This window comes from Cyclopterus lumpus, chromosome 11 (genome assembly GCF_009769545.1).
Source record: "Cyclopterus lumpus isolate fCycLum1 chromosome 11, fCycLum1.pri, whole genome shotgun sequence".
NCBI lineage: Eukaryota > Metazoa > Chordata > Actinopteri > Perciformes > Cyclopteridae > Cyclopterus > Cyclopterus lumpus.
Window position 1 is genome coordinate 21,380,506 of NC_046976.1, and position 69,673 is coordinate 21,450,178.

At 44.3% G+C, this 69,673-nt stretch overlaps 7 protein-coding genes across 10 annotated transcripts; all 7 read left to right on the forward strand.

Moving 5' to 3' along the window:
* Positions 1-8,849: 8,849 nt before the first annotated feature.
* LOC117739338 (zinc finger protein 665-like) lies at positions 8,850-16,680 on the forward strand. The gene is made up of 2 exons (XM_034545690.1): positions 8,850-9,495; positions 15,795-16,680. Exons 1-2 carry the CDS (start codon positions 9,303-9,305, stop codon positions 16,664-16,666), a joined length of 1,065 nt encoding a protein of 354 aa, XP_034401581.1. The 5' UTR covers positions 8,850-9,302; the 3' UTR covers positions 16,667-16,680.
* Positions 16,681-18,220: 1,540 nt separating this feature from the next.
* LOC117739324 (zinc finger protein 501-like) lies at positions 18,221-29,920 on the forward strand. 2 transcript variants are annotated; one of them, XM_034545667.1, is made up of 3 exons: positions 18,226-18,776; positions 27,457-27,945; positions 29,182-29,920. In XM_034545667.1, the coding sequence occupies exons 1-3, from the start codon at positions 18,584-18,586 to the stop codon at positions 29,220-29,222; spliced, it is 723 nt and encodes a 240-aa protein (XP_034401558.1). In that variant the 5' UTR covers positions 18,226-18,583; the 3' UTR covers positions 29,223-29,920. The 2 variants fall into 2 exon arrangements, with proteins under 2 accessions (XP_034401556.1, XP_034401558.1); XM_034545665.1 differs by having other exon boundaries at positions 18,221-18,776; positions 27,457-29,920.
* Positions 29,921-30,496: 576 nt separating this feature from the next.
* LOC117739321 (myeloid zinc finger 1-like) lies at positions 30,497-32,816 on the forward strand. Its single transcript, XM_034545662.1, has 2 exons — positions 30,497-31,053; positions 31,286-32,816. Exons 1-2 carry the CDS (start codon positions 30,861-30,863, stop codon positions 32,749-32,751), a joined length of 1,659 nt encoding a protein of 552 aa, XP_034401553.1. The 5' UTR covers positions 30,497-30,860; the 3' UTR covers positions 32,752-32,816.
* A 1,968-nt stretch (positions 32,817-34,784) lies between these two features.
* On the forward strand, positions 34,785-51,720 carry LOC117739327 (zinc finger protein 8-like). Of its 3 annotated transcripts, none has more exons than XM_034545674.1 (3): positions 34,785-35,311; positions 37,987-38,363; positions 50,616-51,720. In XM_034545674.1, exons 1-3 carry the CDS (start codon positions 35,119-35,121, stop codon positions 50,763-50,765), a joined length of 720 nt encoding a protein of 239 aa, XP_034401565.1. In that variant the 5' UTR covers positions 34,785-35,118; the 3' UTR covers positions 50,766-51,720. The 3 variants fall into 3 exon arrangements, with proteins under 3 accessions (XP_034401565.1, XP_034401564.1, XP_034401563.1); XM_034545673.1 differs by lacking the exon at positions 50,616-51,720 and adding an exon at positions 38,796-38,910 and having other exon boundaries at positions 37,987-38,679; XM_034545672.1 differs by lacking the exon at positions 50,616-51,720 and having other exon boundaries at positions 37,987-39,319.
* On the forward strand, positions 47,137-50,618 carry LOC117739308 (zinc finger MYM-type protein 1-like). The gene is made up of 3 exons (XM_034545634.1): positions 47,137-47,233; positions 47,868-50,015; positions 50,437-50,618. The coding sequence occupies exons 1-2, from the start codon at positions 47,188-47,190 to the stop codon at positions 50,003-50,005; spliced, it is 2,184 nt and encodes a 727-aa protein (XP_034401525.1). The 5' UTR covers positions 47,137-47,187; the 3' UTR covers positions 50,006-50,015; positions 50,437-50,618.
* Positions 51,721-55,392: 3,672 nt separating the features above from the next.
* On the forward strand, positions 55,393-57,630 carry LOC117739349. The gene is made up of 6 exons (XM_034545705.1): positions 55,393-55,531; positions 56,131-56,276; positions 56,617-56,681; positions 57,050-57,214; positions 57,312-57,416; positions 57,514-57,630. The coding sequence occupies exons 1-6, from the start codon at positions 55,415-55,417 to the stop codon at positions 57,591-57,593; spliced, it is 678 nt and encodes a 225-aa protein (XP_034401596.1). The 5' UTR covers positions 55,393-55,414; the 3' UTR covers positions 57,594-57,630.
* Positions 57,631-62,343: 4,713 nt separating this feature from the next.
* Positions 62,344-64,581, forward strand: LOC117739350. The gene is made up of 6 exons (XM_034545706.1): positions 62,344-62,482; positions 63,082-63,227; positions 63,568-63,632; positions 64,001-64,165; positions 64,263-64,367; positions 64,465-64,581. Exons 1-6 carry the CDS (start codon positions 62,366-62,368, stop codon positions 64,542-64,544), a joined length of 678 nt encoding a protein of 225 aa, XP_034401597.1. The 5' UTR covers positions 62,344-62,365; the 3' UTR covers positions 64,545-64,581.
* The last annotated feature ends 5,092 nt before the right edge of the window (positions 64,582-69,673 follow it).

Below are 69,673 nucleotides of genomic sequence, written 5' to 3' on the forward strand. Positions count from 1 at the left end.
GGAAGGAGGGGACAAGGAGGGAGGCCAGGAGGACGGAGGGGACAAGGAGGGAGGCCAGGAGGACGGAGGGGACAAGGAGGGAGGCCAGGAGGATGGAGGGGACAAGGAGGGAGGCCAGGAGGAGGGAGGGGACAAGGAGGGAGGCCGGGAGGAGGGAGGGGACAAGGAGGGAGGCCGGGAGGAGGGAGGGGACAAGGAGGGAGGCCGGGAGGAGGGAGGGGACAAGGAGGGAGGCCGGGAGGAGGCGGGTGGGGGGCAGGAGGGGAGCACAAAGGGGGGATGTGGGGTGCTGAGGGGGAGCATGGAGGGGGGAGGTGGGGTGCAGCAGGTGGAGGAGGAAGGGGCAGGGAGGGATAAACGTGGGCAGGAGGCTGAGGTCGAGTTAGCAGACGGTGAGGTTGTCATGGAGGAGGACGAGGAGAAGAGTCAGGCTCTCTGTCTGAAGAGGAAGAGGAAGAGGAGGGAGGATGAGGAAAGCTCGCAGGCTAAGAAGGGGGCTTCGGGCAAAGGGGAGGAGTCTGAGGCCGTTTTGGAGGAGGACTCCTACTCAGATGCTGAGGGTGACTCCTGTGATGAGGAGCATGAGAGGCCAGGAGTGTACAGCGTGGGCAGGATAAGGGGGTATCTAGTCAGGACCAAGAACCAGAGGGTGGTGATAGAGAACCACTTCTCGGACATGCCGAGGCTCGCTAGGTCCATTAGGCACCACATGGCCGGTGAAGCAGGTACAAGCTTTACAAAGCAGGAGGGCTACAGACTGAGGAAGATAGAGCAGAATGTGGAGAGAGAGATGAGGGAGGATGAGGAGGTCCTGCAGAGACTTCCAGAGGCGGCGGTGGCTGCCCTGCTCCGAGGACAAAGGAGAGATGATGCAAGAAGAAGACGGGACAGAGATGCTGCAGGAGGAGGAGAAGGACGGGACAGAGATGCTGCAGGAGGAGGAGAAGGACGGGACGGAGAGGCTGCAGGAGGAGGAGAAGGACGGGACAGAGATGCTGCAGGAGGAGGAGAAGGACGGGACGGAGAGGCTGCAGGAGGAGGAGAAGGACGGGACCGAGATGCTGCAGGAGGAGGAGGACGGGACGGAGAGGCTGCAGGAGGAGGAGAAGGACGGGACGGAGAGGCTGCAGGAGGAGGAGAAGGACGGGACGGAGAGGCTGCAGGAGGAGGAGAAGGACGGGACGGAGAGGCTGCAGGAGGAGGAGAAGGACGGGACGGAGAGGCTGCAGGAGGAGGAGAAGGACGGGACGGAGAGGCTGCAGGAGGAGGAGAAGGACGGGACGGAGAGGCTGCAGGAGGAGGAGAAGGACAGGACGGAGAGGCTGCACGAGGAGGAGAAGGACAGAGAGGCTGCAGGAGGAGGAGGTTGAGAAGAAAATGCTGCAGGAGGAGGAGAAGGACGGGACGGAGATGCTGCAGGAGAAGGAGAAAGACGGGACGGAGATGCTGCAGGAGGAGGAGAAGGACGGGACGGAGAGGCTGCAGGAGGAGGAGAAGGACAGAGAGGCTGCAGGAGGAGGAGGTTGAGAAGAAGATGCTGCAGGAGGAGGAGAAGGACGGGACGGAGAGGCTGCAGGAGGAGGAGAAAGACGGGACGGAGATGCTGCAGGAGAAGGAGAAGGACGGGACGGAGAGGCTGCAGGAGGAGGAGGAGGACAGAGAGGCTGCAGGAGGAGGAGGTTGAGAAGAAGATGCTGCAGGAGGAGGAGAAGGACAGGACGGAGATGCTGCAGGAGGAGGAGGAGGTTGAGAAGAAGATGCTGCAGGAGGAAGAAGAGGAAACTCCCGACTCCATACTGAGTGCGGTCTCAGGACCTCTCAGGGACACAAAGGGTGTTGAGGGTTTTTGTTGTTGGGTGTAGTTAGGTAGTGTGTCTGTATGTTCGTATTGTTCTATGTAGAAATAAAGTTTTTGTAAAAATAAAAAAAAAATCTCTCTCTGTGTGTGTTTGTGTGGGTGTGTTCACCTGGTCTAGGTGTGTCTCTCTCTCTCTCTCTCTCTCGGTGCATGCTGGGAGTTTGCGTGTGTGAGCGTGTGTGAGTGAGCGTTTTCTGAGTGAGCGGATCCTTTTTTCGAATTGTTTTTTCCCCTTAGTTATGTACTTTAATTTCATTTGGTTTATTGGTTGGGTTTCACCGTAGTTTGGGTTGTTGGTTGTGTATTTTTGGGGTAGTTTGTGGTTTTTCTTTGGGTGTTTGTTTCCTCCTGCCGGTGTCTCGCCGGTCGGCGTCAGACGCCATGGTGAATGGAGACACGTTGTCCCACCTCACGAGGAAGCACGGCATTAAGATCGCGGCCGCTTTCTCGTGCAGCGTGGAGGACATCGGGATGGCTGTGGGGGCGAAGGTCGGGCACAGCAGCATTAAGTCGGCCGCGCGCATGAACGGCGCCGTGGTCATCTTCCTGGACCAGGTGGAGAAGGTGAACCGTGTGGTGGAGGCGGGCCTCACGGTGAACGATTTGTTTGTCCAGGTGTTTCCGTTAGTGCAACCGGCTACTAGAGTCCTTGTATCTAATGTCCCTCCGTTCATCACCGACGAGGTCCTCAGCAGAGAGCTCTCCAGACACGGGAAGGTGGTTTCCCCGATCAGGAAGATCTTGTCTGGGTGTAAAGATCAGTTGCTGAAGCACGTAGTGTCCCACCGTAGATACTTGTATATGATACTTAACAACCGGAACGAGGACCTCAACCTCCGCTTCAGGGTGAAAGTAGATGATTTTGACTACGAGATTTATGCGACATCGTCGGTGATGAAATGTTTTAGTTGCGGTGAGGAGGGGCACACCGCGAGAGCCTGTCCGAAGCGCGGTGACCCGGCTCCGCCTGGCCCGGGCGGAGTCGCGGCGGGCCCGCCCAGCGCTCCGCACCGGCCGTCTCCTGCCTGGGGTGCGGCGGCGGCGCTTGCGTCTCCGGTCGGGGGAGCGGGTGCGGCTGCGGCGTCTGGGCGGCCTGTTCCGGCTCCACGGCGCAGGGTGGATGCTGCTGTGCCTGAGCTGAGTGTGAGTGGTGTGAGTGAGGTGAGTGAGGGTGATGGTTGGAATAATGGTGGTGGTAATAATGGTGGTGGTGAGGGTGTTGGTGGTAATAATGGTGGTGGTGGTAATGATGGTGAGGGTGTCCAGAGCAGCAGGGGGGAGGCTTTGGTTAAGGTGGGAAATGGTGAGGATGGAGGAGAAGAAAAGGAAATGGGGGGTAATGGTGCTGGGGAGAAGCCCGTGGAGGTAGCACAGCAGGTTGGTGGGGAAGTAGAGGCGGAGGAGGAAAGTGTAGGTGGGTGGGCTGAGCAGGTGGAAGAAGCGGAGATGGAAGTTGGGGTTTTTAAAGTTGCCTCAAAGAGGAAGAAGCGGGCCCAGAAGGCAGGCAGTGGCACCAAGGCCAGCAAGGTGGGGGAAGCCAAGGAGACGGGTCGGGGGCAGAGGTCAGACAGCAGTGACGAGGAGGTGTCTGACAGCAGCAATGCTCCTGCGGTTTTAACTAGAAGTCAGCAACAAAAAATGTACACGGCAGAGAAAATTAGGATTTTTTTACAAAGGACAAAACAAAGGACAAAAGGCAGGAAAGGAGTCAACGTTGTTGACTTCTTTCCTAACCTAAATTTATTTTATACCTCAGCCAGACACCACATGAGCCGGAAGGAGGAGTCCGGCTTCACTGACCAGGAGGGTTTTAGATTAAGAAAAATTGCCACAAAAATAAAGGAAATGATGGATGAGGGTGATGCCGAAAGCTCCAATGTGTGTTTTAATTAATTTATTGTTTTTTGTTTGTGTTTTAAACATTTTTCTTTTAATGGATACTTTCAGAGTCGGAACTTTAAATGTTAATGGAGCCAGGGATGTTAGGAAGAGAACATCTATTTATGAATTTAAAAAGATGAAAGGTATTGATGTTCTCTTCCTACAAGAGACCCACAGCGACAGCACCAACGAGGCCGACTGGAGGAGGGAGTGGGAAGGGGAAGTCCTCCTGAGTCACCACACAAACCTCAGTGGAGGAGTGGGCTTCCTCTTCTCCAGGTCTTTTATCCCGGTCTCACTGGAGGTCAAACACATCATCGAGGGGAGGTTGTTTTTAGTTAAAGCACGGTTCGACCTTTTTACTGTTGTTTTTATCAATGTGTATGCTCCAGCAACCGGTGCAGAGAGGAAGCTGTTTTTACAAAAAGTTAATGATGTTTTAAATGGCTGTGCCTCGGAGGATTTTTTATTCTTGGGGGGGGATTTTAACTGTACGGAAGATGGTTTAAAGGACCGTAACCACACAGAGCCACATCCAGCTTCACAGCAGGTTCTGAGGAGGCTGGTCCATTCTCATGGCCTGGTGGATGTGTGGAGAAGGATGCATGCCGACTGCCGACAGTACACATGGTCCCACTTTAGGGAGGGGAGGATCTCCTCAGCCAGGTTAGACCGTATTTATGTTTTTAAGCACCATTTTAATATTTTTAAAATGTGCAGTATTGTTCCTGCCGGTTTTACTGATCATTCTTTGCTTTTATGTCATGTTTTTATTAGAAACATTTTACCCAAGAGCGCGTATTGGCATTTTAATTCAGTTTTAACTTTTGATAACAAATTTAGAGAGGTTCTTATTTATTTCTGGGATGTTTTTAGGCTGAGGAAGAGTGATTTTAGTAGTCTTAGGCAGTGGGACCATGGTAAGATTGAGATTAGGCTTCTTTGTCAGCAGCATACTTTCAACGTCACCCGAGACATCACCAGATCTATGAAGGACCTGGAGACTGATATAGTGGACCTAGAGAGTTTAAGTGAGTCCACAGGAGATCGAGGACATATTGAAGTCCTCAAAGGAAAAAAGGTGGCTTTGGCCGACTTGTTAGACGTTAAAGTTCAGGGTGCACTGGTCAGGTCCCGATTCCAGACCATCACGGATATGGACACTCCCTCTAGCTTCTTCTTTGGCCTGGAGAGGAAGAGTGGGCAGAGGAGGGTAATCCACTCACTGTTAGGAAACGCAGGGCAGCCAGTTGTGGAACCAAGCCAGATCAGGAGGAGAGCGGTGGACTTTTACTCCTCCCTGTATACCAGTGAGTACAGGGAGGAGTAGTCTTTAATGCAGAGGTTCTGTGGGGAGCTGCCTCAGGTCTCTGAGGACATTAATGAGGAGCTCAGCAGGCCCATAAGACTGCAGGAGCTGAAGGCCGCCTTGCAGGGCATGCAGGGACGGCGTGCTCCCGGCCTTGATGGCCTCCCTGCCGAGTTTTATAAAGCGTACTGGGAGATACTTGCTGGGGACATATTAGATGTTTTTAATGAGAGTCTGGCCTCTGGTTCCATGCCGATGTCCTGCCGGAGAGCAGTGATAACACTCCTGCCAAAAAAAGGAAACCTGCAGGACATCGGAAACTGGCGTCCTGTGTCTCTGCTGTGTGTGGATTACAAGCTTCTGTCCAAAGTCTTCGCCTCCAGGCTGAGGGAAGCTATGGAGCAGGTCATCCATCGGGACCAGACCTATTGTGTACCCGGCAGGTCCATGGTAGACAATGTCTACCTCATTCGGGATGTGTTGGAGGTCTCCAGCTCGTTGGGTATTAACACTGGTCTGATTTCTCTAGATCAGGAAAAGGCTTTTGACCGCGTTGAACACAGCTTCCTCTGGAAAGTCATGGGGAAGTTTGGGTTCAGCGCTGGCTTCATAGCTAAGATCAAGGTGTTGTACAATGAGGTTGAGAGTGTGCTGAAGATAAACAGCAGTCTGTGTGCTCCTTTTAGAGTGGGTAGAGGGGTCCGGCAGGGATGTGCTCTGTCCGGGATGCTCTATGCACTCTCCCTGGAGCCCCTCCTTATCAAGATACGCTCTAGCCTGCAAGGACTGGTTTTACCTGGTTTTAATGAGAAAATGATTTTATCGGCTTATGCCGACGATATTGTTGTTTTTATTAAGGACCAGAGGGATGCAGACCTTTTAACTAACATTGTAGAGGGTTTTAGCAGGACATCGGCAGCGAGGGTGAACTGGAAGAAAAGTGAGGCCCTCGCTGTCGGTGAATGGTGTAGCGGCCTCCCAGTCCTTCCCCAGAAACTAGTGTGGAGGAAGGACGGTTTTAAATATCTTGGGATATATCTTGGACAAGAAAATGTGGTCCAAAAGAATTGGGAGGGCGTCACAGAAAAGATCGAGGGAAAACTTTCCAAGTGGAAGTGGCTGCTCCCTCAGATGTCTTTTAAAGGTAGAGCACTGGTTTTAAATAATCTTATCGCATCCCAGCTGTGGCACCGCCTAACATGCCTAGACTCTCCCTCGGGCTTTCTAGCCAACATACAAAAAAAAATGGTGGATTTTTTTTGGGAGGGTCTACACTGGGTGCCACAAGGGGTGCTGTTTTTAGCCAGAGAGGAGGGGGGACAGGGCCTGGTCCACCTGGCCAGCCGGACAGCCACTTTTAGAATTCAGTTTGTTAAAAAATACCTGACTAGTCCGGAGTTTTTAGTGTGGCGAGATGTGGCCAGCTGCATCCTCAGACGTGCTAACAACCTGGGGCTGGATACTGCTCTGTTTTTAATGGATTCTAGCATTTTAAAGTTAAGTGGGCTGCCTCCGTTTTATCAGGGTGTTTTTAAGTCGTGGGCCCTTTTTACTCGTGAAAGATACCTTATATATGCTTCCTTTGGGCAACATTATCCGGAAACTTTCATTGCTATGCAGACGATACTCAATTATATCTATCGATCAAACCAGAGGAGACCAACCAGCTCGCTAAAATTCAAGAATGTCTTAAAGACATAAAAACATGGATGATTATATAAATATGTAGAGTTGAGTGTTGATCTGGGTTTTCTTTTTGCACCTGCAGTGATGAAGTAGCTCTGGGGGCGGAGCTTTGGGGGCGGAGCTCTTGCGCTCTCCTGACTTACACATCTGGTTTTAACGCGCTCTTTCTTCTTGAACTCACGGTGATGGCGAAAACTCAGTTTCTGGAATATAGTATTTCAGAAGGCAATAATTAAATATACTTACTTATACAGGCCGTTTATCATTATATAAAATATTGTTTTAACGTCAAGTGTGAAGCAACATATGTGTCATTGAAGCTGGTGGCTATTAGCTAGCTAATGCTAGTTTAGGTTAACATGCTAGCTAGCTAGCAATTATTTAACGTAAGTAAATTAAGGGGCATTTTCTCTGGTAGAACGTTAAATGTATTGCTACGCTAAGTGTGTTTCAATGTTGTTCAGATGCCCAAAATGGTTTTGCTTTACGGAAGTGAATTTGTTTGTTTTACCATGACGTGTTTCCATAAAACATAGCTAACGTTAAATGTTAGCTAACGTTATCTTATATAACATTTTATCAGCGCTGTCTGCTCTCCGTGCACAGAAGAAGGCCGGACTACAGACACTCATGGTTAGTTGTGGAGCAGCTGGTGGTTCACAACCATCTCCACTGTCTTCAGAGCGTTGAGCTCCAGGTTGTTCTGGCTGCACCAGGTCACCAGATGGTCAGTCTACCACCTGTAGGCGGACTCATCCCCATCGGAGATGAGTCCAATGAGGGTGGATAACACCACCCTCATTGGACTCATCTCCATCGATGACACCACCCTCATTGGACTCATCTCCATCGATGACACCACCCTCATTGGACTCATCCCCATCGATGACACCACCCTCATTGGACTCATCCCCATCGATAACACCACCCTCATTGGACTCATCTCCATCGATGACACCACCCTCATTGGACTCATCTCCATCGATGACACCACCCTCATTGGACTCATCCCCATCGATGACACCACCTTCATTGGACTCATCTCCATCGATGACACCACCCTCATTGGACTCATCCCCATCGATAACACCACCCTCATTGGACTCATCTCCATCGATGACACCACCCTCATTGGACTCATCTCCATCGATGACACCACCCTCATTGGACTCATCTCCATCGATGACACCACCCTCATTGGACTCATCCCCATCTGAGATGAGTCCAATACTGACTCGTCATCATAAACAAACCAGCAGTGTTATTTGTGCTCAAGTGAGCCATAACTGTCAGTACATTTAAATTGTAAAATATATAAAACAAGTCAAACTCAATATGTCATCAGCGGTGTAAAAATGATCAGGAAAACAATATAAAAATATATTTTTTTATTTTAGAGTCAGTAGTAGTAGTAGTAGTAGTAGTATATTATTATTATTATTCTAAATTATAATTTACTTAACTGAATCTTTTTATTTGATTTTTTACAATATTACAATTAACTAAAAACAATATAATAATAATAAATTATGAACAGTAAATAATAATTTCAAAAATAAAATACAAATAAAATAAGATTAAAATAAGACTCTTTGTAATAACGAATCTAGTTTAATATTGGAATTTTGAATTGAAAATTGTAATCACTTTCAACTAAACAAGATTGCTCCATCAGACAAAAATAAATAAAATGTGCAATCATTTTGTTAGAACAATACAAATAAAGTTATGTCTGTGCAAAAACCTAATATTTGGCAAAAAATATCTTAGTGTGGCTGCAATTAACCTGTTTTGCACTGAATATTATTTCAAGATAATAACAATAAAGCGCAACCTGTAAAAATGTTTCAAACAAGTTCAAATATTTGGCAACAAAGAGTTTTACTCAGTTGTGCACTGCATATCTTTTCAAAACAACAATAACATGCAACCCTTGCAAAACAAAACAGATTGAGTGCAGATATATGGCTTTATACGCCCACTCTTAATTCATGTTCAATGTTGAGCTTTTGTTTTGAAGGGCAACAAAGTCAATCTCCTGTAGGACGTGGCGAGTCGCCAAGAATCTTGGCCGTCGCGCATGCGCAAGCGTAACCCGTTATTGTCGTAACATAGCGCCCCACCTGTAACCGCAACCCACTAGAGGGGCCCGTCCCGCAGTTTGAGAGCCACTGAGTGAAGTCAACATAGAAGATCTCAGGCTCTTATTTTGAAGCTGACCCGGATGTTCCTCCATTAGCAACATGGCGGCCGCCGTCAGCAGCAACATTGTCGTCTCGTTGTTGCGTTGCTAAAGTGTCAGTTAGCTCCTTCAGTCCTGATCCAGCAGAGTTTCTGTATGTCTGGATAAACCTCTGAATGGACTTCTAGAGGTTCACCTTTGTTTCTGGATGTTGTTCCTCGGACTCATCTCCCGGTAGCCTACAAAGATATTCAAGTTAGCTTAGCATGCTAACAGACCGACGGGGACGGAAGTCAGCAACACAGCGCTAGTCCCAGTTTAAAGGAGAGCAAACGGGCTTTGTGACGGAGTTTGTGTGGAGGAAACGTTTCTGTCGTTGTGTGAAGATGTCTAAAGTCCAAATGCTGAGATGTTTAGTCAACCAGCGACTAACTGCGGCTGCGCAAGAGATATTTGGGCTGTTTGAAAGAACCATAGCAGAGTACGAGGAGGAACTTTGTAGTTCCAGAGAGGAGAACGAGCGACACCGGAAACGACTGGACGCCGTGTTCAACCCGGAAGTCCGGAATCAAAGAGCAGGTTGGTTCTTTGTTTCTTTATCGCTTTAAACTGATGGAACCAGTTCTGGTGGAAGTATTCACTTCATGTACTGAGGTAGAGTTACTGAAGTATTTAAATACTTTCATGCGTTTTATTACAATACACCTCAGATGTGAATATTGTACTTTTTACTGTACTACTATTGTGATGTTCACACAGAAACTGTAAAGGAACAAAAGCTTAAATGTTCTCCAGTACGAGACTTCAGCCACCTGGCAGAGCTAAGAGTGAACAAACAACGAGAGAGTTACCGACCTCTCCTGGTAAAAGGTGGATTCAGAGGGATGTAAGGGCTTGAAACCGCACTTTGCTCCAGACAACGCCACAAATGTCATGGACAAATGTGGGTATTTTATATGTTTTACGTCTTCCAGGCTCTTTCCTGTGTGATTTTCCAGGTAAACACACGTGTCCTCTTTGTTTACCTTCTTCCACTGGTCACCTCGTGTTTGATGTCACTTTGCGATGAATTGTCAAAGTTTGCAGGAGACTCATGAAAAGAGTTCATGAAGGGAATTAACTCCTGCAGCCACAAGCGGTTCACTAGCGTGAGGGAAGGTTTGCTGGTGCATAGATCACATGACCTCATCACATGACCTCATCACATGACACACCAAGCTAGTTATCAGACAATTTGAACCTCTTTGGTTCTACAGATCAGGAAAGACCTCTTCCACCACATACAGTAAGGAGCTGCTGTAGACCAGCACCACGTGGACTAGATAGACCTCTTACTGGTATTGTATATCCTGGTCCACCACATACAGTAAGGAGCTGCTGTAGACCAGCACCACGTGGACTAAGAATCACAAGATCATCTGCATACGTAATGATTAACTAAAGTATTACCAATCATCCACCCAGTATTGCCAGCTTTCAACTGCTTGGACAGATGATCAATATATAGATTAAAAAGAACTGGGGACCAGACCCCCCCTGCTCGGACCCCATTGCTGACCCCCTTCTACCTGCATAGTCTGGTGGGCCAGACCTCTCAATGTGTTTGGAGACGCCTCTTTGACTCATTTTGACAAACAGCTTTCCATGATGAACACGGTCAAAATGTTTGGAGGTCTCAATAAAACACATGAGAACGGATGACCTTTGACCTCTATATTTGTTGACAATTTCCTTTTTTAGGGCATATTTATTTCCATGTTTGGCTTTAAAGCCAAACTGGTTATCTGAGGAGTGAATGGACTCTTTCATTCTGTCCAACAGGACCTTTGACAGGATGCTGTAATGTTTTTAATGACGTTCACTAACGGAACCGACGGCGTGGAGTCTGGTCACGTTTCATGAGTCACGAAGCCGCTAAAAAGGAGTTCTCGCAGCATATTTAAGGTGTTCGGCAGTAATATGGTGTAAACCACTTGCTTTAGCTTATGTATAGCCTGGTACACCTCATGTGACATCATTGTTATTGACACCACAAGTCACCACTGATGCAGTTGAATAAAGTACGATAATGCTGTCGCCATAACTCGGCAATATTGTCTGTTCCTGATTCCAGTGCACGGCAAAGATGTTCTACGGTTGTTAAGAACTCTCACTTCTCTCCAGAAATCAACACCATTGTTGCATGTCGACTTCTTAGCCTGGAGTCAGCCCTCACGGCTTGCTCATTTTTTACAAATGAAGCGAGCGGCATACTTATATGAAGGCAAATCACTGTCAAGATTTGAGAGCGCAAATGAGAGCTCTCTGTAATTTACTTTGACGAGCGCTTTGACGTCACTCCGAGAGCAAAGGACACTCGCATAGTTTATCATGTTCTGTCGGGTGTGATATCCAGCCAATCCGAGGACGAGGGTTGTAACCAAATAGATGTAGAGATACGAGCGAGCAGGTTAAAGTTTCACGGGCGGGACTTCTGAGTGACGTCAAAGTGAATTACATTTTGCCTGATTTGCATTCCCGTACTTCTCGTATTGGTGAGCTCCTTGTCCTCGAGGCTCCGTGGGACAGCCGTGATTTAAGAGCTTCACACATGAATATCACATTGGACATCCTAAATGTTCATGTAACGCTACAGCCACAGGTTATTTAGGTATTCTTTAAGTTCTTTAAGTAATTAATATCTATATTTGGCTCTGTGTTGGCAAGCATACGTTTCACAATATACTGCAATATTATTATTTTCATGAAAACTAGCTGTGTACAACCTGGATATTCTAATATGTAAATCACATATTAATAAATCAGTGGTCAAAACTGCATCAAAAGGTTTTTCTGCAGAAAACGCACTGAACTGAAATTATTTGTTGGTAAGTGAAAATAAAGTGCATATTGCATCCTCATTGTGTCACTAAAATACATACTGTATTCTTTTCTTAATGTGCCACTCACTTAACTTCCATGTAGATGCCATAAACCTCACATGAAATAAAGTGCATTAGGTGAATCGGTCTGTTAATGTAGTTCTGTTTCATCAGAGTTAGTAAACCTGGTGGAACAGAACACCTGTTAATGTAGTTCTGTTTCATCAGAGTTAGTAAACCCGGTGGAACAGAACACCTGTTAATGTAGTTCTGTGTCATCAGAGTTAGTAAACCTGGTGGAACAGAACACCTGTTAATGTAGTTCTGTGTCATCAGAGTTAGTAAACCCGGTGGAACAGAACACCTGTTAATGTAGTTCTGTTTCATCAGAGTTAGTAAACCTGGTGGAACAGAACACCTGTTAATGTAGTTCTGTGTCATCAGAGTTAGTAAACCCGGTGGAACAGAACACCTGTTAATGTAGTTCTGTGTCATCAGAGTTAGTAAACCTGGTGGAACAGAACACCTGTTAATGTAGTTCTGTGTCATCAGAGTTAGTAAACCTGGTGGAACAGAACACCTGTTAATGTAGTTCTGTGTCATCAGAGTTAGTAAACCCGGTGGAACAGAACACCTGTTAATGTAGTTCTGTGTCATCAGAGTTAGTAAACCTGGTGGAACAGAACACCTGTTAATGTAGTTCTGTGTCATCAGAGTTAGTAAACCCGGTGGAACAGAACACCTGTTAATGTAGTTCTGTGTCATCAGAGTTAGTAAACCTGGTGGAACAGAACACCTGTTAATGTAGTTCTGTGTCATCAGAGTTAGTAAACCCGGTGGAACAGAACACCTGTTAATGTAGTTCTGTGTCATCAGAGTTAGTAAACCCGGTGGAACAGAACACCTGTTAATGTAGTTCTGTGTCATCAGAGTTAGTAAACCCGGTGGAACAGAACACCTGTTAATGTAGTTCTGTGTCATCAGAGTTAGTAAACCCGGTGGAACAGAACACCGGTCAAGACTTCGTACGATTCTCTACCGCGACATCGGCCCTGACTCTTCTTCCTGAATGAGAGGAGAGTCCCGTGTTCGGAGCTCGTTGGTGGCGCTGAAACTTCTCCTTGAACGTCAAAGTGGTGTGAAGATGTTTCTTATAACACTCTGTACTTCTGAACCGTGGCTGCCCAAACACGTCTTTAAATAACGCACTCCAACTTGAGATTTGGACCAAAATTGCAGTTGCAATATTAGTGGGAATTATCATTTTTACATGATTATTAGGGTTCTCGTGACGACTTCGTCGTAGAGGAACCTGATGCATTTCGAGGAATTCTTATTCTTCTCTAGCAATGAAAGTGTTTTTGGCGCCTTTATCATATCCTAAAAGTTGTTAAATTAGACATTTGCATATCAGGACCTGTGAACAATGTGATAATTTGGAGGTCTCGCATTCGTGTCTTTATAAATGTCTCTATAGCGCCCCCTTGAGGTAGAACGCCTGCCTCTTCTGAAAACTATGACCGATTGTTCTGACATTGGGCACACACGTCCGCTGGAGTCTCCTCGACAAAAAAGGTTCCGCTGAAAATAAAATGCGCCTAATTCGATGTTCCGCCATTTTGAATTTAGTAAAAAAAACACGTTTTTTTCTAACTTTTCCTAAACGCTGGCTCCGATTGTTACGAAACTTTCTGTGGTTCGTTATTGGTTCCATATCATCAGCTTCAAAAGCTTGTTGATGTCTCTTATGGGCGCAACGGCAAAGAACACCATTCACCATGAAAATGGAAGTTGTTTTATCTCGGCCATACGTTATGTAATCTGTAATATTTCTCATATGTCTTGACGCACTGACCCTGAAGACATCCATATGATCATTTTAATCCTAGTCATAGCGCCATCTAGTGGCAACATTAAGTTACATGTGTTCTACTGTTCTACCCTTCTCCTCACAGATTAATCAGATCCCTCTCAGAATGTGTCAGAACAGACTGAAGACCTTGATAATGTTTCACCGTGAACATTTTCGGAGCATCGGTGAAGTTTGATGCTTCGCCGTGACCGAATAAACCGATGGAACTCGACTCCACATCCTCTCCAGATGTCACACGTGTGATGAGACTCCAGGCCTGAAGACATGTGCAGTCTAAATTTGAATTATAGTCGTAGCGCCACCTACTGGTAACGGGAAGTATCATGTTCTATAGTTTGGCTTGCTTCTCTCAGGTAAATCAGATCAACATCAACATAATTTGTTCCACACAAACAGAAGACTTTCATGATGCCAGCACACAAAGCATTTCTTGTTTTGTATTACGCTGTTGCCGTGGCAACCTTTTCTTCGCAGTAAACAACGAAGGGGCTTTGGAGGGACTAAACATATTCGAATTGTAATTTAACTTGGCACACACATTTAAAGTCAAAGATGTAGTTACCTGATATGATTTTAATGCTTAAAAATGGAAATTCGGCTCGATAGCGCCCCCTACAAATATTAAATTATGCAGCCCAGCGCTACGTTTGACCTACATGTATGAAACTTGGTAGACATATGTAAAACATGTAAACTGAAAATAAAGTCTCTTGGGACCATGCTCTAAACTGACCCGGAAGTCGGCCATTTTGATTTATTTTTTATTTTTTCGTTAATTTCTTCATGCCTTATTCTTGCGAAATTCCTCCTTAATAAATCATTGAACAAAGTTAGCGCACACATTAACTATTCTAAATGTAGTTGTATGATATGATTTTCATCCTTAAAAGTGCCCATTCGGCTCGATATTAAAAATAACTCCAATAACCTGATAATGCTCTAAACTGTAGTAAAAGTCAGCCACTTTGAGTTTTGTGTGATTTTTCCAGTACTTCTTGTGTATTTCTTGCCACTACACATTACTGAACTCCTGATGAAGGGATTTGATCAGCTGCCCTTCAAATGTATGATGTTGTTGCATGTTGGGCCACACGGTGGAAACAGCAAGTGGGGGACTGTTTGCAGTGGAGTATAATTTACAGCATCGCTCCATGCAGGAAAAAAACGTCTGACTCACAGACGCTGACTCACAGACGCTAATTCAGACGCTGACTCACAGACGCTGACTCACAGACGCTAACTCACAGGCGCTAATTCAGACGCTAACTCACAGACGCTGACTCATAGACGCTGACTCACAGACGCTAATTCAGACGCTGACTCACAGACGCTAACTCACAGACGCTGACTCACAGACGCTAATACAGACGCTAACACACAGACGCTAATTCAGACGCTGACTCACAGACGCTGACTCACAGACGCTAATTCAGACGCTGACTCACAGACGCTGACTCACAGACGCTAACTCACAGGCGCTAATTCAGACGCTAACTCACAGACGCTGACTCATAGACGCTGACTCACAGACGCTAATTCAGACGCTGACTCACAGACGCTAACTCACAGACGCTGACTCACAGACGCTAATACAGACGCTAACACACAGACGCTAACACACATACGCTAACTTACAGACGCTAACTCATAGACGCTGACTCACAGACGCTGACTCACAGACGCTAATTCACAGGCGCTGACTCACAGATGCTAACTTACAGACGCTAACTTACAGACGCTAACTCACAGATGCTGACTCACAGACGCTGACTCACAGACGCTAACTAACAGGCTCTTACTAAGGCGAGGACCCGCACAGCGCTGCTCGCAGCTTTAATTTTCATTATTTTTTCTGGGATCTGGACCAAACAAATGTGTTCTATTAAGTTTGTAGAATATGATGAGTAGGCCATGACATCTCTGGAGAACCACAGTAACAGTCATTCACCCTCAGGTTATGCTTCATTATGTTTTAGCAGCAAAGGGAAAACTTTGTCTCACAGCTGGTAACACACAACCGTCTTTAGTTTTTTAGTTTAGTGCTTCATGTCTCCCACATTACAGGAAAGTAGTGAGACCACTGGATTAGTTAACATGAAATTACAGTTTTCTAAGATGTGGATGTATTTTATTATTCTCCACAGACGTCCAGCAGCTGTTGGTGGTAAAAGAAGAGGTTCCCCCTGAGCAGCAGGTCTGGAGCTCCAGTCTGGACCAGGAGGAACCAGACCCCCCACACATTAAAGAGGAACAGGAGGAACTCTGGACCAGTCAGGAGGGAGAGCAGCTTCAAAGTCTGGAGGAGGCTGGTAACAAGTTTTCATTCACTACTGTCTCTGTGAAGAGTGAAGATGATGATGACGATGACGAAGAAGAGGATGCTACGTTCTCACAGCTTTATGGGAGACAAACTGGGGAGAACAGAGAGGCGGAGCATTTGAAAACAGAAGTTGATGGAGAGGACTTGAGGAGATCAGAACCAGAGACTGATGACAGTAGAGATTGGGAGGAGACTCAGAAACCTCAGTCAGATTTAAATCATCTGCAAAACAATGACGTACCTGGAAGTGAAGTGATGTGTATCGGCTCGTCTTCATGTGTTGGAAGCTTTGACCACAAGAGACATCTAAAGAAACGATCTAGAATCCAAACAATAGTGAAACCTTTTCACTGCTCGGTTTGTGGCAAAAGATTTGTATTCCATAGTGCTCTTAAAAAACATGTGATTATCCACACAGGGGAGAAACCATTTAGTTGTTCAATTTGTAGCAAAACATTCTCGCGAGAGCAACATCTGAAACGACACTTAACTGTCCACACCGGGGAGAAACCATTTAGTTGTCTAGTGTGTAGTAAAACATTTGCACAAAAGGGGGATCTGACACGACACTTAACTGTCCACACAAGGCTGAAACCATTTTGTTGTTCAATTTGTGGTCAAACATTTTCACGAAAAGGAAACCTGACAAAGCACATGAAGCTCCATGCAAGGCAGACGCAGCTTGGTTATAAATAAAATTTTAATATGGATTCAATCATCTCTGTTTTTCCTAAAATCACATTGTAATTGTATTGTAAAGAGCATCAGAAATAAACAATCAGTTTCAAAATAAATGTATTCAGCTGAGATGAAGCTACAGCGATTTAGTTCTGTTGGTATTTGGTGACTTCACGTCTCAGAGGGTCCATTGGACCTGGTCTGATGCCCCGCCCCCTCTCTACCTCCTTCTGTTTCATGGATTGTGGAGGTCTGGCTCGTGGTCCATGCCTACTACTCATTATTCATACATTGTCATATTCATGTAATGTGTTTATGTAACTCTGTAACTCTGTTCATCTGGTCACATGACATCTATTCTTCTGTCCATCCGGGGAGAGGGATCCTCCTCTGTTGCTCTCCAGAAGGGTTCTTCACTTTTTTTCCCCTCAAAGGGTTTTTTCTATCATTTGGGAGTTTTTCCTGATCTGATGTGAGGTCAAAGGTCAGGGATGTCGTATGTGTACAGATTGTAAAGCCCTCTGAGGGGAGTTTGTAATTTGTGATATTGGGCTATAAAATAAACTGAATTGAATCATCGATGTAGAGAGACGGTCTCATAGGCAACAGACAGCAGTTACCGCTATACAGCCCATGGATCGAACTAAAGTATTTAAATATCTTGGTTTATGGTTTTATGAAAAATAAACATCGTATGGAAAACATTGAGACAAAATGTAAAGAGGTGTGTTCTCGGATTTGAATGGTGGAGCTGACAAAGGAGCTTCACTGCATTGACTCGGGGCTTTGATGAGAGTGTTGCATTGTGTACGAAGAGGCAGCAAATGTCAGGTAAATTCTAAAATTTCAAAAAAAAATAGTTTTTGTGTATTTGATGACAAGGACTGAAATCACACAGCTCCATTGTTGCACCGCTGAGGAAGCAGAGGCACAGAAAATGAACGGGGAAAATCTCTTTAGTTGTTTCTTTCCGTGTCCTTTCCACCACGTTTGAATATGAAAAGTGAAAATGTACAATTAAGTACATTTTTCAAGTAAAAAACAGATATTAACAAATTAGTAATAAGGAGTAATAAAAAATATTCTTATAAAAAAGTTATATAAAATAAGAAATCTAAAAAAGAAAAATAAAGAGACGATATCCACCCATTCATTTATGTCCTCAAAGTGTTATATGTGACGTCATAATAAATAATATTTTACTTAACTTTAATTTATTTAGTTCGAGTTTTTATAGTAATACAAAAATAATAATAATACAAATGATTTTACTAATAAACAATAAATAAAATTGAAATCACACAGCTCCGTTTTGCATCGCTGAGGAAGAAAATGATCAGGTATCAAATAATTGATTTTTTGTCTTCTACAGAAACAAATAAATGTTAGAAAAAAATCTCTTGTCTCTTTACGTGTACTTTCCAACGTTGTTACATATGGACGTTAATTTAAGATTGAAATAAGGATATACTACTTTTATACATTTAAGGGCTTTTATTTTGTAGATTACCCACAAAGTCTGATGAAAGCCAAATGGAAGCTTCTCATGCTCTTATTTTGAAGGTGACTCCGCAAGCGGCAGCTGACCCGGATGTTCCTCCATTAGCAACATGGCGGCCGCCGTCAGCAGCAACATTGTCGTCTCGTTGTTGCGTTGCTAAAGTGTCAGTTAGCTCCTTCAGTCCTGATCCAGCAGAGTCTCTGTATGTCTGGATAAACCTCTGAATGGACTTCTAGAGGTTCACCTTTGTTTCTGGATGTTGTTCCTCGGACTCATCTCCCGGTAGCCTACAAAGATATTCAAGTTAGCTTAGCATGCTAACAGACCGACGGGGACGGAAGTCAGCAACACAGCGCTAGTCCCAGTTTAAAGGAGAGCAAACGGGCTTTGTGACGGAGTTTGTGTGGAGGAAACGTTTCTGTCGTTGTGTGAAGATGTCTAAAGTCCAAATGCTGAGATGTTTAGTCAACCAGCGACTAACTGCGGCTGCGCAAGAGATATTTGGGCTGTTTGAAAGAACCATAGCAGAGTACGAGGAGGAACTTTGTAGTTCCAGAGAGGAGAACGAGCGACACCGGAAACGACTGGACGCTGTGTTCAACCCGGAAGTCCGGAATCAAAGAGCAGGTTGGTTCTCTTGACATGTTTCCTTCGGCAGAAAGTATTTCAACATAAAGAACACGTGTGTAGCTCAGGTGTTGGACCCACAGATGACGTCGTCGTATGTACTTTGTTGTGAATACACATGTCACGTCTTTCAGTCCACGTGAGAAACGGATGCTGGTCTTTTCCCCCTGAACATTTCTTATTGAATGTTTCTCAAGTCATGTGTTTTGCTCGATGACCCTCTGTTGTGATGGTCAGGGATGTGAACATGTTTAAAACACAACAATGTACGACACAAGTGACTGCACACCGAAACATGTTAAACTAAATAACATGACTACTGCGCATGAAACGCACCAATGCAGGTGTTAATATTTATATTCCTTAGCTACACATATTTATCGGTGCTTTCTGTATGAAAGGTAGTAAAAATGTTGAATGCGCTCATTCATTTGAGATCAGTTAGTGTAACACAGTTGAAGAGGCACACAAATCATTTGCTCCAATTCCAGAACAAAAAGCCACATGAGGCAGCAATGTTTATTAAGTACCAGCAGGGTTGCAAAAATAAACAGGAATTAATGGGAATAAACTGGAAATGTTGGGCTAATTTAACTGTATGTACCTTGTCATAAGCAGACATGCACGCAAACATCTATAATACAACTTTTTTAAATTACATTTTTTACTTTTTTGACATTTTGTTCTTTCATCAAACAACAAAAACATGAACGTGAACGTACAAAAGGTGTATTCCCTATGATCCCCCCCAGTGTTTTTCTCAGGTCTAAATGATTTCTTCCTGGACCTCATCAACGTTCTCCTCACTGCTGTAACAAGTTAGTCTACTGTATACAAATAAACTTGGTATTGTAAAAGTTCAGAGAATCTCGAGCTGCCTGGTGCTTGAAAGAAGAAGCTCCGAAGCCAGAGATGTATAATAATCATTATTTAATCATATAAACAAGAGTCATCAGTATACATACAGTCCAGGCCCGGACGCGCTCACATGGCTTCACTTCCAGTCTCCTGACGTAGCCAACAGGTTCTGTCTGGCGTCACCACGTAAGAGACCAAATTCACGTCTTACAATTAGTTTTATTGGCAGTCCATTCGCTGAGCTAAGCTCCCATTGGTTAGTGGAGGTATTCATGTAAATACCTTTCAGAGACATGCTGCTGACCAGAGAATAAGACATGAGGTTCACACCTGAAGGTTAGTTCCATTGGTTAGTGGAGGTATTCATGTAAATACCTTTCAGAGACATGCTGCTGACCAGAGAATAAGACATGAGGTTCACACCTGAAGGTTGGTTCCATTGGTTAGTGGAGGTATTCATGTAAATACCTTTCAGAGACACAGCATGCTGCTGACCAGAGAATAAGACATGAGGTTCACACCTGAAGGTTAGTTCCATTGGTTAGTGGAGGTATTCATGTAAATACCTTTCAGAGACATGCTGCTGACCAGAGAATAAGACATGAGGTTCACACCTGAAGGTTAGTTCCATTGGTTAGTGGAGGTATTCATGTAAATACCTTTCAGAGACACAGCATGCTGCTGACCAGAGAATAAGACATGAGGTTCACACCTGAGGGTTAGTTCCATTGGCCACTTCAAAGAATGCCTCAAATCGATAAACTAGCGGGGTCAAATCTCACACTTCCGGCCAAGGACAGGAAGTTCCCCTTCAGAATAAAACCCTATTATCCTGCCTTCAGAATAAAAGCAACATCTCAGGTTTCAATCGGCATCCATTTTAACTACTGTCTAAACAATAAAACATCCATTCATTCCCATGCATCATACAATGAATCATTACATTTGTCATTAACAAACAGAATAATAAAACCGTGATCCTTTCTTATGCTTCATAATACATTCCTCCGAATATTCCTCAAATTAATTATCATAACTTTCTTTATGTATTAATTTAAAACATAACCTCTCTTATCTACATGTGCAAGTATATATAAAATCCACTACAACTCAACAGTATTAAAATGAACATGGCTTCAGTTTACCAAGTAATCAATATGCTAATGACAAACAGTGTTGGGAAAGTTCACTTTCTACATGAACTAGTTTAGTTCATAATTCAAAATGTTGAACTAAGTTGAAGTCAAAAAATTAACTAGTTCAGTTATTTTGTTCAATATGTTGCAGCTATAATGCAACATATGACAAAGACGTTCAAAAACAACAGAACGTTTTATGTTTATGTTTCCAGACAATGTTCCCAACGTGCTGCATTCAGGGTCCAGCTGAGCTCGGCGTGCATAGTCTTGTTCTCAACTACATTTAAGTTCCCTGTTATGTGCTTCCAAATAAACAATTTTTTCAAAATTCCCGTGGAAACTTTCCGCCCCTTTGCAACCCTAAATACCAGAGAGGGCTTTTTGATTTCAAGTAAATGTAAAAACAACATGTGGAAAAGTGCATGTAAACGCATCATTTGGTGGTTTGTTATGCATATCATATCATTTACATATCTATTTAAATAGATATGTATATAAACATGAACATAAATATAGATATAAATATGGACAAAATAGCCCTTCTGTTAAAGAAAGAAAAATGGTCACTGAAATGACAAAAGTAATAATGAATATAAATGTACTGAAAACTAACTAATGAATATCAGACATTGCTTTTGAATTGTGGTTCAACAGAATCATAAAAATGTCCTGGACACAATTGAAGGTACCCATAATTTAATATGTTGTTGCACAACCGTTTGAGGCAATCAAGCGATGTGTGTAACTCATGAGACCTGTGCACCTGTCGGCAGGTGTTTTGGCCCCTCCCCCATGAGCAAACTGCTCCAGCTGTCTCAGGTTTGAAGGTTCTCCAGACTGCATGTTTCAGCTCCTTCCACAGATGTTCAGTAGGGTTTAGATCAGGGCTCTAGGAGGCCAATGTTTTGCTCTTAGACCTTCTTTGGTGTTTTGGGTTCTCATCTGTTCAGAGAACATTCTCCCAGAAGCTTTGTGGCTTGTCAATATGCAGTTTGGCAAATTCCACTCTGGCTTTTTTATGATTTGCTTTCAGCAGTGGTGTCCAAACGGCAACGGGTGGTGTGATCAGCTGATGGACCGTGACCTTGGAATTCACCTCTAATCTCTTTAGAAAATGTTCTCTTTGGGTCTCATTCGTATTATCTCATCAATGTTCCTCTTGTGGGCTCCGGTCCCGTGGACCGTAACCTTCTGAATGATATGTGCAGAAGGTAGTCACAGGAACATCAATCTGCTTGGAGAAGGTCTTGCAGCCTTTAACATGTGTATCTGTAATGTTCCTTCTAGTCTCCTGAGACAACTTTATTCATAGCTTTCTGTAGTCCATGTTCAGTGTGGTCCTTCTAGACCCTCACCAGTCTGGATTCAAGACCTCCACTCAACAGAGACCTCTCTCTGTCCTTATCCTTCATACTAGAGCATCCTCTCTCTCCTCTGTCCTTATCCTTCACACTAGAGCATCCTCTCTCTCCTCTGTCCTTATCCTTCACACTAGAGCATCCTCTCTCTCCTCTGTCCTTGTCCTTCACACTAGAGCATCCTCTCTCCTCTGTCCTTATCCTTCACACTAGAGCAGCCTCTCTCCTCTGTCCTTATCCTTCACACTAGAGCATCCTCTCTCCTCTGTCCTTATCCTTCACACTAGAGCATCCTCTCTCCTCTGTCCTTATCCTTCACACTAGAGCATCCTCTCTCCTCTGTCCTTATCCTTCACACTAGAGCATCCTCTCTCCTCTGTCCTTATCCTTCACACTAGGGCATCCTCTCTCTCCTCTGTCCTTATCCTTCACACTAGAGCATCCTCTCTCTCCTCTGTCCTTATCCTTCACACTAGAGCACAGGTTCAGTGTGGTCCAGTTTCAGTGTGGTCCATGTTCTGTGTGGTCCATGTTCAGTGTGGTCCATGTTCAGTGTGGTCCATGTTCAGTGTGGTCCAGGTTCAGTGTGGTCCAGGTTCAGTGTGGTCCAGGTTCAGTGTGGTCCATGTTCAGTGTGGTCCAGGTTCAGTGTGGTCCAGTTTCAGTGTGGTCCATGTTCAGTGTGGTCCATGTTCAGTGTGGTCCATGTTCTGTGTGGTCCAGTTTCAGTGTGGTCCAGTTTCAGTGTGGTCCAGGTTCAGTGTGGTCCAGGTTCAGTGTGGTCCAGGTTCAGTGTGGTCCAGGTTCAGTGTGGTCCATGTTCAGTGTGGTCCAGGTTCAGTCTGGTCGTTCTGCCTGAGTGACTCGAGGGAAGACCCGCCCCTACTCTGCCTCTAATTGTGATTGGCCTGCTGAACGTGAACATTAGCCTAGCTATGATGCTAACCGGGCGCTTTGACCGACACAAGCCTGGGAGGCGAACAAAAGTAGCTTTCAAATTCAATTTTTTGTACATTATCATAAAATTCCCTTCTGATGATTTCTTTAGGCAAGAAATCGACTGGCTACATTTTGTCAGTTTTACAAAAACTTATATTATTGATATAATATTATTTAAATGGTATCCTGACAGAAACAAAAATCCATCCATCCATTATCACCCGCTTATCCGGGTCGGGTCGCGGTGGCAGCAGGTCCAGCAGGCCGACCCAGGCTTCCCTCTCACCCGCAACACTTTCCAGCTCATTCTGGGGGATCCCGAGGCGTTCCAAGGCCAGCCGGGAGATATAATCCCTCCAGCGTGTCCTCGGTCTTCCCCGGGGCCTCCTACCAGTTGGACGTGCCCGGAAAACCTCTAATGGGAGGCGTCCAGGAGGCATCCTGACTAGATGAACCACCTCAGCTGACTCCTTTGGACACGAAGGAGCAGCGACTCGACTTCAAGCTCCCCCCTGATGTCCGAGCTCCTTACCCCATCTCTAAGGCTGAGCCCGGCCACCCTACGGATGAAGCTCATTTCGGCCGCTTGTATCCGAGATCTCGTTCTTTCGGTCACGACCCAGAGTTCGTGACCATAGGTGAGGGTTGGAACGTAGACCGACCAGTAAATGGAGAGCTTTGCCTTCCGGCTCAGCTCCCTCTTCACCAAGACGGACCGGTATAGCGCCTGTTTTACTGCTGCAGCCGCACCGATCCGCCTGTCGATCTCCCGCTCCACCTTACCCTCACTCGTGAACAAGACCCCGAGATACTTGAACTCCTTCGCTTGGGGTAGGCAGTTTGCCCCCACCTGGAGGGAGCACCATGGCCTCAGATTTGGAGGTGCTAACTCTCATCCCTGCCGCTTCGCACTCGGCTGCAAAACGCCCCAGTGAATGCTGGAGGTCACGGTCCGAGGAGGCAAACAGGACCACATCATCCGCAAACAGCAGAGAGGCGATCCCGAGACTCCCGAACCGGATCCTCTCCGCCCCCTGGCTGCGCCTAGATATCCTGTCCATGAAGGTCACGAACAGGACCGGTGATAAAGGGCAGCCATGGCGGAGGCCAACACCCACCGGGAACGTGTCTGACTTACTACCGAGGAGACGAACACAGCTCCTACTGCAGGCGTACAGAGACCGGATGGCCCGTGCCAACGGGTCCGGCACCCCATACTCCCGCAGCACCCCCCACAAAAACCCCAGAGGGCCCCGGTCGAAAGCCTTCTCCAGGTCTACAAAGCACATGTAAACTGGTTGGGCAAACTCCCAGGACCCCTCCAGTAATCTTGCGAGGGTAAAGAGCTGGTCCACTGTTCCACGACCGGGACGGAATCCGCACTGTTCATCTTGAATCTGAGGTTCGACAAGTGGTCGGAGCCTCCTCTCCAGCACCCTGGCATAAGCTTTTCCCGGGAGGCTGAGCAGTGTGATACCACGATAGTTCGAGCACACTCTCCGGTCCCCCTTCTTGAAGATGGGAACCACCACCCCGGTCTGCCAGTCCATGGGCACTGTTGCCGACCCCCATGCGACACTGAAAAGGCGTGTCAACCAAGACAGCCCAACAATGTCCAGCGCTTTCAGCATCTCAGGGCGGATCTCATCCACCCCTGGCGCCTTGCCACCAAGGAGCTTTTTGACTACCTTAGCGACCTCTGCCAGGGATATGGGTGAATCCACCCCAAAGTCTTCCGGCGCTGCCCCCTCTCCGGGGGACATGTTGGCCGGGTTTAGGAGTTCCTCAAAGTGCTCTTTCCACCGCCCGACGATGTCCCCAGTCCGGGTCAGCAGTTCCCCCCCCCTGCTGAGAACAGCCTGGGGTGGACCCTGCTTTCCCTTCCTGAGCCGTCGGATGGTTTGCCAGAACTTCCTTGAGGCCAACCGAAAGTCCTTCTCTATGGCCTCCCCGAACTCCTCCCATGCCCGAGTTTTAGCCTCCGCGACCATCGCCGCTGCAGCCCTTCTGGCCCGCCGGTACCCGTCAGCTGCTTCAGGAGACCCCTGGGCCAGCCAGGCCCGAAAGGCCTCCTTCTTCAGTTTGACGGCTTCCCTCACCCCCGGTGTCCACCACCGGGTTCTCGGGTCCCCCGCCATCTGATCCAACTCACCACCAGGTGGTGATCAGTTGACAGATCTGCTCCTCTCTTCACCCGAGTGTCCAAGACATACGGCCGCAGATCAGATGATACGATTACAAAGTCGATCATTGATCTCCGGCCTAAGGTGTTCTGGTACCAGGTACACTTATGAGCCACCTTATGTTCGAACATGGTGTTCGTTATGGACAAACTGTGGCTAGCACAGAAGTCCAACAACAAAACACCATTCGGGTTCAGATCGGGCAAGCCGTTCCTCCCAATCACGCCCCGCCAGGTTTCTCTGTCATTGCCCACGTGAGCGTTGAAGTCTCCCAGGAGAACTATGGAGTCGGCAGGCGGCGCCCTTTCCAGGACCCCTCCCACCGACTCCAAGAAGGCCGGATACTCCGAAATGCTGTTCGGTGCATAAGCACAAACAACAGTCAGAGCCTTACTCCCCGCAACCCGTAGGCGCAGGGAGGCGACCCTCTCGTTCCCCGGGGAAAACTCCAACACAGCGGCGCTCAGCCGGGGGCTCGTGAGTATCCCCACTCCCGCCCGGCGCCTCTCACCCTGGGCAACTCCAGAAAAGGACAAAGTCCAACCCTTCTCCAGGAGCTTGATTCCAGAGCCCATGCTGTGCGTGAAGGTGAGCCCAACTATATCTAGCTGGTACCGCTCCACCTCCTGCACCAGCTCCGGCTCTTTCCCCGCTAGTGAGGTGACGTTCCACGTCCCTAGAGCTAGTCTATGCCGCCGGCGATCGGCCCGCCCAGGTCTGCCGCCCGGTCTACATAGCACCCGACCCCGATAATTCTCCCTGCGGGTGGTGGGTCCACAGGGTGACTGCTGCTCCATGGTGTTTTTTCAGGCTGAGCCCGACCGGGCCCCATGGGCGAAAGCCCGGCCACCAGACGCTCGCCGACGAGCTCCCCTCCTGGGTCTGGCTGCTGTTCATCAGGGTTTATTGAACCGCTCTTAGTCTGGGCTCTCCCCGAGACCTGTTTGCCTTGGGAGACCCTACCAGGGGCTGATGCCCCAGACAACATAGGTCCCAGGATCACTGAGCCACTCAAACTCCTCCACCACGTTAAGGTGGCGATTCATAGGAGGAGAGAAACAAAAATATGTAACAATAATACTTTTTGTATAGTAAAGGGCTCCTACTAGAGCCCCAACAGCGAGCTCCCAGCTGGGTCTGTGAGCTTATCGACCTCCACAGGCGCCTCCAGAGGTTAATGATGAAAAAGTATACGGAAATTGTATAGATACAAACTAGCTTTCTTCAGACCGAGTAGCCTCTCTTCGGACTTTGAGAACAAAACATGAGCTGCCGGGTCGCTGGTTAGTATCACAGCTAGGCAAAATGTTGTGATTAGCATCACAGCTAGGCTAACTTTGGTGGTTATCATCACAGCTATGCTAACATTGGTTTTTAGCATCGCAGCTAGGCTAATGTTGGTTGTTCAATTCAGTTCATTTTGTATAGCCCAATATGCCTAACTTTTGTCAATATTGCCTCAGGGCTTTACAAGCTGTACACATATGACATCCCTGACCTAGGACCTCACATCAGATGTTAGCATCACTGCTAGGCTAACGTTAGTTAGCAGCTTTCAGGATGCCAAAGAGAGACGGCGGCTGCTCCGGACAACTTCCTCTGCCCATCAGAACAACCGGAGAAACACTTTATTCTGATGTGAATGAGTTTTAAATTATAGGCCTAAATACATTTGATGTCAGTTAATAAGTAATGCTGATTTATAAACCAAGGTTAGTAAACATCAGATACTTAATGCTAGACTAATTAATAATAAGATCTTTTTAAATTAGAACTAACGTGAAACTGTTTCAAAATCTTTCGTGGAGCTTCTCATGCTCTCAACTGCTAAACAGCGCATTCATCTTTTGAACTAATTATAATTGATGAAGCTCAAACCAAACATTTTGTTCGAGCTTGGGCGACTGGTCAGTGGTCAGCAGGTCTGACCTTCAATCAGAGGATCTGCGGTTCCCCGTAGCTGTTCTACGGTGTATGATTGGATAAAAGCGTCACGGATTCTACCTCGTCACATTTACTTATTTTCATTCATTCATTGTTCATTATTACTCATTGTACATTTGTGATTATATATAAAATAGTCACTTTACACAATGACAATAACATTTTGCCTCTTGAAGTTCATTTAAGAGTTTTTGAGCGTCTGTGATGTTGATGAACAACAACAATAAACCGTAACGTCTGTGTTTCTGTTTTCCCTCAGACGTCCAGCAGCTGGTTGTGGTTAAACAAGAGGTTCCCTTTGAACAGCAGGACTGGAGCTCCAGTCTGGACCAGGAGGACACAGACCCCCCACACATTAAAGAGGAACAGGAGGAACTCTGGACCAGTCAGGAGGGAGAGCAGCTTCAAGGTCTGGAGGAGGCTGGTATCAGGTTCCCATTCACTTCATTCACTGTGAAGAGTGAAGATGATGAAGAGGAAGAGGAAGCTCAGTCCTCTCAGCTTCATCAAAGACAAACTGAACGTATGGAAACATATGATGATGGAGAGGACTGTGGAGGACCAGAACCAGACAGGAAGTCAGATCCAGACACACATTTACAACCTCATACTGTTGACAAGGCTGGAGACTCTTCTGAACCTGAGACTGAACACAGTGATGATTGGAAGGAGACCAGAGAACCTCAGTCAGGTTTAAACTCTCTGAATAATGAGGAAGTTAATGTCAGTGATTCAAAATGTAGTTCTGGTGAGAAACTATTTGGATGCTCTGAGTGTGGGAAATTATTTAGCTTCAGGGGAAATCTGAAGATACACATGAGAACTCACACAGGACCAAAACCTTACAGCTGTTCAGTTTGTAAGAAGTCTTTTACACATAGTAGAAGTGTACAGAAACACATGAGAATCCACACAGGAGAGAGACCTTTCAGCTGTCTCGTGTGTGAGAAAGGGTTCATTGAAAGTGGAGATCTGAAGAGGCACATGAGAATTCATACGGGAGAAAAACCTTTCAGTTGCTCAGTTTGTGATAAATCGTTCACACAGAATGGAAGTTTACAGAAACACATGACAACTCACACAGGAGAGAAACCTTTCAGGTGCGTAGTGTGTGGTAAAGATTTCACTGAAAGTGGCCATCTGAAAAGACACATGATAACTCACGGAGGAGAAAAACCATACAGCTGCTCTGTTTGTAAGAAGTCTTTTACACATAGTAGAAGTGTACAGAAACACATGAGAATACACACAGGAGAGAAACCTTTCAGCTGCTCGGTGTGCGGCAAAGGTTTCATTGAAAGTGGAGACCTGAAGAGGCACATGAGAATTCATACAGGTGAAAAACCTTTCAGTTGCTCAGTCTGCAACAACGCATTTGCACAGAAAGGATGTTTACAGGCGCACATGAGAATCCACACAGGAGAGAAACCTTTCGAATGCTCAGTTTGTGAGAAGAGATTTGTACGCAAGTCGAGCCTGAAGGCACACATGATAACTCATATGGGGGAGAACTCCTTTTAGTTCTGTTTGTGCTGAAGGTTTTCTACCAACGGTAAATCTGACACTTACACATCAAAGTCCACACGGGAGAAACAATCTAATACAACTAAATTAGATTAGTGCAGATCTCCACCAATGGGTAGACAAAGATGCTGGATTCACACGAGGTGTGTAAAGCCCTCATTGTTAAAACACAAACCAGCACAAACATAATCCTTTACTAACACATCCCACTATTAACAGACACGTTACAAGCTAACGGCAATGATAAATAACATATGTATTTTGGAACATGAAAACAGCAAACTCAGTCCTGCACTGCATGATGGGAAATATGGGCTGTTCAAAGCAAAAAAGGTTAAATTCTGGAACTGGACTTTTTTGTACACAATGCAGCCGAACACTATTTACACGCTAGGCAACAAAAGACTGTTTATGCCGATATACATAAGGCATTTTGTTAAAATGTTTGTTTGTGCTACAGCTTCTCGTTGTGTGGGCGCAGGAGAAGGAAAACACCTTTAGCCGCTCTGAGCAGCACGATGAGTCTCTCGCCGAGCGCCGTCCTGATCAGAGCTACTCGCCGGTCGGGTTTTCATAACGGGGTTTGTATTTAATAAACCTGACCCACGCACATTTATGGAAAAGGGCTGGATGTGAAATGCTGTAGAGAGCTTCTAGAATGTCAGCCATGAAATGAAATAATTAAACATGAATTTCAAGGTATTGTCATGCACAACTGGCATATTTTGGAAACCGGTCCTCATCTTAAATCAGGTTTTGAATATTCTTCTTGCTTTGTTTACAAACCGGCTCCAAACATTTCACTCACTTCTTTCTTATCGATCATTGGGGATGGTAATTATAAGTGTGCGCCCAATGTAATCTCACTTTATAATGTCTCATAAACATTTTGGGAACAATAATTCACTATCAATAATATTTTTCTAACCGCAAGGTTTGGTATAATACAGAAAGCAAAAATAATGTATGTACTTGTATGTAGGAAATGTAAAAACACTTTTTTATTTTGTCCACCAGGTGTCACTGTCCTCCTGTAGATCGTTTTTCATGGTTTTCAGATTGTCATAATTTAGGTTAGATGTTTTGCTGACAATTTTAATAGCTCACGTCTAATAATAGACATCCCGAATACGTACTGTAATGTCAAATTAATGTATCTGTATGTCTTTTAAGGAAAATAATTAAAAAAATACACAGTGTGGTTTGGCATTGTTTAGGGAGCAGGGGTGCAAAAATACATAAATATACATTCATACATATTTGCTAGATCAAATACATGTTGGTAAATAATCCTTTGAGTCGTCTCTTCAGAGGCCAGCCATAAGGAAAAGATGGAAAATAACTCGAATGGGAATGAAGACATTGTTTTTTATTAATTTGATTCAGGGCTTTTATTTTGTAGGTTGCCAACCCATTTGAAGCAGAACCGGATGTTTAATGTATAATAATACATTTCAATAATAATAATAAAAATGATGAACAATGAATAAAAATACAACATACAAAATAAAAACTGACTTAAATTCATTTCTAATAATAAAAGATTGTGATTATAATAATTAAGAAAAGAAAAATAAAGTAAAATAATCTCTCAAGTGGTATCTTTCCAAGTCCTTTCCACCACTGTTACATATTGAAAATATGGAAGTTAATTTAAGATTGCAATAAGGATATACTGCTTTTATTCATGTAGGGCTTTTATTTTGTAGATTACCCACAAAGTCTGATGAAAGCCAAATGGAAGCTTCTCATGCTCTTATTTTGAAGGTGACTCCGCAAGCGGCAGCTGACCCGGATGTTCCTCCATTAGCAACATGGCGGCCGCCGTCAGCAGCAACATTGTCGTCTCGTTGTTGCGTTGCTAAAGTGTCAGTTAGCTCCTTCAGTCCTGATCCAGCAGAGTCTCTGTATGTCTGGATAAACCTCTGAATGGACTTCTAGAGGTTCACCTTTGTTTCTGGATGTTGTTCCTCGGACTCATCTCCCGGTAGCCTACAAAGATATTCAAGTTAGCTTAGCATGCTAACAGACCGACGGGGACGGAAGTCAGCAACACAGCGCTAGTCCCAGTTTAAAGGAGAGCAAACGGGCTTTGTGACGGAGTTTGTGTGGAGGAAACGTTTCTGTCGTTGTGTGAAGATGTCTAAAGTCCAAATGCTGAGATGTTTAGTCAACCAGCGACTAACTGCGGCTGCGCAAGAGATATTTGGGCTGTTTGAAAGAACCATAGCAGAGTACGAGGAGGAACTTTGTAGTTCCAGAGAGGAGAACGAGCGACAACGGAAACTTCTGGACGCTGTGTTCAACCCGGAAGTCCGGAATCAAAGAGCAGGTTGGTTCTCTTTTCTTTTCCATTATGTATTTAAAAACGTTCATACTTTTTATTGAGTTACTTTAACATAAATAAAAGAACATTTAATGACAGCAGCAGCTTTTTATTTAGAGGTCATGCTTCTCTCATTCACAACTAATTCACTGCTTAATCATTGATTAACCTCTTGAATCATAAACAGTTTGATATGAGGTTCATAAAAAGTATGAATGTATTTCATTATTCTCCACAGACCTCCAGCAGCTGTTGGTGGTTCAAGAAGAGGTTCCCCCTGAGCAGCAGGTCTGGAGCTCCAGTCTGGACCAGGAGGACCCAGAGCCCCCACACATTAAAGAGGACCAGGAGGACCCAGAGCCCCCACACATTAAAGAGGACCAGGAGGACCCAGAGCCCCCACATATTAAAGAGGACCAGGAGGACCCAGAGCCCCCACACATTAAAGGGGACCAGGAGGACCCAGAGCCTTCACACATTAAAGAGGAACAGGAGGACCTCTGGACCAGTCAGGAGGGAGAGCAGCTTCAAGGTCTGGAGGAGGCTGGTATCAGGTTCTCATTCACTGTGAAGAGTGAAGATGATGAAGAGGAAGCTCAGTCCTCTCATCTTCATCAAAGACAAACTGAACAGATGGAAACAGAAGCTGATGGAGAGGACTGTGGAGCACCAGAACCAGACAGGAAGTCAGATTCAGAAAGACCTCCAGGACCAGATATTGATAACGAGACTGGAGACTCCTCTGAACCTGAGACTGATGACTGTGATGATTGGAAACGGAACAAAGAACCTTCGTGGGGTTCAAACTCTCTCGCTGACCAGAACTTGTGCATCTGCTCTGAATGCGGCAAAAGATTCAGCAACCGGACCAACCTGAAGGTCCACATGTTGATCCACACGGTACTCAACCCATTCTTTTGCACACTTTGCAATATCAGATTTTCTCAGAAGAGGAAATTAATTTGTCACATGAAGCGTCACCAACCGGCAAAAAGTCACCGCTGTCCAGAGGACCCAGAGCCCCCACACATTAAAGAGGACCAGGAGGACCCAGAGCCCCCACACATTAAAGAGGACCAGGAGGACCCAGAGCCCCCACACATTAAAGAGGACCAGGAGGACCCAGAGCCCCCACACATTAAAGAGGAACAGGAGGACCCAGAGCCCCCACACATTAAAGAGGACCAGGAGGACCCAGAGCCCCCACACATTAAAGAGGACCAGGAGGACCCAGAGCCCCCACACATTAAAGAGGACCAGGAGGACCCAGAGCCCCCACACATTAAAGAGGACCAGGAGGAAGCTGATGGAGAGGACTGTGGAGAACCAGATACTGAACCTGAGACTGATGATTGGAAACGGAACAAAGAACCGTCACGCGGTTCCAACTCTCACCAAAAAGTGCTCGATCAGCGATTTTTTGCTGACAGGAAATTGTACATCTGCTCTGAATGCGGGAAAAGGTTGGGCAACCGGGCCAACCTGAAGGTCCACATGTTGATCCACACGGTACCCAAACCATTCTGTTGCACACTTTGCAGCGGAAGATTTCCTCAGAAGAAGAAATTAATTCGTCACATGAAGCTTCACCATTTTTGCCGCTGTCCAGTTTGTAACAAACGTTTTCGATACAACGGCGACATCACGAGACGCTTGGAGAGTCACAGCGGAGAGCCGGCCGGGCCTCGGACTTACTGTATTTAATATTTAGTTGTTTCTTTGTTCTGTAATTGTGCGTATTATAAATAAAGAACTTTATAAATACATTACATAACAATACATTACATCTACTTTACATCTACATTCCATTACATTACATTACATTTCATGTCATTTAGCTGACGCTTTTATCCAAAGCGACTTACAATAAGTGCATTAAACCATGAGTCCAAACTAAGAACAACAAGAATCAAGAAAGTACAATTTCTTCAATAACGTTAAACTACAAAGTGCTATCAGTAAGAGACATTTAAGTGCTACTAAAGTGTTAAACTACAAAGTGCTATCAGTAAGGGACATTTAAGTGCTGCTAAAGTGTTAAACTACAGAGTACTATCGGTAAGAGACATTTAAGTGCTACTAAAGTGTTAATCTACAAAGTGCTATCGGTAAGAGACATTTAAGTGCTACTAAAGTGTTAAACTACAAAGTGCTATCGGTAAGAGACATTTAAGTGCTACTAAAGTGCTAAACAACAAAGTGCTATCGGTAAGAGACATTTAAGTGCTACTAAAGTGTTAAACTACAAAGTGCTATCGGTAAGGGACATTTAAGTGCTACTAAAGTGTTAAACTACAAAGTGCTATCGTTAAGGGACATTTAAGTGCTACTAAAGTGTTAAACTACAAAGTGCTATCGGTAAGAGACATTTAAGTGCTACTAGAGTGCTAAACAACAAAGTGCTATTGTTAAGGGACATTTAAGTGCTACTAAAGTGCTACTACGGCTCTACCTTCCCTATTCCAGGTGTAGTCACTAAGATGTGTTTTTAGTCTGTAGAGACTTCCTGTCCTGATGTCAATGGGGAGCTCGTTCCACCAATGAGGAGCCAGCACAGCAAACAGTCTGACTTTGAGTGTTTAGCTCGAAGTGAAGGAGCTACAAGCTGATTGGTAGAGGTTAGACCATGTCCTGGTGTGAGGTTAGACCATGTCCTGGGTGTGAGGTTAGACCATGTCCTGGGTGTGAGGTTAGACCATGTCCTGGGTGTGAGGTTAGACCATGTCCTGGTGTGAGGTTAGACCATGTCCTGGGTGTGAGGTTAGACCATGTCCTGGGTGTGAGGTTAGACCATGTCCTGGGTGTGAGGTTAGACCATGTCCTGGATGTGAGGTTAGACCATGTCCTGGGTGTGAGGTTAGACCATGTCCTGGGTGTGAGGTTAGACCATGTCCTGGGTGTGAGGTTAGACCATGTCCTGGTGTGAGGTTAGACCATGTCCTGGATGTGAGGTTAGACCATGTCCTGGGTGTGAGGTTAGACCATGTCCTGGTGTGAGGTTAGACCATGTCCTGGTGTGAGGTTAGACCATGTCCTGGGTGTGAGGTTAGACCATGTCCTGGGTGTGAGGTTAGACCATGTCCTGGGTGTGAGGCTAGACCATGTCCTGGGTGTGAGGCTAGACCATGTCCTGGGTGTGAGGTTAGACCATGTCCTGGGTGTGAGGTTAGACCATGTCCTGGGTGTGAGGTTAGACCATGTCCTGGGTGTGAGGTTAGACCATGTCCTGGGTGTGAGGTTAGACCATGTCCTGGATGTGAGGTTAGACCATGTCTGCTCACTCAAAGCCCTGAGAGTGAAAACCATCATGGTTATATTTTGACATCACACCACACAGGTGTAGTAGTGAAGACAGGTGTCATACACAGGGTTCAACCTACATGACCTCTACAACTAAAAAACTCCCAAACTATTTTTGCAGCAACAAAAACAGATGAAATATTAGATGTATTATTATTATTATTATACTCTGATACCAACACTGTATATGTGTATCTTCCGTTTAAATAAAGGTTGAATATCATGTTACCTTTTTATTTGATGACATCTCCATGACGTCGGAGCCATTGAGGAAAACAACATATTTATTAAAACTTGTGTTGATAAAAGTGTGTTCGATGAATTCCATTCTTTAAACTGTGGATTTCTTTTTGTCATTTAGCTTCCTGCGAGTGTTCCTGGACCTTTATTCTGAAGCGCGTCTGCCCCGGAAGTTCTCTCCTCCAACGTCACACAACATTAGCAACATGGCGGCCGCCGTCAGCAGCAACATTGTCGTCTCGTTGTTGCGTTGCTAAAGTGTCAGTTAGCTCCTTCAGTCCTGATCCAGCAGAGTCTCTGTATGTCTGGATAAACCTCTGAATGGACTTCTAGAGGTTCACCTTTGTTTCTGGATGTTGTTCCTCGGACTCATCTCCCGGTAGCCTACAAAGATATTCAAGTTAGCTTAGCATGCTAACAGACCGACGGGGACGGAAGTCAGCAACACAGCGCTAGTCCCAGTTTAAAGGAGAGCAAACGGGCTTTGTGACGGAGTTTGTGTGGAGGAAACGTTTCTGTCGTTGTGTGAAGATGTCTAAAGTCCAAATGCTGAGATGTTTAGTCAACCAGCGACTAACTGCGGCTGCGCAAGAGATATTTGGGCTGTTTGAAAGAACCATAGCAGAGTACGAGGAGGAACTTTGTAGTTCCAGAGAGGAGAACGAGCGACACCGGAAACGACTGGACGCTGTGTTCAACCCGGAAGTCCGGTTACACAGAGCAGGTTGGTTCTCTTAACAGCTGGTCCTGCAGAACTCCTCAGATTAAATTATTATTCTACATTTCTGGTAACAGGGTTTATAAGTATGTGATCTTAAAGAGTGTGTACAATAATATTACTATATTGTGTTTCTGGTGTTACATTTCTTACCAAATTGATCAAAATCTGCACCGCTTGAGATTAATTTACGTTGTGAAACAAAAAGGTTAAAGCTTCTGATCTATCGCTTTTACTTTTTCAATAACCACCGTGTAGCATCACAGCACTTCCTGCTTCCTCTTCTCTGTTGACCATAAAACTATCAGCACATTAAAACTGTTGACTCGGTGTTGACGACCCAAAGGTTCTCGATTGCAGCTTCAGGATCTTGTGTTGCAGCGGCCCTCAAACCTTCTGCTCCACGGACCGGTTTGATGATGATGTAATGGAATTATACGACTGGCATGTCTTGTTAGACCTTAGTGCAGATAAAGGACTCATCTCTGTACTGGTCTTGTTAGACCTTAGTGCAGATAAAGGACTCATCTCTGTACTGGTCTTGTTAGACCTTAGTGCAGATAAAGGACTCATCTCTGTACTGGTCTTGTTAGACCTTAGTGCAGATAAAGGACTCATCTCTGTACTGGTCTTGTTAGACCTTAGTGCTGATAAAGGACTCATCTCCGTACTGGTCTTGTTAGACCTTAGTGCAGATAAAGGACTCATCTCTGTACTGGTCTTGTTAGACCTTAGTGCAGATAAAGGACTCATCTCTGTACTGGTCTTGTTAGACCTTAGTGCAGATAAAGGACTCATCTCTGTACTGGTCTTGTTAGACCTTAGTGCTGATAAAGGACTCATCTCTGTACTGGTCTTGTTAGACCTTAGTGCAGATAAAGGACTCATCTCTGTACTGGTCTTGTTAGACCTTAGTGCTGATAAAGGACTCATCTCTGTACTGGTCTTGTTAGACCTTAGTGCAGATAAAGGACTCATCTCTGTACTGGTCTTGTTAGACCTTAGTGCAGATAAAGGACTCATCTCTGTACTGGTCTTGTTAGACCTTAGTGCTGATAAAGGACTCATCTCTGTACTGGTCTTGTTAGACCTTAGTGCAGATAAAGGACTCATCTCTGTACTGGTCTTGTTAGACCTTAGTGCAGATAAAGGACTCATCTCTGTACTGGTCTTGTTAGACCTTAGTGCTGATAAAGGACTCATCTCTGTACTGGTCTTGTTAGACCTTAGTGCTGATAAAGGACTCATCTCTGTACTGGTCTTGTTAGACCTTAGTGCTGATAAAGGACTCATCTCTGTACTGGTCTTGTTAGACCTTAGTGCTGATAAAGGACTCATCTCTGTACTGGTCTTGTTAGACCTTAGTGCTGATAAAGGACTCATCTCTGTACTGGTCTTGTTAGACCTTAGTGCTGATAAAGGACTCATCTCTGTACTGGTCTTGTTAGACCTTAGTGCTGATAAAGGACTCATCTCTGTACTGGTCTTGTTAGACCTTAGTGCTGATAAAGGACTCATCTCTGTACTGGTCTTGTTAGACCTTAGTGCTGATAAAGGACTCATCTCTGTACTGGTCTTGTTAGACCTTAGTGCAGATAAAGGACTCATCTCTGTACTGGTCTTGTTAGACCTTAGTGCTGATAAAGGACTCATCTCTGTACTGGTCTTGTTAGACCTTAGTGCAGATAAAGGACTCATCTCTGTACTGGTCTTGTTAGACCTTAGTGCTGATAAAGGACTCATCTCTGTACTGGTCTTGTTAGACCTTAGTGCAGATAAAGGACTCATCTCTGTACTGGTCTTGTTAGACCTTAGTGCAGATAAAGGACTCATCTCTGTACTGGTCTTGTTAGACCTTAGTGCTGATAAAGGACTCATCTCTGTACTGGTCTTGTTAGACCTTAGTGCTGATAAAGGACTCATCTCTGTACTGGTCTTGTTAGACCTTAGTGCTGATAAAGGACTCATCTCTGTACTGGTCTTGTTAGACCTTAGTGCTGATAAAGGACTCATCTCTGTACTGGTCTTGTTAGACCTTAGTGCTGATAAAGGACTCATCTCTGTACTGGTCTTGTTAGACCTTAGTGCTGAGTCAGTGGGAGCCCTGATCTGGTCCCGATGACCAACACCCGCCGTGTGTTCTTTATGTCGTCTCCTCCGTCACTGAGTTCTGGTCTCTGTCACTGCAGAAAACCTGCTTCACAAAGACAGGATGTGGAAATGGAAGCAGGTTTCAGTGCTTTGTTGGCGATCTCAGGATATTCTGAATCCAGAACACCGGCAGAGTGGTTGTGTGAAATGTACTTTAGAGGCCACCGTCATTTGCAAACTCCAGCAGTTGATCTTCTTCTGGACGGGCTCGATTCAGCGGGTTTGGTCACAAATGGGTCGCAGATCCATTCGTTCGCAGTCCGTGGGTCTTCTGTGGTTGATAAGAACCGCTTCTGTTGATGTGGTGACCATCGCGTCTGTCCGGTTTCTTCTTCTTTGGTCTCCTCATTGGGCCTCTGGTGTTCTGGCAGAAGTAGTTTGTTTACATCAGCTGAACACAATCAGAAAACAGTCCGTCAGATTATTAACTATTTAATCACTACTCCGTTTATGACCATACAAACTTCATCTGATCGTTTGCATTATTATTGGTTTAAGTTCAGTAACGTGTATGAGCTTCTGTCCTGCAGACCTCCAGCAGCTGTTGGTGGTGAAAGAAGAGGTTCCCCCTAAGCAGCAGCACTGGAGCTCCAGCCTGGACCAGGAGGACCCAGAGACCCCAGACATTAGAGAGGACCAGGAGGACCCCAAGCCCCCACACATTAATGAGGACCAGGAGGACCCAGAGCCCCCACACATTAATGAGGACCAGGAGGACCCAGAGCCCCCACATATTAAAGAGGACCAGGAGGACCCAGAGCCCTCACACATTAAAAAGGAACAGGAGGGAGATCAGCTTCAAGGTCTGGAGGAGGCTGGTATCAAGTTCTCATTCACTCCTTTGAAGAGTGAAGATGATGAAGAGGAAGCTCAGTCCTCTCATCTTCATCAAAGACAAACTGAACAGATGGAAACAGAAGCTGATGGAGAGGACTGTGGAGGACCAGAACCAGACAGGAAGTCAGATCCAGACAGACCTTTACACCTCTATAGTTGGGACATGGCCTCACAATGTTACAAACAAGTAACTGAAGTCAGTGTTGATTGGAATGAGCCCAGTGAACCTCAGTCAGGTTTAAACTTTATGAAAGATAATGAGTATAATTCTTATGAGAAACCATTTCGCTGCTCTGAGTGCGGTAAGCGATTCAACCAAAACTCAAATCTTAAGACACACATGAGAACTCACACCGGGGAAAAACCTTTCAGCTGCTCCGTTTGTGGTAAGAGATTCGGTCAGAAGGCACATCTGCAGAACCATTTGAAATGTCACACAGGAGAAAAACCGTACAGATGTTCATTTTGTAATAAATGTTTTGCACGCACTGAACATTTACAGTTACACATGAGGACCCACACGGGGGAGAAACCATTCAGCTGCAACGTTTGTGACAAAAGATTCACATGGCTTGGTCAGTTCAAAAGCCACAAGTGTCGTGAACTCTGGACCGCCCCGGGGGCGGAGCAGCTTCAAGGCCCGGAGGAGTTTCACACCACCGAGCTCCCATTCCCTCCTTCGAAGAGTGAAGATGATGAAGAGAGTCCTCAGTCCTCACAGCTTCATCAAAGACACGGAGAGGACTGTGGAGGACCAGGACCGGCCAGGAACTCGGATCCAGGGAGTCTCGAGTCACACGGACTGCCATGTAACTCATTCATTGGACAGTTCTGGTGACGGCGCCTTGTTGTTAAATTTGTCTTCACTTTAGTAGAAATGTACAGGAACATCCATCAAAGGGAGAACCACTTGTGTCGCCCAGTTTCAGATTGTGGGAAAGAGTTTGTCAGTTTGCATTTAGCATTAATTGTTGCAGGTAAAAGTCCTGCATTGAAAATGTTCCTTCAGTCAAAGTATGTAAGAAAGAAGAAGAAAAATAATAATTATATATATATATAGTATTATAATATTTAATTGCATCCAATAAATTAAATCTTTAATGGAACATTACAAAGTAAAGCAAGTCTAGACTTTCACACACATTATTATTGTTTGTATTATTGTCGTCAGAAGTGTTAGTATGAATGGTTTTAGTGAGTTGTCTTTCCTGCAGACTTCCAGCTGCTGCAACTTTACAAATTCAACAAACAAGTTAATCGTTGAGCTTTTGAGCTGAACTTTATGCTAAGCTAGGTGGTTCCCAGTCTTTATGCTAAACTAGGTCGTTCCGAGTCTTTATGCTAAGCTAAATGTCAGCTGATTAGAGACTTTAGGAAGTGCTGAGGATCTGTGAGGAAGTAGTTTGGTGTCTTGAGCTAGATGGTTGCGAGTCTTTATGCTAAGCTAGGTGGTTCCCAGTCTTTATGCTAAACTAGGTCGTTCTTAGTCTATATGCTAAGCTAGGTGGTTTGCAGTCTTTTTGCTAAGCTAGGTGGTTGCGAGTCTTTGTTAAGCTAGGTGGTTCCGAGTCTTTATGCTAAGCTAGATGGTTGCGAGTCTTTATGCTAAGCTAAATGTCAGCTGATTAGAGACTTTAGGAAGTGCTGAGGATCTGTGAGGAAGTAGTTTGGTGTCTTGAGCTAGATGGTTGCGAGTCTTTATGTTAAGCTAGGTGGTTCCCAGTCTCATCCCCTTGTACACAGCGTTGATGTTGGCCTTCCAGTTCAGTCTGTTGTCGATGTTGTCTTTAAGCTAAGCTAGGTGGTTCCCAGTCTTTATGCTAAGCTAGGTGGTTCCCAGTCTTTAAGCTAAGCTTGGCTGTTCATAGGCTTTAAGCTAAGTTAGGCAGTGCACAGTCTTTATGCTAAACTAGGTGGTTCCCGTCTTTAAGCTAAGCTTGGCTGTTCCCAGTCTTTAAGCTAAGTTAGGCAGTGCCCAGTCTTTATGCTAAGCTAGGTGGTTCCCAGTCTTTATGCTAAGCTAAATGTCAGATGACTAGAGACGAGACTTTAGGAAGTGCTGAGGATCTGTGAGGAAGTAGTTTGGTGTCTTGAGGAATCCTGATAACCTCAATAACACGCCAGCAGTTGCTTCCCTCACGAGGCTTCATTTGCTCTACTGCGCCCTCAAGTGGTCAACACGTGTAAAGCAGGCAGAGTGATACAACGACCCCAGGGCAGTGGTGTGTGAAGCTATGAGTGAATGAATGAATGAATGCTGTCAGCGATACATTCATTATGAACTTATGAATACGGTATATGTCTCTATGATACAATGGCGGCGTCAAAGGGGAAAAGGTTTATGATGTGACCGCAACATTGTATCCATTTATATTTATTAATTACAACGCGCGAACCATTTCCGGAATCCGTCTCGCGAGACTTCGTCCGTCCCCACATACGTCATCAACACGCGCCTCGTGCCGCGCTTCACGCACGCCTTCTAAAAGGACTCGGCACGTGCTCGGAGCCGCGACACGAGAGGACACGTGACTGCTGGTCGGAGCAGAGCAGCGATGGACGCCGCTTCAAAGGCCGCAGGTCGGTGCTTTGTTCTTTCTCCTCTCGTGGGAACCACGTTCACGTTTCGGGGAGTTCGTGTGACGTCAGCGTGAGCCTGTTGCCCGCAGCCGGCGCGCGCTGCTCCTCCGCGCACGTGTCCGTTTGTTTCACGGCTCGTTCGGAAACACCGAGCTTCCTTTGTGTTCCGCTAGAAACCCGGAAAAGCACTTCCGTTCTGTTTGTTGTCTGAATCCAAAACGGAAGTGCTTAAAACGAATGTCAAAATAAAAGCCAGTGATAGATATTCTTATTTACAGTCTTCTATGATGCAAACGCATTGCAGGGCAACGTTAGAAGATTAATTAATTAATCAATATAAATAAATAAACCTGGATATGTTAACAGTAGTGACTACAGGCAGTTTAATATTCATATTCATGTAACGGAAGCGTGTCCCGTCTCGGCCAGATTTGAGCTAACATTCGAATAAAATGTCACTTAAAATATTGATAGAAATGATCCTATCACGTTTTCAGCTGATTTAATGGTGTTAAACTAAGCTTTAACTTCTTACCTTTCGAGCTAAATATGGTTTTAATTGTTTGAGTTATCTTTGCCTTTACTAGAGCCAGTTAAAGGACGCTATCGTCGGTAAACTAGCCGTGCGCTGGGCTTGTCCTGATCCGGCCAAACTTCTATCGTCGTAGTAAACACACGGCGCTTCTGGTTTTTCGGGGATATTAACTTGTTACACGGTCACCAACATGCTGTCAACATATCCGGGACCGTAGTTCTGTCCTTCACAATAAGATATCACGCTTCAACAAGTCCACACTATGCAATAAAAGCTCCGTAGTTTCCATTTGAGTCTATACCACCACCTGCTGGATGTTCTGTTAAACTCTTCTCATGTCACCAGCTCGTGCATGACCTTTAAAAATGATGCACACACACATCTTGTATATAACAATTACTATCAACACAGTGCAGAGTAAGAGTTCTATTACAACTAAAAGTCTTCATGATTGAAAAGCTACATTGTTAAAGCAAAAGACAAATGACTTGTGCACATCTTGGAAAAGATGATAAATATTTATTTAAATACAAGAGACAAATACAAAATACAAAAGAGACAAAATACAAGTAACATTTAAAATAATCCTCCTAATCCCAGCGCGCACTCACACAAACACACACACACACACACACACACACGTGTGATTCCACGTGTGGCAGCGGTCACACTGGACCCACGACTCCAGTCCCTCAGAGCTCTCGGGAGGGTCGGGTTCTGCATCGGCCACACAGAAAATGATCAGATCTTCACGCGTTGGCATACAAAGAAAGTTAACATTAAGTAGACTACCGGTGGATGTCGTGGGTCCACAGACGAGGAGCTGGATGATGAGCTCTCTGCAGGTTGGGACGCTGTATGAACAACAGAAAAAGCATAACCATGTTTTGTTTAGTCTTCATCGTGACTAATGTCACCATCATGCTATAATGTTTTTTTTCAGGTTACATAAAACATTTACAGTGAGAGGGAGAGGAAGGTCTTTGGTCACATCCCGCTGCCGATGTTGAAGGCTCTAAAATAATAATCATATTTTATTATAACAATACTAAAATACCTAATGCATTCAGATTTATGTGTGAATCCAAATGCAAAATAAGTGTGCGCTGACCAGGAGACGGGGGAAGGTGGCGTGTCCCTCAGCAGGCAGCCGGGGACCGTGGGAGGCACAAGAGGGGACGGAGCGGGATGAGGGACCGGCGATGGAAAGTCCGGAGCTGGTGGCCGAGGTAGCCCCGAGGGACACTGGTCTTCTGCAGCTGGGGCCGGAGCCGCCAGACGGGGTAGAGGAAGTGGCTGCCGGGCCGGTGTTTTCGGCCCGCTGCTGCTCTCTGGCCTTTCTGACCAAAGCTTGAGCCTCCCTCCTCAAAGCTCGGTCCTCCACTTCCTCAATCACATCAGACATCTCCTGGGCGGTCAGTAAGCTGGCCGTGGTGACGCTCCTCCTGACCTTACCGGTGTGGCGGTTATAATTTATTTCGGCCAGGAGGTGGGCCAGGTCAAGTGAAATCCAGCCTGATGTCACCAGGGGATGGGTGATGTAAGGATTGGGAGGGGAGGGGGAGAGGTAGGTGGAGGTTGGTTCTGGGGATGGGGTATATGGGGTGGATTCAAAAGATGGGGTAAAGGGGATGTTGGGAGGGAAGGGCGACATCAGGCCCAGTCCAGGAAGATGCTGATGGGGTTGGCGGAGGAGGTGAGGAGGGCACACACCCGTGACCAGTCAATGGCCATTGGGTCCAGAGGGTAGAGGCCACACCTCCTGAACCCAGTCACCACCACTCTCCGACCCTTCACCGTCTGGTAGGAGTCTCTTAGGACCCTTGAAAACTCCTTCTTAGAAACCAAGGAGGAGTGGCTCACTGCCGACAGATCTCCTGTAACACCAGAGAAATCTGCCTTCAAGGGTCCAAAGAAACTCTCATCCAAAGGCTGAAGGATGTGAGACGAATGAGGTGGCAGGCACAAAAGAATGACCCCCTCCCTCTGTGCCGCCCGGACCAGCTCTGGATCCAGGTGGGACTGATGTCCATCCATTAAGAGCAGCAGCGGGCGCTCCTTCATAGCGAACTTCAAGAAGTGCCCGACAAACCACTTCCTAAACAGCTCACTGTCAATGTACCCTGCTGGCGACTTCCCGTAGAGGGCATCGGGAACCCCTTCCTTGTTATAGGGGCCCCCTGGATATACCCGGTGATGTGGTCCCTGGTTTGTTGGACCTGCCTGTAACCATGTTTAGTCCCCCGGGGTCCAGCTGAGTCCAGCTCGTTGCAGTTGTATACTTAACGGGGTTTCTCCCTCAACCCGTGCTCCTCCAGGCTGGTGGTGAGGAGCCTAAAGTACTCCTCTATTGGCCCCCTCTTGGCACAGGATGCCCTCCCACGGTCAATGATGTCTGGGGTCCAAGCGGTAAGGCGATGGTGGTGCCGCTCCCGGAAGTTAATCCACCACGGGAAGTGGTCCCTCCTTGTCTCCCTCTCCCTCTTCCGGATTTGCCGGATGTTTGGCATCTTCAAAAAAATTAATTTTGGCAGTCAGAAATTAAATTCAAAATTAGTTTTAAATGTCTTAATAAGGTTGATTAATTCTATAAATTGCCAGTTCACCATGTATAGACACATGCATATTTACCACATGCTTATACATATATGTATATATATTTACCGTACCCAAGATTTTTCTATATCCATCTTTTCTTTTCTTGGTCCTCCTGTAAAGGAAAACACTCTCACACAGACACACGTTACCTTTCTTTCTCTTCTGCTTCTTTCTACTCTTTTTTTCTTCCTTCTCTTCCTTCGTCTTTTCAGGCAGGAACATGAACCACACAAGAGAAATTTACTTAACAATATTACATTTTATGAACTTCATATATAACCTAGTACTGTATTATATTGGAGGTTTATCTACACAGACAACATTTCTAATCATAAGAGCTGCTGACTTTCAACAAATGTACGGACATTCTCTCTCAAACACACACACCAACATTATTTGCATAATTTATAAGATAAGATAATTGTGCATGAATATACTTGATGTAGCCTGGCTTATGAAAAACATGTTATTATGTCTGCCTTTGTGTTTTCAGAGCTTTAAACCAACAGCTGCCTCCTTTATGGTGCTGCGATTATGTGTTCGTTTTTCCCGCTGACGCAACATTTTATTTTTTTTTCATCCGCCAAACATTTCCGCCGAATCAGGCCAATCATAGCTTTTGCTGTCCAGGTCAGGCCACCGGTACGCTATATATGTACACAGCAATAATCAACTTTTCAATTAATCGTTGCATTCTTTAATGCAACACAGTTCCTAATATAGTTGGATCAGAGTAATGTGTATGTGTAGTGTTGTTGCTGTTAGCATCATATTCATATTTCCACCTTATTGTGCTGTTTCTTGAGTAGAGTCTGTATGAGGAGAGGGGGTCTGGGACTTGAACCGGTGACCGTGACATTGCCCATTGGTTTGTGGAAGCCTTGAGTTAGCATTTAGCCCGTCGCCATTTCTATTTTTGGTCATCGCCATTTTGTTTAGAGGGAGGAGCTAAGTACAATCGAATACTGAATGTTACATTAAACGGTGATGCCGTGAAAACACTGAAAGGGTTAAAGTTGTGAGAAGAAAACACAGACAACTTGTAGCTCCGCCCCTAAAGCATCCCCTGCTTTATGGTCTGTTTGACTCTAGATGACCATAATTTACTAAATGAACATCATTCTGTATTGAAGAAGACTTGAAACTAGAGATTGAGACCAAAAACTAATGTTTACAATGTTTACTGAGGGAATACATCAAGAGAAGTAGAGTCATTTATATAGACTTCTATACAACCAGAGGAGTCGCCCCCTGGTGGTCAGGAGAGAGAATGCAGCTTTAACACATGAAGCATAGACTTCTATACAACCAGAGGAGTCGCCCCCTGGTGGTCAGGAGAGAGAATGCAGCTTTAACACATGAAGCGTAGACTTCTCTACAACCAGAGGAGTCGCCCCCTGGTGGTCAGGAGAGAGAATGCAGCTTTAACACATGAAGTATAGACTTCTATACAACCAGAGGAGTCGCCCCCTGGTGGTCAGGAGAGAGAATGCAGCTTTAACACATGAATCGTAGACTTCTATACAACCAGAGGAGTCGCCCCCTGGTGGTCAGGAGAGAGAATGCAGCTTTAACACATGAAGCGTAGACTTCTATACAACCAGAGGAGTCGCCCCCTGGTGGTCAGTAGAGAGAATGCAGCTTTAACACATGAAGCATAGACTTACTATACAACCAGAGGAGTCGCCCCCTGGTGGTCAGGAGAGAGAATGCAGCTTTCACACATGAAGCATAGACTTCTATACAACCAGAGGAGTCGCCCCCTGGTGGTCAGGAGAGAGAATGCAGCTTTAACACATGAAGCGTAGACTTCTATACAACCAGAGGAGTCGCCCCCTGGTGGTCAGTAGAGAGAATGCAGCTTTAACACATGAAGCGTAGACTTCTATACAACCAGAGGAGTCGCCCCCTGGTGGTCAGGAGAGAGAATGCGGCTTTAACACATGAAGCGTATACTTCTATACAACCAGAGGAGTCGCCCCCTGGTGGTCAGGAGAGAGAATGCAGCTTTAACACATGAAGCGTAGACTTCTATACAACCAGAGGAGTCGCCCCCTGGTGGTCAGGAGAGAGAATGCAGCTTTAACACATGAAGTGTAGACTTCTATACAACCAGAGGAGTCGCCCCCTGGTGGTCAGGAGAGAGAATGCAGCTTTAACACATGAAGCATAGACTTCTATACAACCAGAGGAGTCGCCCCCTGGTGGTCAGGAGAGAGAATGCAGCTTTAACACATGAAGCATAGACTTCTATACAACCAGAGGAGTCGCCCCCTGGTGGTCAGGAGAGAGAATGCAGCTTTAACACATGAAGCATAGACTTCTATACAACCAGAGGAGTCGCCCCCTGGTGGTCAGGAGAGAGAATGCAGCTTTACCAAATAAAGCTTTGGCTTCACTTTAAAGAACTGAAGGCTGCCACTCATCAGATCCAGATGCTGGTCTGTGGTCCTACTCTTCATAGGGTGACGCTCTAGCATCAGTTTCAGACGTGGTAGTTTCCACTCATTACATGCAGTGTCTTTAAAAATATACTTCACAGGAAGTTGGGTCGAGGAAACCTGGTTGACGTCAACCTGACGGACAAACAGCTGTTTGCTGGATGAAAGTCCTGTGATGGTTTACACGAGATAACAAACACTCGTAGTTAATGGCTTTGTTTGTTTGTCTTTCAGCTTCTACTTCAGACATCCACAAGTGGATTGTTTTCAAAGAAGATCAGCAGGACTGGAGCTCCAGTCTGGCCCAGGAGGACCCAGAGCCCCCACACATGAAAGAGGACCAGGAGGACCCAGACCCCCCACACATGAAAGAGGACCAGGAGGACCCAGAGCCCCCACACATTAAAGAGGAACAGGAGGACCCAGAGCCCCCACACATGAAAGAGGACCAGGAGGACCCAGACCCCCCACACATGAAAGAGGACCAGGAGGACCCAGAGCCCCCACACATTAAAGAGGAACAGGAGGACCCAGAGCCCCCACACATGAAAGGGGACCAGGAGGACCCAGAGCCCCAACACATTAAGGAGGAACAGGAGGAACTCTGGACCAGTCAGGAGGGAGAGCAGCTTCAAGGTCTGGAGGAGGCTGGTATCAGGTTCTCATTCACTACTGTGAAGAGTGAAGATGATGAAGAGGAAGCTCAGTCCTCTCATCTTCATCAAAGACAAACTGAACAGATGGAAACAGAAGCTGATGGAGAGAATTCTGGAAGACCAGAACCAGGTACTGTATTTAAGTATTTATAAAGTCTGCAACTTTATACTTCACCTCCACTCAGTGGTGGGCCATCAGGGCCAGCTAAACCTTCTTTGCTGGCCCAGAATCACAAAGTTATAGCTATTTTACAACTTAAACTTTTTACAAATACACTGCATGTATTATAATTATTTTTCCATATTTTCTCATTGCACACATCCTGTCTTCCTCTGCTGCTCTGCTTCCAGTGCAGCTTGTTTTAAGGAGAACTTTTATCCAATCAGATTTCACCTGTATGTCTCTCTATGTAAGAAGAGAAGCCTTTTCTGTAGCCCTTGCAGATTAAAGTACATGGGGAAGTTATGGTTGATTGTCATCGTCTTCAACCAATCACATCTTTAGTTTGACATGCTGGGCGTCTTCTTTGACGTGCCAGAGCTACCTCTGCAGCCTGTATGTACGTCAGCATTAAAGTGCGCTGTGATTGGTCAGTGGACCAGCGTGACTTTTGTCCAACAGAAAGCTAGCTAGCAGAACTCGTTGGTAGTAGTAAGAAGAGTTCAGGTTGAAACGTATGTAAGATAAGTTATTCCTTTTTTCGTGTTTTGCTCAGTGTAGTTTATACCTAACTGTGTTTTTTTTAACCACTTAATGGCTGAAGGTGGCGGAGAACCGGACTTGGTGGAGGATTTACTGACAAGGCCTTTCTCACGGAGGACGTTTCAGGAAAAGCGGGAAATCTTAACAAAGGGCCGCCCAACCCCACATCTAGCAGCCTTGACCAAGCAAGTAAAATCATGTGTGCGTCACTTTCAGTCCACCAACTACGAACGATATTCCTGGATGACGGCATCGCAGAAGAGTTGCAAACTGTACTGCTGGGAATGCCTTTTATTTGCGCCTGAGCGTCTTGCCGCTTGGAGCCACGTTGGATTCTCTAACCTGGGTTGCCTTACCAAGGCTGCAACACGACACCAAAGAACGGCCGGACACCTGCAAGCCACGGTGCTCTTGAAAACGTTTGGGCGGACCCGAGTGGATTCTCAGATCAACAAACAAGTTTGCAGGGAAACGAAGCTCCACAACGACAAAGTTAAGAAGAATAGAGAAATACTGAAAAGACTGATCGATTGTGTCATATTTTTGGGTAAACAGGAACTCTCATTCAGGGGACCTGACGAACATGAAGACTCTACCAATAAAGGGAACTATGTGGAGCTCCTTTCCTTTGTGGCCGAGCACGACAGAGACTTCCACTTTCACCTTTCCACCAACAAAGTGTTTACCGGGACATCGGGCCAAATGCAAAACGACCTGATCAGTGCTGTCGCTGAAGCGATGGGAGAGGAGATCCGCCGTGAGATAAATCAAGCGCCCTTTGTGGGTGTTATAGTGGACGAAACCACCGCCGTGAGTAACACAGCACAGCTGGTGCTGGTGCTCCGCTATGTGACGGATACCGGCGTCAAGGAAAGGTTCGTCAGATTTGTGGACGTTACCGGCCACAAGAGAGCCGATGACGTTGCTGCTCTTCTCGTCCGGTTCCTGGAGGAGCACAATTGTCTGGACAAAGTCGTGGCTCAGTGTTACGATGGCACCGCGGTCATGGGGTCTGGACTTAATGGAGTGCAGGCTAAGGTCAAAGAGAAGGCTCCTATGGCTTTATTCTTGCACTGCTATGCCCATCGGCTGAATGTAGTGCTGACTCAAGGGGTCTCAAAGTTGAGAGAATGTAAAATATTCTTTTCACATCTCAACGGCCTCGCTGAGTATCTTTCCAGGTCTCCAAAGCGCACGCAGCTGCTCGATGACATCTGCCAGCGGCGTCTTCCTCGTGTGCCACCAACACGGTGGCAATACAGCTCCAGACTGGTCAACACGGTCTTTGAAAAGAGAGTTGCCCTGCAGGAGCTTTTTGAGCACATCGTGGAGCACCATGACGAGTACGACGAGGAGTCGGTGCGCTGTGCCGACGGCTACAAAGCCCATCTGGAGAACTTTGACTTTTGTTTTCTGCTGTCCACTTTCCACGGAATCTTTGAGTATTCAGATGTGCTTTTTGGAATGCTACAGAACCAACAACTGGACGTACAGTTCTGTCTGAAAAGAGTGGATGACTTTTGTGACACTATTGAGAGAGAAAAGGGACGGTTTGCTGACATTTTTGAGACCACGGTGCGTGGAACCGGTGCCCCAAGAGTCCGGAGAGGCCAAGCGGAGGGAAACATTCGTGCGTGGTACCAGGAACTCCACCACGATATCTTGGACAACATTCTTGCCCAGATACGAAATCGGTTCAAAGACCACGAGAAATTAATGTTTCTCTCCCTCCTCGACCCCCAACAGTTTCCGGCCTATCGGAAGAAATTCCCAGATTCGGCCTTCTCAAACCTCAAACAGAGCCACGGAGCTCTGTTTGAGGATCTGACACGGCTTAAAACAGAACTGACTGTCATGTACGCCATGGCTGGCTTTGAAGGAAGAAGCCCTGCTGATCTTCTGGCTTTCCTTCAGCAGAACCATCTGGTGGAGAGCATGCGTCAACTTTACGGACTGGCATGTCTGGCGGTGACGATCCCGATATCCACTGCCACTGTGGAGCGGACATCTTCAGTCCTGAAACGCATCAAAACTTCTTCCAGAAACACAACTGGGGCTCGACTGTCATCTCTGGCGTCCATGGCCATCGAGAAGGACCTGTTACTGGGACTGAAGCACACCGATAAACTGTACAGCCGCGTCACTGAACTGTTTATTAACATTAACAAAGAGAGGAGGATGGACTTTGTCTTTAAGTGAACAGCATTTGGTGAGTGAACTGCTTTTTGTGTTCCTACATCTGCAGTAGCATTGTGTTCATTTGTCTATGGTGTTGTTTTTATTATATAGTTAATATAATACTGCACATCTTGAGTGTATGGTGTTTTAGTGCCGGACTTTTGTTGAATTGTTTAGTTATAAAGTAATTTAGTTGATCACGTTGATGTGGGCTACATGCATTGTCCGTTAATGACGCAGCATCCCATCATACGAGTATTTATGTATCTGCAGTTGGTGTATTTGTAGGTGTTGCGCTTCATGTAACATTTTATTTCACGTGTCAAATATGAGGTGTTTACACAAAACAAATAATTAGCTGTGGCGTCATAATCAGGTTGAGGTTGTTCAACTGTAATAAGACGGCACAGAAGGCCATAAGACGTATGAATGTATTTCATGATTCTCCACAGATGTCCAGAAGCTGTTCGTGGTTCAGGTGGAGCTCCAGTCTGGACATAAAAAAAGAGGACCAGGGGGACTAGGAGGACCCAGAAACCCCCACACATTAAAGAGGACCCATAGCCCCCCCCCCCAAGATGATGAAGAGGAAGTTCAGTCCTCACATCTTCATCAAAAACTAACTGAACAGATGGAAACAGAAGCTGATGGAGAGGACTGTGGAGGACCAGAACCAGACAGACCTTTACAACCAGTTGCTGATGAGACTTCACAGTCTTCTGATTGTGAGACTGATGACACAGATCGGGAGAGACTGTTGTGTTCAAAACCCTTGAGGTAGACTCGAAGAAGGTCCGTAGACTAAAGGTTTTATAAAACAAAGTTGTGATACAGAGTATATTTCTCAGCTAAGGACACATAAGTTACAAAGGGCCACAGACCGGAAGCGGTTAACTGTATTCTGGTAAGTTATGCTCACCGAGCCAGAAGTAACATTCATTTTCATAAACCACAGTACATCGGCCATATTTGCCTCTGGTTTAGCTTTACAGCATTCGATTGGCTAAACGTTTCACAGACACGGAGTCGGCATCGGTTGGTGTAAAGATGGTGCACGGCGTCTCCTCGTCACCACTCTGCTCTCCTGTGTTCCTTCGCGCTGCCGCTTCCTTTTAAAGAAGTTATTGACAGATGGTTTTTATATTCTCCAGCTCCAAGATGGCTCCTGAGCTCGTACCTTCCTTTGTCCGCAGTGCACGATACAACATTCCTGAGTGAGTCTGTCTTTTTACGAATACACATTGACATATTGTAACTTACACCTAGACTATTCTTTAATAATTGATATTCATAGTAAATTATTAAATTCTACAAGACTTGGGAATCTCAGTCAGATTTAAACGCTCTGCAAAACAGTGAAGTACCTGTAAGTGAACTGTAATCCTGGACCAACATCAATCAGCTCCTCTGATTGTGCTGCACGCTTGGACCACAAGAGACACTCTAAATCCAAAACAGGAGTGAAACCATTTCAATGCTCTGTTGGCAAAATATTTGGATTGCGTCAACCTCTGAAAAAACACATTTATGTCCACACAGGTGAAATCATTTAGTTCAGTTGCTCAAGGTCTGAAACAACATTTAATTGTCCACACCGGAAACAGATTAGTTGTTGAGAGATGAGAGAATCTTTTATAGCAACAAAAAAAAGATTCTCATCTGTTATTTGAAATGTACTTCCATATTTTCCACAATGTTTGTAACTGCAGCAGCTTGTTTTTCTTTCTAAGCAGCGATTCGTTGTGATTTTATTTGTTTGCCTGTTTTTGTATTAATAAATCATAAGAAACAGAAACTTTGCCTGCGTGTATCACATACTCATAGTGGCCTTTTGATTCATGTTACATTTAGATTTGTATGACAAATATCCACTCGGATATAAATTAGGAAAACTTGTACACATTAAAAACCAAATACTCCTGAATATGTTTGTAACATGTTGATCAAGTACATGACTACATGACACAAGTTGCAAACACATGGCACCTCTTAGGCCCCCCCACCCCTCGGAACAGGTGCCATGGTGCCGGAGATCTGCCTCCTTTGGCGTTACTTAGGTGGTCTTAGTTACTCTCAGACAAATCTCTGCTGTCATATATTGTACTGTGTTCAGCCAACTGTTTCAGTAACTCAATAAAATCTAAGTATTTATTTTGTCAGTTAACAACTAATTTGATATTCATATTATTTCATGTTTTCCTGTGAATTAAAAATCGTATAAGATATATAAAATGTTCTTAAACATGTATACTATCTGTATTTAAATGCTTTTATTTGCTTTGATGACACCTCTTAATCTTAATGACCAGTTGAACAAAAATAATTATCTGCATTGGACAGTTACCAAAGTATGTCGATTTTATCTCTCTTTTATCACTTATTTTTGCTGTCTTAGAGTGATGTTTACTAAAAAATGTTACAAAATGTGGATCTTTCTTTATAATCAAATACATATACATATTCCCCCTTTTGCTTAGTTATCTCTGCTGTGAACTAATTTAGCGTAACAATGAAAGAGAGCACTCAGCAATTGTCTGGTCCTCTCATACATCATTTAAAACTGCACCAGATGAGGCCGACCTTCACTCTGGGATAACCAACATCAAGTGAAGGCACACCTAGCATAAGTGTTATGAGCTGAAAAGAGGAACCTAAATAAACCTCTCCTTTAGCTTGGAAATAGGACCAGCATCGTTAGTGTGAGCATCACATTTCATAACACAAACAGTTTTAGGGAGCAGTATGGCTTCTAGCAAGTCGGCCATGAGTTGGTGGTGTGTAATGGGCTCACCAGATGATGTCAAAAAACCCTCTGTTTCCACAGAGTGCCAAAATCAAAACTACACCAAAGGCATAGCGAGAGTCTGTTTTCTCAGCAGTGAGTTTACAGACAGGGTTTTGCCCTCTGCTGTGATCACATGTCCCAAATATGAAGCTTTAGGGAGAGCGAATTGCAATTTAGAGGCTCGCCTTGTGACCATTTGCAGCCAAAAACGTAAAAAAAACTATCTAATTTGCATGCTTCTGTGGAGCTGCAAATCATAATGTCATCAACATATTGTAGCAAGGCAGAACCATTTGGTAAGTGTACATTAGCCAAATCGTCTCTCAAAGCACTGTGAAATCACTGAATATCCTTGGGGACACCGCATCCAGGTGTAGCCTCTTCCTTTAAATGAAAAAGAAAACCAAAATTGACTGTTCTTGTGCACAGGTACAGAAAAAAATGCATTAGCTTAGTCAACAACAGACACAAATGTTGTTCCTGGAGGAATGAGTGACAGAATTGTGTGTGCAAGCATTTACTGCTTGTAAATCTTGGACAAATCGCCACCCAGTTGGTTCCCCCTTATCTTGTTTTTTCTTCACCGGAAAGATTGGGGTGCACACCGGTGAATCATCACAATTGACTATTACACCAGCTCAAAAACAGGTGTAACACCATCGATGGCCTCCTGTTTAAGTGGATACTGCTTCATGCATGACCTCAAATTAGATTGTGGGTGAACCACCAGAGGCACCCCCCCTTCACCAGTCCTACATCATATTTCAGACCAGTTTGCAGTCCGTCGTCATACAGCCATTTATACTGTGTTGTATGAAAATAAAAGGTTTTGTGAACCCTAACCACCAGTATTGCTGCTTCTGTATGGTCCGAGACTCACTGGGTAACGGAGGAAACCGTTGCAACGTTCAAGTGAGGCTTTTTCATTAATCCCCCTACATGGATCCAGCATAACTGAACCTTTATTAATATCGATTAGACTTCTTGTCCCTGTAAATCTCTTGACAAAAAACCTCGAGCTGGAACAAACATGTGAACACAAATAACACGTCTCAATTTCTGCAGTTCAGAAACAGACTTTCATCCAGTATGAATAAATTGAGAGACTTTCACACATGCTTTTATTTTCTTTACAGTTCACACAAATTACAGCTTAAATATTATTGATGTTTAGGGCTCTTGACTCATTCTTTGAGTCACTTTTCGGAAACAGAAACCTTCTTGTGTCCTTAATCAGTTTCAATGTAAAATATTCAAAATAAACAGTATCTTACTGTGCTCTTTTCTTCAGTTCTCAACTAGACCAAGTTCCCTGAGTCTTGAGGACATTAACATATATTCAGTAATGTAGGCCAAAGATAATTCAACAGATCAGTGAATGATTAATAAACAAACCCCACAGTATCCTGATTATTCCTACACCCTGACCTGAAATCCCCTTTGGACCTGCAGGGGAGTATGCTGGCAAACATTGCTCAACTAATTCTGGGGGAAAGCTTTCTAGTTTGTAAATACTGGAAAAAAAGAAGCCTACATAGTCCTACATTTTCAACCATCCATATTTCTCCAACAAGCAACATGAATATTTCTCCAATAGGCAACATCAATATTTCTCCAACAGACTACCGTCAATGTTTCTCCAACAGGCTACCGTCAATACTGCTCCAATCGGCTACCATCAATGTTTCTCCAACAGGCTACCATCAATGTTTCTCCAACAGTCTACCATTAATGTTTCTCTAATAGGCAACCATCAATGTTTCTCCAACAGGCTACCATCAATGTTTCTCCAACAGGCTACCATCAATGTTTCTCCAACAGGCAACCATCAATGTTTCTCCAACAGGCGACCATCAATGTTTCTCCAACAGGCTACCATCAATGTTTCTCAAACAGGCTACCATCAATGTTTCTCCAACAGGCGACCATCAATGTTTCTCCAACAGGCTACCATCAATGTTTCTCCAACAGGCAACCATCAATGTTTCTCCAACAGGCTACCATCAATGTTTCTCCAACAGGCAACCATCAATGTTTCTCCAACAGGCAACCATCAATATTATTGGGGTGAAATTGAGTTCAGAGATTTGGAGCCCAGCTCACTGTGTGCTACGTTATCATTGCGAAGTGCGGTGCATGAATGGACCGTACCCTTTGGGGTCCAGGTGAGGTACTGATCAGAGTGGGTCTCCATTGGGGTTCATTGTGGGCCCATAGCATGCTTACTGAGTGCCCACTTGGGAGTCACTGTGCACACTTATGACAGTATGTCTGAGGTCAGGCTGCGTGCCAGTTTGAGCTGGATTGAAGCCGTCATGTGCTGCTTTGTATACTCAGTGTGTTTGTGTGCGTTGGTAGATAAGGACAATTCAACAAATCAGTAAATAATTTGCTTAATACACAAACCCAGAATTGTCATTATGAAATCCTACACCCCGACCTGATGTACCCTTTGGACCTGCTGGCAAACACGTCCAACCTAATTCTGGGGAAGGCTTCCTCGTCTGTAGATACTGGGGAACAAACCAAGCCCCCAGCAGCTTCTTAAAAGGCTGACCAGCTCGGATGAGCCTCAGTCATTGTTACTTCTGTGACGAGCAGCTATCATCTGAGATCTCTGTGTTTTCCTTCACAGCTGTAGCATCATGAATCTGTGGCTCAGCACTCATTTCCTGGTCGCGGGGCTGTTTCTGAGCAGCTGGGCTCTGACACCTGAGGAATGCCGGCCTCTAATCACGCCTTTGTCTATGACGCCCTCCATGGTAAGTCTTCATCTGTCTGGGTTTGTCTATGAGGCATTAGCACTGAAGCAGAATTCAGCTATTTGGGAAGTTCCTCCTCAGTTCATGCCTTTAGCGTTGGCATTACGTTGAGTCAGAGCGCAGCAAACATTTCTAAGATGAACACACAATAACACAATGAAAAAGTACTTCAACCATTTGCCAAGAAGTGACTGTTTCTGCTCCAGGTAGTTAGCTAATGTGTTTGGATCAGTGCTGCAACTTGGGAACAGGTCAAATATATATGTATATAGCGTGCAGTGGACTGAATGTTTTTCATGCAGATGGTTCTAAGAGTCTTTGAGGATTCCGTTAGAAACTGAAAAATAATCACAAATCAGTGGCACAGTTGTGTTGTAGTGAAGCCCGAATATCAGAGAAAAGGACCAAACTCGGGGTAGTCGATATTGATAAAGACCTAGTCTCCTTCTGCTTCAAGGCTTTGTGTTATGCTCCACTAAACAGGTTCAAATGTAATTCATTTTAAAAGATTCAATATTAGAGAATTAGTCCAATTTTCAACCCATTATTGAATGATGGTTGTGTCTGCTTTCACTAACTGACTTCCTGTTTGTGTACAGATATACGGCAAGTCACACTTCCTCTTTGGTTACACTGATAATGAAGTTTACAACGGCTTCATGAAGAACATCGAGAGCTACAAGAATAATGTCATCCCGTCAACATTCGGCCCAAATGCACTTAATGTGTCTACGGAGAACAAGTTGTGAGTTGTTAACAATTTAACATGTACAGACAATGTACACATTCTGTAAATTATAGATCAATCAAAATACACTTTCAACATGTTTAGCATTGACATGTTTTCTCCACTGGAAGGACACCCTAAAAAGTCCAGGAGCAATATTTGTAATAATAGTAAAAGGACATTGACCTGAGAAGTAGTTTGAGGAAACAATTCCAGCTCAATGTCCACTTAGAGCTTTCAAACGGATCACTCAGTGTTCAGCAGTGGGAGGAATCTTAACTTTTGAAGCTCACATGGAGGAGAAGGTATACATGATGTTCGAAGATGAACTCAGCTCTTCCACTTGTCTCTTTCTCAGAAATGGAACCTGCCTGTCTTTAAACATGAACGCAACCGTTGAAGACAATACTCTAATAATGAAATGTAAGTTACCTGATCCAACACCATGCTGGAGTTTCTACATCTTTGTTGTGTTAGTTCTGTCAGTCAGAGAATCCAGCCAGAGAGATCATGTTTCTGATTATTAAAAGCTGCAGATTCATCACACATATCGTCCTGCTGACTTCAGATGCTACAGAGTTGATAGCATGGCTGTGGACTCTTTCAACTTCCATCATCACTGATTAAAACAAACACAACCTCTGCAGCACAGGGAAAGTGAAGAGAACCTCTGTCCTGTCTGAGGACATCGCTGGAATATATCAAACACAAAATATGTTTCTGGAAAGTCTACCAGAAGAACATTGGTAGATTTTCAGTGGAGATGATTAATATACAGTTTCTGTCCTCAGTCGACAACTTCACATCCCTGAACCACATGTTGCCGACCTGTGACGGCTGTCTGCTCTATAGCTTCAACCGCACCGTCACATACCTGGACAAAATGTACAAGAAGATGGGACTCAACGATGACATTACAGCGGAGGAGCACATCATGAGTGGTCTTCATCTGTTTGGTAGGAAGGAACAAGCCTGAGAGAAAACATGTCTAAATATAAATAAAACACATTTCATATGTGAAGCATTCATCCTGTTTTGTTGTTTTGTCTCCAGCAAGAGGAACAACCTTGAAGGACTCTGAGCTGGAACATTTCAGGAAGCAGGCGAGCTGCCTCGGCTTCAACAGAGAACCAGACTTTATCTACGACCCCAAGAACGGTGCTTCACCTTTTAGACCTGTCTGATTAAACTATGACATGAAGACGTGTGATGACAGACTGAACTGATTTCTTTCTTTTTGTCTCTCTGTCTGCAGATTTCTGTGCTGAAGGCGAGGGGCTGAAGATGATCGACGAAGAGCAACACTCATTAGATATTTCAACTGAAACTGAGTAGAGACAAAAAGTGACTAAAAACATGTCTTTTGTATTCATAATCTAATGAAACACAAACAGGTTTTCAAACTGTGGAGGTGTGGATGGAGAGAGTTGAGGTAAAGATACTGTGTGGAGTGCATGGGAGTGGACAAATAAGATTGCAAATGTATATATCATTCCTATTAGAAATCCGTTAACAATACACAGCAATGACAAAAATCACACACTACTACATTTAGCATAAAACATATGTTCAAATCACAACATGGCTATACCAAATGTCATATCTTTTATATATAAAGCCTCTATTGAGGTTTATCAATGAAGCTTTGAATGTCTATTGTCCTATGTTATGATGTCAACAACATTAAAAATGGAAAAGAAATATGATTTCTTGTTATTCTTACTGCTGTTAGATTGCTACTAGAATGCCTTGTTGTGAATTGTACTTTCTTGGTTCTTGTTCTGAGTTTGTACTCATGGTTGAATGCACTTATTGTAAGTCGCTTTGGGGAAAAGCGTCAGCTAAATGAAATGTAACGTAAAAGAGGCAAGTGAAGGAAACAGGGATGTGATTAAGAGACTTGGGATGTACCCTGAGTTGAGTCGCTGGCCAGATGTGGAAATGAATATTTGTTCATTTATTTGGTGTTGGAGTTGTGTTTTGAGCATGTATAAACGGCTCATATATTATTGTAGCCCAGCATCTGCTGTTTAATGTCATGTGCAACATCATTATATTTGTTTGTGATTAGTCGATTGTTTCACAGTCTTTTCCCAACTTCTCACTCACCTTATTGGGGGCCACTCGGGCTTAACAGGTTTTAAATGGGAAAGAAATATGATTTATTGTTATTCTTAGTGCTGTTAGATTGCTACACACTGCCAGGTAAATGCAGGTGTGTGCGGGTGAGCAAACAATGTTTTTATTGTCTTGAAAATGTTGTTGAAAGGCTAAATGGAAACTAATTTATATTGAAGCAGAATATTTTCTTAGATGAACATGTTCTGAATTTTGGAAATGACGACATTTATCTTTGGTTTTAATGTTGACTTTTGGACTAAGGAGTGTCCCGGCAAAATTGAACAGGTGTCAAGTCAAACATCCACCCTTTTTTCCCTTCCTTCCTCTTCAACTGCTACAATCCCCTTTCAGAAAAAAACACTACAGAGTGAGCTGAACCAACATCCAAATCTAAATAGAGAAAAAAAGAATACAATAAAAAAGATTGTGTTTTCCAAATTCATCCCTACGGTGATTTCTGTAACCCAATACGGTCGTTCTGGATGCATATCTTCCCAATTTTAGCGACTCACCGATTTTCAAACGTATTTGTCATTGGGCCCAAAAGTTACACAGCGACACAGAGCAGCAACGACTCTGGAAGTGAGCGCTCCAGATTGAATATCACACAGCATTTTAAAGACAGTTTACAGGGGTGTAAATGTGGTACATTGCCTGTTAGCAAAGACACATTGACAATATCCAGCAGAGAGGTGCCAATTAAAGGCAACACGTCTTTAAGCAGCCTCGTTGGGATGGGGTCCAAGAGACAGGTAGACGGTTTAGAAGTAGAAACCATTGAAGACAATTGGTCAAGGTTGATGTGGGAAAAGCTATCCAAATATTCACCAGGGCATACAGCCGTTTCCAAGGCCACTCCTCTTGATGACAGATCGGCAGTAGTTGAGGTCAAGAGATCATCAATCTTGCCTCTAATAGTTCAAATCTTTTCATTGAAGAAGTTCATGAAGTCATTACTACTGAGCTCTATAGGAATACACGGCTCCACAGAGCTGTGATAATGTTGGCATATATATTATGTACCTCAATAACACATCTTACTACTGGTAATGTTTGCGTATGTATAATGTACCTCAATATCGTCAATAACACAACCTAGTCATTGTAGCCACAGCCTTGTTACGCAACAGCCACACTGACTATAATCCTCCAGGATTACTACTATTCTTCTAATTCTGCTTCTTCCGTGCAAAGTTTGCCGCGTGTCTCCTCCCACAATGTTGCCACCACATGCAACAAAATACATCAAGACGTGCGGCCTGATCGGTAATTGTTTGCTATGACTTTTCTAAGAGATTCGTCCGGCCGTTTCCACGAAAAACGTTGAGAAATTTCCTCATTCATTTGAACCTCGATAACCTCAATAACACATCTTACTAATGCTAATGTTGGCGTATATATAAAGTATTCATGTTTAATTTTGTTTGTACGTCCGCTGGTGTTTCAGAGAATAATGCAACAAACAGCACGTCGAGCGCAAACATGTCCGTTCATGTTCGCAGCTTGAACGCCATCTGTGGAGGCTGAGTTCAAACACAGCTTGACATTCTCCGATGGATGCAACTGTCGTCATCTTCCCCACATCCCCCACTAGTTTTGCTTTCTGGTCTTCATACAAGTTGTGTATCGAGTGACCAAATTATTGCCAACGTTAAAAGAAATTAGTGGCGTGAAATCAACTTTTCGTTGACGTATAACTATCAGGTTAACTTGAACATGCTCACTTCAAACACTTGGAGACTGATTGCTTCAGTTTGCATCAGGAATCAAACTCCCTCTTGGAGTTATGACACACGTTTTTAGATTCAGTGCAGCTCACATCTGACGTCCATAAGTCCACTTAGAAATCCAAAAGCTGCAGAATCCCAGTGATGGTTGTTTGCACATCTGTGAGTTCACTGCACACAGGAGCTGGTCAGAGATCAGTCAGCTCACTTTGAATAGACCCCAAAGTAAGACCACTATATAAAAGAACTAAATCCATTAATATTGCCGTTCTGTCTTATCACCATCAATGTTTTTTCTTCTGTGGTTTCACCCTGAAAGACCTGGTTCCTGAACACGAAACCAGATTCTTCCAGAAACCTTCTTGTGTCCTTAATCAGTTTCAATGTAAAATATTCAAAATAAACAGTATCTTACTGTGCTCTTTTCTTCAGTTCTCAACTAGACCAAGTTCCCTGAGTCTTGAGGACATTAACATATATTCAGTAATGTAGGCCAAAGATAATTCAACAGATCAGTGAATGATTAATAAACAAACCCCACAGTATCCTGATTATTCCTACACCCTGACCTGAAATCCCCTTTGGACCTGCAGGGGAGTATGCTGGCAAACATTGCTCAACTAATTCTGGGGGAAAGCTTTCTAGTTTGTAAATACTGGAAAAAAAAAGGCTTACATAGTCCTACATTTTCAACCATCCATATTTCTCCAACAAGCAACATCAATATTTCTCTAATAGGCAACATCAATATTTCTCCAACAGACTACCGTCAATGTTTCTCCAATAGGCGACCGTCAATGTTTCTCCAACAGTCCACCATCAATGTTTCTCTAATAGGCAACATCAATATTTCTCCAACAGACTACCGTCAATGTTTCTCCAATCGGCGACCATCAATGTTTCTCCAACAGTCTACCATTAATGTTTCTCTAATAGGCAACATCAATATTTCTCCAACAGACTACCGTCAATGTTTCTCCAATCGGCGACCATCAATGTTTCTCCAACAGGCAACCATCAATGTTTCTCCAACAGGCGACCATCAATGTTTCTCTAATAGGCAACCATCAATGTTTCTCCAACAGGCTACCATCAATGTTTCTCCAACAGGCTACCATCAATGTTTCTCCAACAGGCAACCATCAATGTTTCTCCAACAGGCGACCATCAATGTTTCTCCAACAGGCTACCATCAATGTTTCTCAAACAGGCTACCATCAATGTTTCTCTAATAGGCAACCATCAATGTTTCTCCAACAGGCTACCATCAATGTTTCTCCAACAGGCTACCATCAATGTTTCTCCAACAGTCTACCATTAATGTTTCTCTAATAGGCAACCATCAATGTTTCTCCAACAGGCTACCATCAATGTTTCTCCAACAGGCTACCATCAATGTTTCTCCAACAGGCAACCATCAATGTTTCTCCAACAGGCGACCATCAATGTTTCTCCAACAGGCTACCATCAATGTTTCTCAAACAGGCTACCATCAATGTTTCTCCAACAGGCGACCATCAATGTTTCTCCAACAGGCTACCATCAATGTTTCTCCAACAGGCTACCATCAATGTTTCTCCAACAGGCAACCATCAATGTTTCTCCAACAGGCTACCATCAATGTTTCTCCAACAGGCAACCATCAATGTTTCTCCAACAGGCAACCATCAATATTATTGGGGTGAAATTGAGTTCAGAGATTTGGAGCCCAGCTCACTGTGTGCTACGTTATCATTGCGAAGTGCGGTGCATGAATGGACCGTACCCTTTGGGGTCCAGGTGAGGTACTGATCAGAGTGGGTCTCCATTGGGGTTCATTGTGGGCCCATAGCATGCTTACTGAGTGCCCACTTGGGAGTCACTGTGCACACTTATGACAGTATGTCTGAGGTCAGGCTGCGTGCCAGTTTGAGCTGGATTGAAGCCGTCATGTGCTGCTTTGTATACTCAGTGTGTTTGTGTGCGTTGGTAGATAAGGACAATTCAACAAATCAGTAAATAATTTGCTTAATACACAAACCCAGAATTGTCATTATGAAATCCTACACCCCGACCTGATGTACCCTTTGGACCTGCTGGCAAACACGTCTAACCTAATTCTGGGGAAGGCTTCCTCGTCTGTAGATACTGGGGAACAAACCAAGCCCCCAGCAGCTTCTTAAAAGGCTGACCAGCTCGGATGAGCCTCAGTCATTGTTACTTCTGTGACGAGCAGCTATCATCTGAGATCTCTGTGTTTTCCTTCACAGCTGTAGCATCATGAATCTGTGGCTCAGCACTCATTTCCTGGTCGCGGGGCTGTTTCTGAGCAGCTGGGCTCTGACACCTGAGGAATGCCGGCCTCTAATCACGCCTTTGTCTATGACGCCCTCCATGGTAAGTCTTCATCTGTCTGGGTTTGTCTATGAGGCATTAGCACTGAAGCAGAATTCAGCTATTTGGGAAGTTCCTCCTCAGTTTATGCCTTTAGCGTTGGCATTACGTTGAGTCAGAGCGCAGCAAACATTTCTAAGATGAACACACAATAACACAATGAAAAAGTACTTCAACCATTTGCCAAGAAGTGACTGTTTCTGCTCCAGGTAGTTAGCTAATGTGTTTGGATCAGTGCTGCAACTTGGGAACAGGTCAAATATATATGTATATAGCGTACAGTGGACTGAATGTTTTTCATGCAGATGGTTCTAAGAGTCTTTGAGGATTCCGTTAGAAACTGAAAAATAATCACAAATCAGTGGCACAGTTGTGTTGTAGTGAAGCCCGAATATCAGAGAAAAGGACCAAACTCGGGGTAGTCGATATTGATAAAGACCTAGTCTCCTTCTGCTTCAAGGCTTTGTGTTATGCTCCACTAAACAGGTTCAAATGTAATTCATTTTAAAAGATTCAATATTAGAGAATTAGTCCAATTTTCAACCCATTATTGAATGATGGTTGTGTCTGCTTTCACTAACTGACTTCCTGTTTGTGTACAGATATACGGCAAGTCACACTTCCTCTTTGGTTACACTGATAATGAAGTTTACAACGGCTTCATGAAGAACATCGAGAGCTACAAGAATAATGTCATCCCGTCAACATTCGGCCCAAATGCACTTAATGTGTCTACGGAGAACAAGTTGTGAGTTGTTAACAATTTAACATGTACAGACAATGTACACAATCTGTAAATTATAGATCAATCAAAATACACTTTCAACATGTTTAGCATTGACATGTTTTCTCCACTGGAAGGACACCCTAAAAAGTCCAGGAGCAATATTTGTAATAATAGTAAAAGGACATTGACCTGAGAAGTAGTTTGAGGAAACAATTCCAGCTCAATGTCCACTTAGAGCTTTCAAACGGATCACTCAGTGTTCAGCAGTGGGAGGAATCTTAACTTTTGAAGCTCACATGGAGGAGAAGGTATACATGATGTTCGAAGATGAACTCAGCTCTTCCTCTTGTCTCTTTCTCAGAAATGGAACCTGCCTGTCTTTAAACATGAACGCAACCGTTGAAGACAATACTCTAATAATGAAATGTAAGTTACCTGATCCAACACCATGCTGGAGTTTCTACATCTTTGTTGTGTTAGTTCTGTCAGTCAGAGAATCCAGCCAGAGAGATCATGTTTCTGATTATTAAAAGCTGCAGATTCATCACACATATCGTCCTGCTGACTTCAGATGCTACAGAGTTGATAGCATGGCTGTGGACTCTTTCAACTTCCATCATCACTGATTAAAACAAACACAACCTCTGCAGCACAGGGAAAGTGAAGAGAACCTCTGTCCTGTCTGAGGACATCGCTGGAATATATCAAACACAAAATATGTTTCTGGAAAGTCTACCAGAAGAACATTGGTAGATTTTCAGTGGAGATGATTAATATACAGTTTCTGTCCTCAGTCGACAACTTCACATCCCTGAACCACATGTTGCCGACCTGTGACGGCTGTCTGCTCTATAGCTTCAACCGCACCGTCACATACCTGGACAAAATGTACAAGAAGATGGGACTCAACGATGACATTACAGCGGAGGAGCACATCATGAGTGGTCTTCATCTGTTTGGTAGGAAGGAACAAGCCTGAGAGAAAACATGTCTAAATATAAATAAAACACATTTCATATGTGAAGCATTCATCCTGTTTTGTTGTTTTGTCTCCAGCAAGAGGAACAACCTTGAAGGACTCTGAGCTGGAACATTTCAGGAAGCAGGCGAGCTGCCTCGGCTTCAACAGAGAACCAGACTTTATCTACGACCCCAAGAACGGTGCTTCACCTTTTAGACCTGTCTGATTAAACTATGACATGAAGACGTGTGATGACAGACTGAACTGATTTCTTTCTTTTTGTCTCTCTGTCTGCAGATTTCTGTGCTGAAGGCGAGGGGCTGAAGATGATCGACGAAGAGCAACACTCATTAGATATTTCAACTGAAACTGAGTAGAGACAAAAAGTGACTAAAAACATGTCTTTTGTATTCATAATCTAATGAAACACAAACAGGTTTTCAAACTGTGGAGGTGTGGATGGAGAGAGTTGAGGTAAAGATACTGTGTGGAGTGCATGGGAGTGGACAAATAAGATTGCAAATGTATATATCATTCCTATTAGAAATCCGTTAACAATACACAGCAATGGCAAAAATCACACACTACTACATTTAGCATAAAACATATGTTCAAATCACAACATGGCTATACCAAATGTCATATCTTTTATATATAAAGCCTCTATTGAGGTTTATCAATGAAGCTTTGAATGTCTATTGTCCTATGTTATGATGTCAACAACATTAAAAATGGAAAAGAAATATGATTTCTTGTTATTCTTACTGCTGTTAGATTGCTACTAGAATGCCTTGTTGTGAATTGTACTTTCTTGGTTCTTGTTCTGAGTTTGTACTCATGGTTGAATGCACTTATTGTAAGTCGCTTTGGGGAAAAGCGTCAGCTAAATGAAATGTAACGTAAAAGAGGCAAGTGAAGGAAACAGGGATGTGATTAAGAGACTTGGGATGTACCCTGAGTTGAGTCGCTGGCCAGATGTGGAAATGAATATTTGTTCATTTATTTGGTGTTGGAGTTGTGTTTTGAGCATGTATAAACGGCTCATATATTATTGTAGCCCAGTATCTGCTGTTTAATGTCATGTGCAACATCATTATATTTGTTTGTGATTAGTCGATTGTTTCACAGTCTTTTCCCAACTTCTCACTCACCTTATTGGGGGCCACTCGGGCTTAACAGGTTTTAAATGGGAAAGAAATATGATTTATTGTTATTCTTAGTGCTGTTAGATTGCTACACACTGCCAGGTAAATGCAGGTGTGTGCGGGTGAGCAAACAATGTTTTTATTGTCTTGAAAATGTTGTTGAAAGGCTAAATGGAAACTAATTTATATTGAAGCAGAATATTTTCTTAGATGAACATGTTCTGAATTTTGGAAATGACGACATTTATCTTTGGTTTTAATGTTGACTTTTGGACTAAGGAGTGTCCCGGCAAAATTGAACAGGTGTCAAGTCAAACATCCACCCTTTTTTCCCTTCCTTCCTCTTCAACTGCTACAATCCCCTTTCAGAAAAAAACACTACAGAGTGAGCTGAACCAACATCCAAATCTAAATAGAGAAAAAAAGAATACAATAAAAAAGATTGTGTTTTCCAAATTCATCCCTACGGTGATTTCTGTAACCCAATACGGTCGTTCTGGATCAATATCTTCCCAATTTTAGTGACTCACCGATTTTCAAACGTATTTGTCATTGGGCCCAAAAGTTACACAGCGACACAGAGCAGCAACGACTCTGGAAGTGAGCGCTCCAGATTGAATATCACACAGCATTTTAAAGACAGTTTACAGGGGTGTAAATGTGGTACATTGCCTGTTAGCAAAGACACATTGACAATATCCAGCAGAGAGGTGCCAATTAAAGGCAACACGTCTTTAAGCAGCCTCGTTGGGATGGGGTCCAAGAGACAGGTAGACGGTTTAGAAGTAGAAACCATTGAAGACAATTGGTCAAGGTTGATGTGGGAAAAGCTATCCAAATATTCACCAGGGCATACAGCCGTTTCCAAGGCCACTCCTCTTGATGACAGATCGGCAGTAGTTGAGGTCAAGAGATCATCAATCTTGCCTCTAATAGTTCAAATCTTTTCATTGAAGAAGTTCATGAAGTCATTACTACTGAGGTCTATAGGAATACACGGCTCCACAGAGCTGTGATAATGTTGGCATATATATTATGTACCTCAATAACACATCTTACTACTGGTAATGTTTGCGTATGTATAATGTACCTCAATATCGTCAATAACACAACCTAGTCATTGTAGCCACAGCCTTGTTACGCAACAGCCACACTGACTATAATCCTCCAGGATTACTACTATTCTTCTAATTCTGCTTCTTCCGTGCAAAGTTTGCCGCGTGTCTCCTCCCACAATGTTGCCACCACATGCAACAAAATACATCAAGACGTGCGGCCTGATCGGTAATTGTTTGCTATGACTTTTCTAAGAGATTCGTCCGGCCGTTTCCACGAAAAACGTTGAGAAATTTCCTCATTCATTTGAACCTCGATAACCTCAATAACACATCTTACTAATGCTAATGTTGGCGTGTATATAAAGTATTCATGTTTAATTTTGTTTGTACGTCCGCTGGTGTTTCAGAGAATAATGCAACAAACAGCACGTCGAGCGCAAACATGTCCGTTCATGTTCGCAGCTTGAACGCCATCTGTGGAGGCTGAGTTCAAACACAGCTTGACATTCTCCGATGGATGCAACTGTCGTCATCTTCCCCACATCCCCCACTAGTTTTGCTTTCTGGTCTTCATACAAGTTGTGTATCGAGTGACCAAATTATTGCCAACGTTAAAAGAAATTAGTGGCGTGAAATCAACTTTTCGTTGACGTATAACTATCAGGTTAACTTGAACATGCTCACTTCAAACACTTGGAGACTGATTGCTTCAGTTTGCATCAGGAATCAAACTCCCTCTTGGAGTTATGACACACGTTTTTAGATTCAGTGCAGCTCACATCTGACGTCCATAAGTCCACTTAGAAATCCAAAAGCTGCAGAATCCCAGTGATGGTTGTTTGCACATCTGTGAGTTCACTGCACACAGGAGCTGGTCAGAGATCAGTCAGCTCACTTTGAATAGACCCCAAAGTAAGACCACTATATAAAAGAACTAAATCCATTAATATTGCCGTTCTGTCTTATCACCATCAATGTTTTTTCTTCTGTGGTTTCACCCTGAAAGACCTGGTTCCTGAACACGAAACCAGATTCTTCCAGAATCACATTCACATGTATTACTCAAAGCAAAAACTAGTCGGAGGAATACAAATTACGAGATATTTGTGAGATACAGAAGTCTTAATTATGAGATTATTTGTTATACGTTTATCTGTAGCTTTTTCATTAATCCCCCTACATGGATCCAGCATAACTGAACCTTTATTAATATCGATTAGACTTCTTGTCCCTGTAAATCTCTTGACAAAAAACCTCGAGCTGGAACAAACATGTGAACACAAATAACACGTCTCAATTTCTGCAGTTCAGAAACAGACTTTCATCCAGTATGAATAAATTGAGAGACTTTCACACATGCTTTTATTTTCTTTACAGTTCACACAAATTACAGCTTAAATATTTTTGATGTTTAGGGCTCTTGACTCATTCTTTGAGTCACTTTTCGGAAACAGAAACCTTCTTGTGTCCTTAATCAGTTTCAATGTAAAATATTCAAAATAAACAGTATCTTACTGTGCTCTTTTCTTCAGTTCTCAACTAGACCAAGTTCCCTGAGTCTTGAGGCCATTAACATATATTCAGTAATGTAGGCCAAAGATAATTCAACAGATCAGTGAATGATTAATAAACAAACCCCACAGTATCCTGATTATTCCTACACCCTGACCTGAAATCCCCTTTGGACCTGCAGGGGAGTATGCTGGCAAACATTGCTCAACTAATTCTGGGGGAAAGCTTTCTAGTTTGTAAATACTGGAAAAAAAGAAGCCTACATAGTCCTACATTTTCAACCATCCATATTTCTCCAACAAGCAACATCAATATTTCTCCAATAGGCAACATCAATATTTCTCCAACAGACTACCGTCAATGTTTCTCCAACAGGCTACCGTCAATACTTCTCCAAACGGCTACCATCAATGTTTCTCTAATAGGCAACCATCAATGTTTCTCCAATCGGCTACCATCAATGTTTCTCTAATAGGCAACCATCAATGTTTCTCCAACAGGCTACCATCAATGTTTCTCCAACAGGCAACCATCAATGTTTCTCCAACAGGCTACCATCAATGTTTCTCAAACAGGCTACCATCAATGTTTCTCCAACAGGCTACCATCAATGTTTCTCCAACAGGCTACCATCAATGTTTCTCCAACAGGCAACCATCAATGTTTCTCCAACAGGCTACCATCAATGTTTCTCCAACAGGCTACCGTCAATACTTCTCCAATCGGCTACCATCAATGTTTCTCTAATAGGCAACCATCAATGTTTCTCCAACAGGCTACCATCAATGTTTCTCCAACAGGCAACCATCAATGTTTCTCCAACAGGCTACCATCAATGTTTCTCCAACAGGCAACCATCAATGTTTCTCCAACAGGCTACCATCAATGTTTCTCCAACAGGCTACCATCAATGTTTCTCCAACAGGCAACCATCAATGTTTCTCCAACAGGCAACCATCAATGTTTCTCCAACAGGCAACCATCAATGTTTCTCCAACAGGCTACCATCAATGTTTCTCCAACAGGCTACCATCAATGTTTCTCCAACAGGCTACCATCAATGTTTCTCCAACAGGCAACCATCAATGTTTCTCCAACAGGCTACCATCAATGTTTCTCCAACAGGCAACCATCAATGTTTCTCCAACAGGCAACCATCAATATTATTGGGGTGAAATTGAGTTCAGAGATTTGGAGCCCAGCTCACTGTGTGCTACGTTATCATTGCGAAGTGCGGTGCATGAATGGACCGTACCCTTTGGGGTCCAGGTGAGGTACTGATCAGAGTGGGTCTCCATTGGGGTTCATTGTGGGCCCATAGCATGCTTACTGAGTGCCCACTTGGGAGTCACTGTGCACACTTATGACAGTATGTCTGAGGTCAGGCTGCGTGCCAGTTTGAGCTGGATTGAAGCCGTCATGTGCTGCTTTGTATACTCAGTGTGTTTGTGTGCGTTGGTAGATAAGGACAATTCAACAAATCAGTAAATAATTTGCTTAATACACAAACCCAGAATTGTCATTATGAAATCCTACACCCCGACCTGATGTACCCTTTGGACCTGCTGGCAAACACGTCCAACCTAATTCTGGGGAAGGCTTTCTCGTCTGTAGATACTGGGGAACAAACCAAGCCCCCAGCAGCTTCTTAAAAGGCTGACCAGCTCGGATGAGCCTCAGTCATTGTTACTTCTGTGACGAGCAGCTTTCATCTGAGATCTCTGTGTTTTCCTTCACAGCTGTAGCATCATGAATCTGTGGCTCAGCACTCATTTCCTGGTCGCGGGGCTG

Excerpts from the sequence above, each read along its gene's own strand:
- LOC117739350 (XM_034545706.1), top strand. The coding sequence starts at position 62,366 with ATGAATCTGTGGCTCAGCACTCATTTCCTGGTCGCGGGGCTGTTTCTG. Across the intron at positions 63,228-63,567 it reads GTGTCTACGGAGAACAAGTT|AAATGGAACCTGCCTGTCTT; the intron begins GTGAGTTGTTAA and ends TCTCTTTCTCAG. Across the intron at positions 64,368-64,464 it reads TATCTACGACCCCAAGAACG|ATTTCTGTGCTGAAGGCGAG; the intron begins GTGCTTCACCTT and ends CTCTGTCTGCAG.
- LOC117739308 (XM_034545634.1), top strand. The coding sequence starts at position 47,188 with ATGGAAACAGAAGCTGATGGAGAGAATTCTGGAAGACCAGAACCAG. Across the intron at positions 47,234-47,867 it reads TTCTGGAAGACCAGAACCAG|GTGGCGGAGAACCGGACTTG; the intron begins GTACTGTATTTA and ends TAATGGCTGAAG.
- LOC117739327 (XM_034545672.1), top strand. The coding sequence starts at position 35,119 with ATGTCTAAAGTCCAAATGCTGAGATGTTTAGTCAACCAGCGACTAACT. Across the intron at positions 35,312-37,986 it reads AGTCCGGTTACACAGAGCAG|ACCTCCAGCAGCTGTTGGTG; the intron begins GTTGGTTCTCTT and ends TCTGTCCTGCAG.
- LOC117739349 (XM_034545705.1), top strand. The coding sequence starts at position 55,415 with ATGAATCTGTGGCTCAGCACTCATTTCCTGGTCGCGGGGCTGTTTCTG. Across the intron at positions 55,532-56,130 it reads TGTCTATGACGCCCTCCATG|ATATACGGCAAGTCACACTT; the intron begins GTAAGTCTTCAT and ends GTTTGTGTACAG. Across the intron at positions 56,682-57,049 it reads CAATACTCTAATAATGAAAT|TCGACAACTTCACATCCCTG; the intron begins GTAAGTTACCTG and ends TTCTGTCCTCAG.
- LOC117739321 (XM_034545662.1), top strand. The coding sequence starts at position 30,861 with ATGTCTAAAGTCCAAATGCTGAGATGTTTAGTCAACCAGCGACTAACT. Across the intron at positions 31,054-31,285 it reads AGTCCGGAATCAAAGAGCAG|ACCTCCAGCAGCTGTTGGTG; the intron begins GTTGGTTCTCTT and ends TATTCTCCACAG.
- LOC117739324 (XM_034545665.1), top strand. The coding sequence starts at position 18,584 with ATGTCTAAAGTCCAAATGCTGAGATGTTTAGTCAACCAGCGACTAACT. Across the intron at positions 18,777-27,456 it reads AGTCCGGAATCAAAGAGCAG|ACGTCCAGCAGCTGGTTGTG; the intron begins GTTGGTTCTCTT and ends GTTTTCCCTCAG.
- LOC117739338 (XM_034545690.1), top strand. The coding sequence starts at position 9,303 with ATGTCTAAAGTCCAAATGCTGAGATGTTTAGTCAACCAGCGACTAACT. Across the intron at positions 9,496-15,794 it reads AGTCCGGAATCAAAGAGCAG|ACGTCCAGCAGCTGTTGGTG; the intron begins GTTGGTTCTTTG and ends TATTCTCCACAG.